We start from the raw sequence: 67,809 nt of genomic DNA, 5'->3' as shown, positions 1-67,809 counted from the left end.
AGCACACATCTCCATTTCGTAACTGCCAATTTTTTCCTTGAAGGATATGATATCCTAAAATGTTTTCTTCATGATCAGCTGTTGCAAACATATGTGAAGTCATCTGTTTTTCCCCAGGCAACCATAAACAGACTTTAGCAATATAAGCTATAGTACTGTTTCCATTAAAACCAGTCAAATGAATCTTTTTCTTTTTAAAACTTAGGGTCAATTTTCCGGCTTCTGTGAGAGTGACTGAAGAAATTTGGGCTCCTGTGTCAATACGGAATTTCAAAGGACTCCTCTTATGTCCCACTGGCAATTATAGGTAAGGGCTGATCTCGTCAGGAATGCATTGATATGCGGCTAAGCGCTGGGCCAGCTGCCCCCTAGGCTTCCCGGCGCTGATCAGGTTTCCTGTGTTGCCGAAGGCTTGGCACCGATCCTTTTTTCCTGTGAAGTGTTTGTGTTACCTGCTGCCTGTCCCTTGGCTTTTTCTGTAGCTTGAATTAACTCTGCTATCGCAGTGTTAGGCTGCTTTCTTGGGGCACACTTGGGTATCCCCAGGGCTGTAGAAGTCCTCCACAGTTCATTCCTTTTCTCTCTATGGGGGTTACTTTAGCCAGGGTTTCCCCTTTCTCTGGTGAATTGTTTTTAACAACTCTCATGCACTGTTCGGGGACCTTCCGCATTTCAGCACTTGAATCCTTCTCCTGGGTGTCCCAACCTATTTCTTTGGCATGGGCTACTATTTCATGTGAAAAATCTCCCCAGGCCAGAATTGGTCTCCGTGGGGCTTGTGGATTGCGTAGGCCTCTGTTGTAGGCTACGTTGTTCTGGGTTTCATTTCGTTTCCCCACCAAAAATTTTTAAATACAGCTGGGGCCCCTCTAATCAGAGGTCTCGTTCTCTCGGGGTCTGTTCCTGCAGAGAGTGGAATGTTCCTGTTTGTGCCATCATGCGTTGCTTGTATGCAGGCAGCTTTGGTTACCGTGGTAGTAACATCATCTGATGAGTGCAGAATTGAGGCTGGTTCCCTCCTTCCCACGTTATTCATTCCGCCTGCCCAGTGTGCAACTCTGCTTGTGACAGAGTGGGGTTCGTTAGGGGGTATGGCCCATTATGCAGAAATACGCCGGCTCCCCAAAACCCGTAACTTTCTGTCCCATCTAACAATAGAGACAAACTCTCCATAAATACTCAGTTTCAGTTTCTCCTGCTTTTTTTTTTGTACTTTTCTCAGAGGTTTACCAATTGCAGAGGATCAAAGGGGAATGTTTTGGTTGTGTTTCACCTCTGACCACCCTGTGGTCCTTCAGATATTTCAGTTTTTATTATAGGTTTCATTTTAAATTCTGGATCTTCTTCCTCTTTAAAAGATAGAAGTTCCATGCTTTCATCAAAATCCAATTCAATGTTTTCATTATAATTTTCATCAGAGCTTTCCCAAATATCACTGTCCCAATCTTCAGGTGACATTATTAATTTTTGGATTTTTCTAACATCCACAGCTTTGGGAGTATGTAATAATGTCAATTCCAATTTTTCCTCCAATATTTTTCTGGGTTTTTTTGGATTCTTTTAGCTCTTGTTTTACTTTGCTATATTGGCATTGCAAGGATAATTTTGCCAGTTTTAATGTCTGCATTTCATTCACCAGTTTATCATTTTCTTTTCTCATTTGTTCTCTCCATTCCCAAGCAGAGTCTAAGCACAGAACAAGGGCATGACAGATTTTTCCCTTTCCTTTCGAATCTTTCAGTGATCCCCGCTTTCCATTTATTTTCTGTTTAATTTTTCCTCACTGAGACAAATTATCTGTCAGCCAGGGATCATCAATTTCAACATGACCACTGTGCTTCCATAAATAGTCTGCTAAGTCTTTAGTCTGATTTTTTGAATCATTTGCCATCATCCTGCTTCGACTATGCCAAAGTATTATTAATGGGTGATGCAGGTTGAAATAAGTCCCTGCCTTTTCCCCAGGCCTCTGGCAGCAGGCAGTCGAGTTATGGAGGTGGCCAGCACCCCAAGACCCACTCTCATTCGTAAGTTCTTTAATAATGGCTGTTTCAGTCTAATATAGAAGGAATTATTTATTTAATAGACACAAAACTAACAGGCATAAGAATTAAAACGGATTATTACTACACAGGAATAAGACAAAAAAAGGACAACTAGTATTATACCCACTGGGTTAAAGGTACCATTAATTTTACAGCTAGCAAAGAAATGGGATAGGTTAGGATTCAATGTATCTTACCACCAAATTGTTGAAGGGGCACACATCGAAATCTTTTCCCTCAATTTCCGGAAAAATAACGGCGATGTTGCACCCAAGCTTTGGGGACAAATCATCTCATTCCCAAGGAGTGTGTAAGAGACTTCTGCCTCTGTGACAAACTGTAGTACTTTTAAAGTGTAGAAACAGGCCTTTTGGTCACCCACATTTTCTATCTCTTCCCACGTCTGTGAAGCTTCAGACCTTTTGGTGCCAGGAGATGATACCCGCTGGGCCTTGCCAGCCTGGCTTACCTCTCCTACCTGCCCTGCCACAAAGCTCTAGACACAAATGTCAGGGGCAAACTCTCTGGCACTGGCTTTGGACCTCAGAGCTGGCAAAGCCAGGCCTTGCAGGGAGCTGTGGGACTGCCCAGCCCTGGCTGTTTCCCAGAGAGGGCTGCCTTAGCACAGGGGCTCCGTCTCAGCAGGCAAGGAAAGCTGCAGCATGTGGGGAATGAATCCTGGCAGCCTCCTGCCCCAGGCTGTCCCCCGGGAGCAGCCCTGCTCCAGGCCGTGACTGCCACCTGCACAGCCAAAGGACCCAGAGCCGGTGTTACACACCACGGCTGTGCCTGGCACAGAGACACCAGTGGCCACACAAGTGGCCATGGCACTGTCCACACACAGTCCCTGCTGCTTCTCCCCCAGCCGCTGGCACCAACTCCCAGCCACCCACTCCTAAAGCCACGGGGCCCACTGGGACACTGCGGGGGCTCGTGGAAGCCAGCGGCCATTGTGACACAGCGGGGCTGCACAGAGCCCACGGTGCTTTGTGACCCGTGGCTCCCAGGAGAGCCTTTGTGATGCTGGGGAACTACAAGGAAGCCTGGCTCCTCTGTGACACCACCACAGAAGCTCAGGGGAGCCCTGGAGACCGTGCTGATGCTATGGAACCTCATGCAACCCTGCCTCCTCTGTGACACCACAGAAGCTCTTGGAGCCCTGGAGACCGTGGTGATGCTATGGAACCTGATGCAACCCTGCCTCCTCTGTGACACCACAGAACCTCTGGGAGCCCTGGAGACCGTGCTGATGCTATGGAACCTGATGCAACCCTGCCTCCACTGTGACACCACAGAAGCTCAGGGAGCCCTGGAGACCCTTGAGAGGGGATAATCAATAGTTAACGGATGTAAGCACGAGTTAACTATTAAGAGTCAGCAAATGTTAATCACAAGCCTAAGAAGCAAGATGCACCTTTTCAAGGTAAGAGAAACAGAACCTGATGAAGCCAGCCCAGAAACTGCTGAACCAGCCAGCGAAGGACTGCACATGCTCCAGAGAGAAAGGTGAAAAGTGCATTGTGACGAAGCCTACTGATCTTCATCAGAAAGACCAACGAGGAAGAAGAGGAGCCTTCCTCAGTGCGACCACCAAGGTACACGGCAAATGCAGGCACCTATGCTAATGACATTAATGACTTCCGAGAAGTAATTTGTGTAACCACGCCTATCCCAAGGAATGTGATGAATATTCATGAATGAAACCATATCCTGTGCTCTGTGTCTGTGTTAGGAGGAGCGATCCCCCGCGCACCCGGCGCCGAATAAAGCAAACACCCTCTTCTCTGACTGTCTCTGAAGCGTCTATAGGCCCGGTTTGCAGCGATTCACCCTTTGTGACGCTATGGAACCTGGTGGAACCGAGGGGCCACAGTGACACTGTGGGGCCTTTTGGAAGCAACGACACCCTGGTGGGAAGCCACGGGATGATTAATCCTGGCAGGAACCTGCTCCAGGTGGGCTCCTCTCTCCCGGCTTCCACAGGTGCTGCTAGGATCCCACTCCGGCACTGGCTTGTCACGGGCTCACGGCTTCCTTTGGCAATGGCTCTGCTCCAGGATGGCATGCTGCAGAGAATGCAGGTAGATTTTGTGCTCACTCCTGGCATGCAGCTGGACAATAAAGCCTGATCCAGCCCCCCCTCAGCCCATGACCGGCTGTGGCATTGGGGCAGGGACACTTTGGGAGCAGCCCCAGCCCTGCTCCTGGTGCTGGCTCGGCATGCAGTCCCTCTCGATGTCCTCTCCCAGCACCTCAAAGCCACCTCCAGCCCGTGCCTCAGTTTCCCCCTACTCTGCAGGGACCACCCGGAGCTCATGTTCTGGAATTGGGTTTATTTTGGGGGAGGTTGGGGCTACTGGGATGGGCTGCTGGGCCAGTGGGGTGGGCCAGGATGTGGCCAGGCTGGTGGTCATCTGGGCTGAGGGCTTGCCAGGCTGGGGGGCTGCAGGGCCAGGGGCCATCCAGAGCAGAGTCCAGCTGAGATCCATGGGTTTGGTGTCCATCCAGACCAGGGTCCAGCTGGGATCCATCAGACCAACATCTGCTGGACCAGTGTCCATCCACACTGGGCTGGTGTCCATCTGGACCAGCGTCCAACCTCTCCTGCCCCTGTCCAGCTCAGCCCAGCCCAGCCAGTGCCACTCCTCACTGCAGAGTGGACAAGACCCATGGTCAGTCCCAAGATGACCCCAAACCCCATCCCACCCACCCCACCGGTCACCCACCCCGAGCCCCAGGGCCACCGGTGTCCCCTGGAAGCCGGGCCAGCTCTGGATCTCCTGGAAGAGGGCGTTGCCGGGGCAGTCGGTGTGGCCGAGCTGGCAGTGGCCACGCAGGGTGAAGTCCGGCTGGACGTGGCCGGAGTGGACGGCGCAGGGCAGGAGCTGGTCCCGCACCAGGGCCAGGGTGTCGGGGTCCAGCAGGGTGGCCGTGAAGTCACCAACAATGCCAACGCAGAAGCCTTTGGTGTTGTAGCCCTTGGTGTGGGCATCCACCCAGTGCCACCCCTGGCCCTCGTACAGGTACCTGTCCGAGCCCACCACGAAGCTGCGAGGACATGACGGGGACAGTGAGGGGGCAGTGAGGGGACAGTGAGGGTGGGGACAGTGGGGGACAGTGGTGGGGGCCATGGGTGGACAGTGGTGGGGACAGTGGGGGACAGTGGAGGGACAGTGATGGGGACCAGGGAGGGTGATGGAGACCGATGGGGGTGACAGGGACTGTGAGGGGTGACAATGGGGGTGGCAGTGCCCACAGGGGGACAATGGCCAGCCCCACGGGGGGGTGCCAGGGCTCCATGGGAGGTGACAGGAACCAGAGGAGGTGACGGTGACCTGTAGCCAATGTCATCCCAGCCGCGGGTGTCCTGCTGGAAGCGCTGCATGTCCCTCATGGCGCTGGCACAGGCACCGAAGGTCCGGCAGGGCCGCACCGGCTCCAGGGTGTGGTGCAGGAACACCGAGCCCAGCGGGGGCCGCAGCGGGGACGGGGTGCCCTGGTAGGGACGGGCCCCCCACAGGCAGCGGGGCACGATGGCCGGGCACTCTGCCGGGACAATGGGATGGAGGTGTCCCCTGAGACCTTGGGGACATGGGGGGACAAGGAACTCCTTGGGGACATGGTAAGGGTCCATGTGGGGACGAGAAGCTCCTTGGGGACATGGTAAGGGTCCATGTGGGGACAAGGGGCTGGACAGGTCCTTGGGGGCACGGCAGTGTCCATGTGGGGACGGTGGCATTTGTCCGGCTGAAGGACCCTCCTGGGACTCATTGAGAGGACAGGGAGTGGCTGCTCAGGGGGTCCCTTGGCTGGGACATGGAGGTGCCCAGTGTCCAGCGGACACAGTGGTGGCCATCCAGAGGACATGGGTGGCCAGTGTCCAGCAGACACAGTGGTGCCCATCCAGGAGACACAATAGTGGCCACCCAAGGGACGTGGTGGTGGCCCCTTCCACACCCTCTCCCCCCCTTTGGTGGGTGACAACCCCCATTTGTGCAGTGACAACTGCCATTTGGGAGGTGACAACCCCCTTTCGGGGTGACAACCCCATTCAGGGGGTGACACCCCTGTCTGGGAGGTGACAACCCCGTTTAGGGGGTGCCACCCCCACTCAGGAGCTGCCACCCCACCCGTACCCACGTAGCGCTCGCTGAACTCCCGCGTCGCCCAACGAGCCACGGCCGCCACCTGCTGTGTCCCCACGTCCCTCAGCAGCTCCAGGATGGGCGACAGCGTCCTCAGCAGCCCCAAAACCGCCGCCACCTCCTTCTCCAGCTGTTCCTGTCCCACCAGCGCCCCAAAATCCCGGCGCCGGTTACTGCTGGGGGGTCTCCCTGCTTCTGAGCCATTCCTGGTCCTGTAGTAGCCCCGGAGCTGTTCGGCCACTGGGAGGGGTCCCCGGGCCAGCTGCACGCCCAGGACCACCCCATCCAGGGCCCCGATGGCAACAGGGTCGGGGACAGGAGACTGGGGACCCCTCAAGGTGTGATTTTGGGGCTTCTCCACATCGTCCCAGCAGCCATCAGGTCCCAGTGCACTGGCGTTGTTGTCACCCCCCCGCGCCAGCAGGAAGCATGTCCCCAAAGCCTCGGCGATGGTGACAGCCAAGAGGGGGTCAGCAGGCGGGTCCAGGGTGGGGAGGGGTCGCCCAAACCCCCCGGATCTCAGCCCCACCTCGATGCAGGACAGGAGGAGACTGAGGGCCACCGTGGAGCCGTCAGGGGCCAGCACCGCCCCAAGCTCCGGTGTCACCGGCTTGTGGCAGAGGAGCTTGGTCAGGAGCTGCCAATGGCCCGCGGTGACAACCGGGGGGTGTTCAGGGGTCCCAAAGGGCTCACCAGCACTGCCCGGCAGCCCGGGGTGCTGCAGACTCCCAGCCCCCTCCCCAAGGTCACAGCAGTGCCGGGGGAGCCACCCCAGGCCGAGGACTTGAGAGCATCCAGAATGTCGAGCAGCGAGTCCATGTGGCATGGGGGGACAGCGGGGGACACACCTGGGGGGACAGCGGCTGGGAGGTGAGGAGAGTTAAGGGGTCAGAGGGGGTTGATGGGGGGATGCACCCAAAAATGTGCCAAAAGCAAGGGGAGGGCACCTAAAATGGGGGGAAAGGATACAAAATAGGGGAAAGGACCCAAAAGAGAGGGAAAGGATCCAAAATAAGGGAAAAGGACCCAAACCAGAGGGAAAGGACCCAAAAGAGGGGGAAAGGACACAAATCAGAGGGAAAGGACCCAAAATAGGTCCTGGCGTCCTGCCGTGGCGTGTCCCTACCTGTGCTGGGGTGGGCACAGATGCTCAGCACCAGGAGCAGCCATGAGAACATCCTGCGGGACAAGGGGATACTCTGAGGGACACGGGGACACCCTGAGGGACACAGAAATGTCCTGCGGGACATGGGGACACCTTGAGGGATGTGGGGACCTCCTGCAGGATATGGTCCCAGGACCTCGGGGACTTTGGCCCTGCAGGGGGAAAGGGACAAGGACGTAGGGGGAGGGGCAGGGACACACGGAAGGGGATGGGGACACACGGACGGGGACAGGGACAGCAACACATGGAGGGGAAGGGACATGAAGCTACCAGGACACACATCAGGGGGACAATGTCACCGCACCTGTGGGGATGCTGCCACCAGGATGTGTCCGGTGACATCCAGCATGGGGCCACGTGACCCCGCGGGTGACACTGAACCTTGCCCTGTCCCCAGGCTGAGGTCCCCTGGGCACAGTGGCCCTGGGCACCTCTGCGCTGGCCCTGCCGCCATGGTGGCTCTGGGACACCCTGGTGTCTGTCACCCGCTTCTGGGCCACATCTCACCAGCTGAACAAGTGCCCCCGTCACCCACCCTGCTGGGTGGTGACATTCAGCTGGGACACCGCGGTGGTGACAGCGGGGACGTGGTGGCAGGAACCGCATTGGGCAGTGCTTCGCCGTGGCCGAGACGATGATGGTGGCACCATGGTGGCACCAGCGCTGTCCCAGTTTGTGTCCCCATCCATTTCCATGTACCCCCATGCCTGTCTCCCCCCACGGCTGTGTCCCCCCATGTCCCAGCCCATGGCCATGTCCCCATCCATGTCCCTCCATGTCTCCACCCTTGTCCAAGTCCCCATCCATGTCCCCCCATGTCCCCACCCTTGGCCATGTCCCTCCAAGTCCCCCCCCCATGGACATGTCCCCATCCATGTCCCCCCATGTCCCCATCCACGTCTTAGTTCAACATCTTTATTTTTACCCCAATTTCAGGTGTTTCGAACGGATGAACAGAAAACAAAAGAAAATCAAGGCCAAAACAAAAGCATTTTCCTGTCTGTGCCAGCTGAGCATCCACGTGGTTGGGTAGGTGGGAAGAACACTTTTTGGAAGGGTTTCCATGCCATTGTCTCCAAAATCGTGGGTTTTACCCCAGTCAATCCCCATATGGCTGTGGAAGACGCCCGTGGGCCGGAGAGAATGAAAACAATGGATTTAGGTTGGATCACCAGCACCATGGATCTCTGGGGCTCTGCCCAACGGGGGTCACTGGGGATCATTCAATGCCGATCCTTCCACGGGGGATGGGGTTGGAGCAGCCTACAAAGCTCTTCCTGCACTTGGGGCACTTGCAGGGCTGCCCTTAGCGGTGCCTCCGTTGGTGTCGGGTCAAGCTCTTGGAGAAGCTCTTCCCACACTCGGGACACTCATAGGGCCTCTCCCCGGTGTGGATCCTCTGGTGCTGGATCAGGTCAGATCTCTCCCAGAAGCTCTTCCCACACTCCCCACACTCGTGGGGCCTCTCCCCAGTGTGGATGCACCAGTGGGTGATGAGGTAGGAGTTTTGCTTGAAGGCCTTCCCGCAGTCGGGGCAGCGGAAGGGCCTCTCAATCCTTGTGAATGCGCTGGTGTCTGAGGAGATGGGAGCTGGTCTGAAACCTCTTCCCACACTTGGGACACTCATACGGCCTCTCCCTGGTGTGGATGCGCCGGTGGGTGACGAGGGTGGATCTGTGCTTGAAGCCCTTCTTGCAGTCAGAGCAGCGGAAGGGCCTCTCCTCCATGTGAATGCGTTGGTGCAGGAGGAGATAGGTGCTGGTCTGAAACCTCTTCCCACACTCGGAACACTCGTAGGGCCTCTCCCCGGTGTGCATCCGCTGGTGGTCGAGGAGACTGGAACTCCTTGCAAACCTCTTCCCACACTCAGGACACTCGTAGGGCCTCTCCCCGCTGTGAATCCTCTGGTGGCTGATCAGGCCGGAGCTCTGGCTGAAGCTCTTCCCACACTCCCCACACTTGTAAGGCTTCTCCCCCGTGTGGACCCTCTGGTGGACAATCAGGTTGGAGCCCTGGATGAAGCTCTTCCCACACTCTTCACACTCATAAGGCTTCTCCCCTGTGTGGAGGCGCCGGTGGCTGACGAGGGTGGAGTTCCGTTTGAAGCCCTTCCCGCAGTCGGGGCAGCGGAAGGGCCTCTCCTCTCTGTGAGTCCGCTGGTGCACGAGGAGACTGGAGCTGCACTGAAACCTCTTCCCACACTCGGGACACTCGTAGGGCCGTTCCCCAGTGTGCGTCTGCTGGTGGAAGCGGAGATGGGAGCTGGTGTGAAACCTCTTCCTGCACTTCTCACACTCATAGGGCCTCTCCCCGGTGTGGATCCTCTGGTGCTGGATCAGGCGGGAGCCCTGGCTGAAGCACTTCCCACACTCGGGACACTCGTGGGGCCTCTTCCCGGTATGGATGTACTGGTGGACAACAAGGGTAGACTTCTGCTTGAAGCCCTTCCCACACTCGGGACACTCATAGGGCCTCTCCTCCGTGTGACTCCGCTGGTGCACAATGAGAGTTGAGCGGCTTGGAAACCTCTTCCCACACTCGGGACACTCATAGGGCCTCTCCCCAGTGTGCGTCCGCTGGTGCACAAGGAGATCGGATTTGGTCTGATACCTCTTCCCACACTCCCCACACTCGTAGGGCCTCTCCCCGGTGTGGATCCTCTGGTGCCGGCTCAGGTTGGAGCAGATGTTAAATCTCTTCCCACATTCCCCACACTCGTAGGGCTTCTCCCCAGTGTGGATTCTCTGGTGGACAGTCAGGTCCGAGCTACGCCTGAAGCTCTTCCCACACTCCCCACACTCATAAGGACGTTCTCCTGTGTGGATCCTCTGGTGGTCAATCAGATCAGAGCTTTCTCTGAAGTTCTTCCCACACTCCACACACTCGTAGGGCCGGTCCCCTGTGTGGATTCTCCAGTGGCGGATCAGACTGGAGCTTTGGCTGAAGCTTTTCTCACATTTGGAGCACTTGTGGGGCTTCTCCCCAGCAAGGGGCTGCTCATGGACCCTCAGCTCCGAGCTCCGGCCGGATCTCCGGCCGCCTTCCCGGCCCACCGAGGGTCCTTCCTCCTTGGAGCTCCTTGGGCTGCGTTTGCAGCCCCTCCTCGTGCGGGATCTCCGGGGCTTTTCCTCCCCATTGCATTCCTGCGCCGTGGAGCCGCTCAAAACGGCCTCTCCCACCAGGTTCTTCTGCGGGGATCTGTCCTCCCTGGGCTCTGAGCTCAGCTCCTTGTCTGGGGGAGGAAGGACAAGCAGAGGATGGCATTTGCCTCCGTGCCACAGGGAAGGGCAGGGAGATCCCCCCAGTCCGTCCCCGGCAGGACGGCGTCGGCAGCGGGGTTGTCCTGCAGCCGGGGCCGATGCTGGGCTGGGAGATGGAGCAGGACAGAGGGCAAAGGGCCACTGACTTCCTCCTCACCTGCCTGGGGCATCTCCCTCTTCCTCGCGGCCTCCTCCTCCTCCATCCGGCCTCGGGTTGGCGATGGCAAATCCTGCTCGGGGGAAAGCAAGGCCTGAGCGCCTTGGCTTTGCTGCTGCCCAAGCCCAAGCCCAGCTCCACAAGTCCCCGCCCCGTTCAGTGTCGGGGGCCCGGAGCCCGCTCATCTCCAGTCTCCCCCACCCCTCCAGGCTGCCGGGGGTCCCGCGCCTCCGGGATCGCCCCTTCGGCTCTCCACGGCTCCCGCCTTCCACCCCCCGGCTCTCCCGGGATCCCCAAAACCGATATCGCCCCCTCCCCTCCGGGACCGGGCAATCGCCACTTGGGACACCCCAAGATCCCACCCAAGGCGTATTTCCGGCTCAGCTTTGGGGTCCTGCAAGCTCCAAACATCGCCTGCCCAAAAAAAAAACCCTCCCGGAGAGCCTCGATGGATTTGGGGCGAGCTCCCCCTCCCCGCTCACCTCGGGATGCGGGGGGGCGATGCTGCCGGAGCCGGGGGAGCTGCGGGCGGGCGGGGGAACCGCGTGCTTCTGCGGCTGCTCCTCCTCTTCCTCCTCCTCCTTTTCCTGCTCCTCTTCTTCCTTTTTCTCCGCTCCTCCTCCTCCCTCCTCTTCCTCCCGCGGCTCCTCCGCTCCCGCCCCGGCCCGGGCAGCTTCCGACACCCCAAAGCAGCCGCGCTGTGTCCGGGGGGGTTGCCAAAGCGGCCCCGCCCCGCGCGGCACTGGGAGCGGTACTGGGAGCTCTGGGAGCGGTACTGGGAGGAGCGGGAAGGAACTGGGAGCACTGGGAGCGATACTGGGAGCACCGGGAAGGAACTGGGAGCACGATCCCTCCTCCCAGTACGGCTCTTACTGGGAACACTGGGAGGGAACTGGGAGGAATCGGGGACCCGAGGCGGCTGCAGCCGGCGCTGGGCGTGGCCAAGGCGGGGGCGGGGTTATGGAAATTTAAGAGCGAACGCGCGCGGTGATTGGTGGCGGGGGCGGGATTATGCAAATAAAGAGGCAGTATTAGTGGTTATTGTGGGGAATGTGGGCGGGGTTATGCAAATAAGAAGGCGGTATCCGTGTTTTGTGTGGGGGTGTGGGCGGGGCTATGCAAATAACAGCGCTTTTCGCGCGGTTCTCGGGGGAACCTTCCTGAGCCTCCTCCTGGATGCGCCGAGGACTTGGGGACCCCCCAGTCCGGATCCTCCCCTCCCCCAGAGCCTGGGGACCCACCGGGACCCCTAGGGAGGTTTGGTAACCCTCTTGGGGATTTGGGGTCTCACCCAGTGAATTTGGCCCCCACCTGAAAGTTTGGGAATCCACCTGGGGGTTTGGGGACCTCCCTGAAGTTTTGGGAACCCGCCTCCAAATAGCCCCCAGGATCCTCGAAATCCCCCCAGGACTCCCCCAATTTCCCCGTGCCAGGGGTCTCTGGGGACCCCAAACCTTCCCCTCCCCACTCCAGGATCTCTGATGACCCCAAATTTCCCTCCCTGGGGATGATTTTCGGGGGGATGTGGGCGTGGGCACCCCCCCCCCAGGGCTCGGTTCTTGCCGGGACCGGGGGGAGCCGGGCAAGGTGCGCGGCGGGGGTCGGGGGGTGGTCCTGGGGGAAGCCGGGGTGTCCTCGGTGCTCGGTACCGGAGCGCAAAGCCCGGTCCGGGGCTCCCCGGTGAGTCTAGGGTCCGGTGTTGGTGCTTAGAGTGAGCCCGAGGGGTCTTTGGTAGGTCCGGACGGTCTTGGGGAGTCCCCGGTGCTCGGTACCGGAGCTCGGAGCCGTTTCTGGGGGTCCCTGGTGGGTTCCCGGTGTGCGGTCCCGGAGCCCGGAGCTCGGTCCGGGGAGTTCCGCTGTCCGGTCCCGGAGCTCGGAGTGCGGAGTTTTTCCTGGGTGTGCCCTGTGGCCGGTCTGGGCAGTGGCCGGGGGTTGTGCGGTGTCTGATCCCGGAGCTCGGAGCTCGCTCTGGCTGCTCGAAGAGGGGAAGATTTGGGGTCCCCAAAGTCCCCTGGAAAGGGAAAGGGGAGGATTTAGGGTCCCCAGGTGAGCGGGGGCACCCCCCTGAGCTGCCCCCACGTTTTGTGCTGTCCCCAAGAATGTCCCGAAATCTCCCCCACCCTCGGAGACAGCTCAGGGAGGGTCCCTTCCGTTCCCTCTTCGCCTCCCTTTCCCCCCTTTCTCCACTTCTCCCCTCCCGGGGGCGGCTGACCCCGACCCCGATCCTAATCCCGGTCCCGGTGCCACGTGAGCGCTGATCCCGTTAAGAGCCTCTGCCCGGGGGGGTGACAGCCGTGGCCGCCCCCCGGCGCGCACTGTCCTTGTCACCGCTGCTCCTCGGGCATCGGCCTGGCCGTGGCCGTGCGGCCCGCGCGGGACCCCCCTGGGCTCTCCCCGGGTGAGGGGGGTGTCCCCAAATGTCCCCAAGGCAGGAAGGGACACCCCGGGATTGTCCCCGACGCTCCCTGGGTGAGGGGGGTGTCCCCAAATGTCCCCAAGGCAGGAGGGGAGGGAGTCCCTGATAGGTTTTGGGGTCTCTGACATGTTTTGGGGTCCCTGATGGATTTTGGGGTGCAGTTCTGGCCACCATGTGGGACCTGTGCTGCCGGGTTTGGGGGGGACCCTGACGGGATTTTTGGGGTCCCTGACGGGATTTTGGGGTCTCAGTTCTGGTCACCATGCATGGCACCTGTTCCGGGGGATTTCTGATGGGATTTTTGGGATCCCTGATGGGATTTTTCTGTTCCCTGACGTGCTTTTGGGGTCACGGTCCTGGCCACCATGCACGGAACCTGTCCCGTCGGGTTTGGGAGGGTCTCTGATGGGGTTTTTGGGGGATTATTGGGTTTATTATATTGGGTTATTCTAACCCCCTGGGTTATTGGGGTCCTTGGGGGGTTTTTGGGTTTATTGGGGTCCCTGACGGTTTTTGAGGTCACAGCCCTGGCCACCATGCAGGACCCATCCCGGTGGGTTTTTGGGAGCCTCTGATGAATTTTTTGGATTTTTGGGCTGGCAATTCTGGCCACCATGAGGGACATGGTGTGGTGGGTTTGGGGGTGCTCCTGGTGGGGTTTTTGGGATCCCTGACAGGTTTTTGGGGTCCCTGATGGCATTTTGGGGTGGCAGTCCTGGCCACCATGTGGGACCTGTCACGGCGGGGGACAATCCTGGGGTGTCCCTTGGGGCCACCTTTCAAATCCTCCAGCTCGACATCACCAGCGACAGCTCATGGCCGAGTACCTGGGGGGGCCCCGCGGGGGGGAGAACATGGACGTCGTGGGTGAGGGGTTTGTGGGGATTTGGGGGGTTTGGAGGCAGTTTGGGGGATTTGGGGGCATTCTGGGGCAGGTTTGAGAGGCTTTGGTTGATTTTGGGGCGGGTCTGAGGCCGTGTCAGAGACTGAAATATTATAGTTTATGACTTAAATATTTTCTTGAAGGACTTTTAAAACTGTATTACAAAAGCTGCAGAGAAGCCTGCGGCACCCTGAATGGGGCCCTGGGTGAGTCCTTACACCGCTGGCTGACGAAGATAAAGTAACAGCTCAGGGCTCGGGACATTCACGGAGCACAGGCTTAACACCTCCAAGGTGGAGACCGCAGCCCCAGGGCTATCAGCTGCCAGGCTCGCACAGACCCTCCACCAAAGGGCGGGGGGAGGAGAGGCTTTGGGTGTGTTGGAAACACCTCTGGTCAGCGGCGCCGTGACCGCCCATCCTCCACTGTGCAGAGGGGCCCAGCCGAGGGGTCCTGACCAGGGGGAAGGGGGGAGCTTATCCACAGCAGAAGGGGTGACATGGCCCATCACAGGGGCCCCCCAAAGGATCCCCAGACCCTGCCCCAGAGCACCAGAGATGATGCAGCGGACCCTCAGTGCTGCCAGGGACAGCGCCAAGCCGGCCCCTGCAGGGGAGGCACGTTCCCACCTGGCCCGAAGTGGGTATTAATCCACAGAGTTCTGTACTCTTTGGCGTGCGATGTGGTGTTGTGGCGTGTGGCGTGTGGTGGTGTGGCCACGGCGGCCACGGGGGACCCTCAGCACCAGCAGGGCAGATGGAGGGGAGCAACGAGACGTCGTAGGGACCCTCGCGTGGGTGATGTGCTTCCACCTAATCCCTGTCACCCCTCCCTGTCCCCCACCCCCCCACGCACACTTCTTTTTCCATTTCTCTCTTTCTTTTCTATTCCCTTCTCTTTGCCTCTCTTACTATTGTGAAAAACGAGGTTCATTCTTTATAAAATTTTAAGAAAAGTTTAATAAAAGGGACAATTAGGAGACAATAGCAAAAAGGGTATTACGGCCGGGTGCTTTGGCAGAGAGCCAAAGGCACACCTCTACATCCAAAAGATCGTCTTTAAAAGTACATCTCTTATTGCATATTCATCACAATCATGCATGATTCATAAATTCTTTGGCTTTTCTGTGTATCATCCCATCAGCCTTATCTCCCTCCTTGGCTCCACTATGTCTCTGCTCTCTCCATAAATTATTCTCTCTGGTTTCTGGTTTTCTTCTTCTCTGATAAGACACTCCAGGAATGTGAGGACTTTCTCTGCCTATCTTTTCTAAATTGACTACAGAAACAATAGACATTCTATATCACGTATCACATTACAGAACCTAGGTAAAGTTTTTCTAACATTAAGTAACATGCAAAAAGCCAACATCACAATACATTCACAACACTCGCCGAAGGACGCGCAGATCGGTGTGTAATAAACTCCTCCCATGGAGACGCTGTTCATCGGCGATTGAACACGGACTTTGCCGGGTGCCTGCAATGCCGAATTTTATTGTACAAGGCACATCTTTATATACCTTACAAACTAACAGTCCAGCAGCTACAAAACTTCGGTGTCTAAGGTTACATGTTTTACATCTCCAAGGACCATGGATTGCAATCTCCTCGCCCAATCTCCCGTTAACTATCCTGCTCATTGTTTTGGCTCCTGCTCTTTGTCTTGCCTCTGCCAGATGCGGCCTGCCCGTCTCTCCCAAGGCCCCACGCCAGACAGAGCCATTCTCCGTGGCGACACTCTGAACCCCCCACAATAAAATAAGTGGTTGAATACAATATTTAAGGGACTTGGATTTTCTCTGACTGATGGTTGGCCTGACTTTTGCAAAGTCTAACTGGGATCCCAGCAATACTTGTGCTTGTGACACTTGCTTTGAGCTGTGTAAAGAACATGGTTGTGAAAGCAGCTGAGGAACTCGTGGGATGTGAGTAAAGGAGCAGAGTGAGGCTTACGAAGGCTTGAAGGGAAGAGAAGCTTCCCAACCCTCCAAGGGGGGAAATTTACCAGATGAAAAACCGTTTGCACCTGGTGGGTTCATACAATGCTTCTTCTCCAAAAGCCACTGGCCATGGAACCGCACAAGGCTGATTCTGTAGGCAGCAACCAGCCCAGGTGTGCCAACTTTCACCAGTTCACTGGGCAGTCAGGGCTGGCTTTGGGGTCACCGACCACCAGGGACCCCCAAAGAGAGCCCCAGGGCAGAAGAACGGATGTGCAAAGGGGTGGGGGAAATATGCAATGATTTTGGGGCAATGATTGTCGTGTGTGTGTTTCTTGTGGGACAATCTGGGAATGAGTCTGTGAAACACAGTCTGCAAACAGGAACATTCCTGAACTCGGCACACATGACTTTGGGAGGGGCTCTCCCCTCGTGCATCCGGCCCAATAAAGAATGCTGCTGCTTCGTGCTGCGCTGGTGCTGAGGAGGTTTTGTTTCCCTGAAGTTTTGGTAACACCTCTGTGCCTGTGTCACAGAGCCACAGAGCAGCTGTGATGTCAGAAAGGGGCTGTGTGACATCACAGGGTGGGCTGAGACATCACAGGGTGTTGGTGTGACATCACAGAGAGGGCTGGGCCATCCCAGAACAGGCTGTGACATCAACGGGGGGTGGGGGGGACATCATAGGGTGGTTGTATGACATCACAGAGTCTACTGTGACATCATGGAGCAGCTCTGTGACATCACAGAGTGGTGCTGTGACATCACAAAATGGGCTCTGACATCATGGGGTAGAGATCAGACATCATCTCAAAGACTATGACATCACTGAGAAATTGTGACATCACAGAGCAGGCTGTGACATCACAGGAGGCTGGTGTGACATCACAGAGTGGTCATGTGACATCCCAGAACTGGCTGTGACATTGCAGAGTGGGTTGTGACATCACAGGGTGGCTGTATGACATCATAGAGTCATTGGGGAGATCACAGAACAGCTGTCTGATATCACAGAGAAGACAGTGACATCACAGATGGGTGGTGTGACATCACAGAGCGGCTATGACATCACAGGGTTGCTATGTGACATCACAGAGTGAGCTGTGACATCGCAGATAAGGCTGTGATATCACAGGACAAGAGGTCTGACATCATAGAGCAGACTATGAGATCACTGAGTGGTTGTGACATCACAGAGCACGCTGTGACATCCCAGGTTGGCTGTGGGACATCCCAGGGTGGCTGTGTGACATCCCAGGCGTTGGATGCCATGGCAACCCTCATCAGTTCCAGTTCCCTTGGAAACCCCCCCAGGAGCCATTGCTGCACTCAGGGTCCGTGGCCACTTGCCCGCAGACCTGTGGCTGCCCTCGGCTGCCATGGCAGCCCTCAGGACAGAGCGGTGCTGGGGCTGGTGCCAGCTACAATTGCACTGACACTCGCTGATGCCACGGCAGCGGCCACAGGGACCCGTTCCTCACTTTGGTGCCATGGACACCAACGCTTGGCCCCGCTGCCATGGGGATTGGCACGGTCACCTGCACTCAGGGCCCGTGGCCGGGCACTGCTGCCATGGACACGGGCACTGAGCCCTGGGCCACAGTCGGCTGCCGTGGCCACCAGCCCAAGGTCCCGTGGCCAGGGCCGGGGCCATGGAAAGGAACCCGTGGAGCCATGGTGATGGTGGATGGCCATGGGGTGCTGCTGTGGGCTGGGGCAGAGGGAATTTCCTTGCCAGGCCTTTCTCTGGGGCTGTGTTTGGCTCTGTGCTGAGCACAGCGTTGCTCACACGGAGATGGTTTTGTTCTTGCTGAGCTTGCACAGAGCCAAGGCCTTTCCTGCCCCTCGTCCGGCCACGCTGGGGAGGGGCTGGGGGTGAGGGGGAGCTTGGCAGGGGTCACAGCCAGGACAGGTGACCCCAACTGACCCCAGGGATATCCCAGACCACAGGACATCATGGCCAGTGTATAAAGTGGGGGGAACAAGGAGGAAGGGGGGGACATTTGGAGTGAGGGTTTTTGTCTTCCCAGGTAACACTCAGGCAGGATGGGGCCCTGTTTTGCCGGTGGGCAGGGTCAGCACCAAAGACACAGACCCTACTGAAGGGATTGTGCAATTTATAAAATGCAAATCTGCAAAGAATTACAAAAGCATAAGCTCAGCAAAGCACATAATCATTAGCAAAGAATCACAGCAGGAACAGCTCAGCAATGCCCCCAGTCATCAGTGCCAAAGATTGCCTGCAGTGATTAACCAAGATCCAGCCCCAGTGACCCTCAGACTTTACCATCACCCAGAGCCACCCATCAGCTGGGGGAAGCTGTCCCAGCCAAGGACTGGAGAGCCACTCCCGGACACTGGGAATTCCTGCAGCTGCCTCCAGCCACAGCTGAGGCTCCAACCCCGCTGGGAGAGGGCCCAGCTTTGACAGTGCTGGAGAAACAAACTGACAGCACTTCCAGTGCGGGAACATCTGCTTTCATCCTCCTCTTGGCTTCCTCCTAAGCCTGGCCAGGGCCCAAGGGGGATCCATGGCAGCTGACTTTGACCATACAGCCCCAAACAAGGCCAGATGTCAGATTTCATGGCCTTGTCCGACTTCTAAGCACAGAAAGGTCAATCCATGTTTCACTAATGAGTGGATACATCTATCACAACGCTAATGATCATGCAAATTTCAGTAATGAGCAGATACAAAGAACCTTTGGCTGGACAGTTCATCCAGAGATCACCTTTGGCTCAGGGCGTCTTGTTCAGGCCTCAGTCAGGCCTCTTGTTCAGGCCTTGGCACTTCAGGGACGTGGTTTAGTGCTGGGCTTGACAGTGCTGGGTTAATGGTTGGACTTGATGAGCTCAGAGGTCTTTTCACACAGGAAGGATTCTGTAATTCCAGGATTCTGTCTGCTGCATTCAGCCAGGCCCATGGTAGCAGCATTACTTTGGTCTAAAAGTCTCCTCTTGCTCAGCTCTTGTGGCCTAAGGCTTCAGCTCCTTCAGCTCCTGGTGCTGAGCTGCTCATGCTGAACGAGACGACTTGGAGAGAAGAATACAGTTCATCCAATTCCTTCTGGAATGCGGAGAGGGGAGGGTGTGAAAACAGGAGCATTGCTTGCTGTGGCCTCCTGTAGTGCTTTGCTCCAAAATACTCATTACTATTTACCTTCTGTGAGATAAGAATTAGGGGAAAGCAAAGCAGGAACAAAACTTGAAAGAATATAAAGAAGTTTATTAACAAACCTAAAAGAAGGAAAAAAAAATAAAATCATACCACACCTTCAGAACACTTCTCTTCCCCCCGCCTTTCCCCCTTCTCCCACTGTAAAAAGACAACCCTTGAGATGTTCAGTCTCTTCACCACTTCCATAATAACCTTGTTCAGTTCACTCAGGAAGAGGAGTCTCTCTTGCTCATGCTCTGGAGACATCTCCACAAGAAATTCTCTCATGGCTTCAGTATCACAGCGAGACAGCCACCCATGTTGCTTCTCTGCTCGCATGTGAGAGTCCCTTCCCCCGACTTGCAGCTTTTCCCACAATTGCTTTCGAGGGTCCACTCTTGAGCTACTGGGGTACCATTTTAAGGTTGAGCTGTTCAGAAACAAAAGTTCTCTTCACCCATCTCTGGGACCATCTTCATCTCTAAGAATAGAGGCCCTCCCCCTGTCCTGGGAGCAAAGGGTCCTGTCTTGGGGTGACCTTATGATGTGTATCCCATATCGCTGCCTATGCCCAGAAATTAATTTTTGTGCCTTTCTATGCCTCTAAACTGAGCCTGAGAGGGAGAAGAAAAAACTGAGCAAAACTTTCTCAAAGCAGTTTGCAGCTTGTTCAAGGTCACAGAAAGATAGGAGGTTTTTTTTTCCCCAGCTGTGGCAGGGGAGGGAGGAAGCAACTGGCTTGCTGTGTTCCAGTCAGCTTTTGGCCAGTTGTTTTCAGTTTCTGGTTCTCCGGAGAGAGAGACTGAGAGTTGGACTTTGCTTTTTCTTCTCTGGAATTCCGGATTTTCTCCCTTTTCTACTGGATTGCTTTCAACATCAGAGCACATCGGGAGGACTTTTCATCGGGCACAGAGGGCCTGGCCCTGGGCCAAGCCCCAGCTCCGAGGAGACCAAAGGGAGGACTCTAACACTATCCCAGGTTTTTCCTCCACAGCGAAAGATTTAACCATTTAACCTCGTTTTCCTTTCCCGTGTATTTGTTAAATAAATAGTTTTGTCTTCTTCACTTTCCTTCGAGGAAAATTTATTTTTTTCCCGAACCTGGGGGGGGAGGGGTGGTTGTGCCTTCTCTCAGAGGATATATTTCTAAATTTGGCCAAACCCGTACAGGTCCTCATCATCTTCATCTCTAAGACTGTCTCTGGGAGCGTCTCTAGGAACTGAGGTCTTCTCCTTCCGATTGGAGCAAGAGTCCTCATCACTTCCATCTCTCCCTGTTCAAACTTCTCATCAAATTACAGCTGCTTCAGCATTTGCTTATTCCAGCACAGGTGCTTTTGCTCACAAGTACAGTTTGAACGCTCCACCCCCCATGCTTTCATGAAATTACAACGGGTACTCTGATACATCATAGTCTGTCACCACCACAGCTTTACAACAGAATTTCAGCTTTAAGCATCTCCTCTTTCTCCTCCCTCAGGGTTTCAGCTCTTCACAGCACTAAAAGGGTAAATCTCACCCGGGCCTTGCAGCTGGAACTTCGCTTATAGCTGTTGGGGACATGATCTTTGCCGGGCAGCGGGGCAGCTTCAGCTGAATCTTCAGCCACACTGGAGAGGGATGGAGAAACTGGGCCACGCTGTCTGCACGTAGCAGGACTGTGGGGGCCGCGGGTGGAACAGGGCCACACAGCTCCAGGATGGCTGTGGCCCAGCCTGGCCCGGCCAAAGCAGGGCCTGGGCCGGGCCTGCCGGGCCTCGTACAAGAGCCGCAGCCACCTGTCCCAGCACCAGAAGTGAGAGGGAGCTTTGCCCGGGCTTTGGCTATTCTTAAGTGTGGATCACAGACGCGGTCAAAATTTTAAGTGGCTCAAAAAATGGTCCATATTCAAACTTGCCAGCTGATAGGTTCTGTCAGGTCATAGAGGAGCTGTAAGCACCTCTTTGCAAGAACATCACTTCCGGGACTATGCTTGCTAACCCACGACATTCTGTAATAAATTGAGTGAGGAGGGGAGAGAAGTGCCCTCAGCCAAGTGTCAGGGAGCCTCTAAAGAAGTTAAATTCTTAGGCACTTGGTGGGTTGCAGGCCAAGCTGTGATTCCAGATGAAACCATCACAAAATTGGATGCTAAACCTACCCTCACAACAATAAAGGAACTGCAGCAAATCATGGGCATTCTGGGATACTGGAGAAATCATGTCCCTGGGTTTTCTAGAATAGCATCTCTAAATAATAAAGACCCTTATACACACTAATGAGGAAACATGAAAGTGGGAGTGGCTTGATAACCACAACGAGGCTTTGCAAACACTAATAGAAGAATGGAAAACATAGCAATCACTTGGGCCAGTTCACCACAGTCATCCTATAATAGTTGAGTGGGGTTTCACTGAGCACAGAGCTTACTGTCATTTGTCCCAAAAGGGACCACACAGGCCACAACAGCCCCTGGGGTTTACTTCCACAGCACTAAGAAACACCAAAAAGAGGTACACTGATTGGGAAAAGGGATTATTATCTCTGACCAGAGCCCTCAAACAAGGAGAAAAAATTCACCGGCAGCAGCAGCCTGTGAAAATCCAAGGACCTTTCAATTTGTTAACCAGTGTTAAGAAAGGCTCATCTCCCCCTGAGGGCATAGCTCAGAGAGCCACAGCTCACAAGTGGCATGCGAGCCTTTCAGAGATATCAGACCAAATGGATGTTTCTGAGGGGCCAACAAAGCCTACAGAACTGCAGATAACTCTAACTCCAGACATGTTAGCTCTGCAACAACCATACAAACCTAGCCCTATATTGGATGCCCCTGCCTTCGCCTCAAATTCCAAAGTAAAAGGTGGCTGTTTTACTGATGCCTCAGCCAAATGCATTAATGGTAAATGGAAATACAGAGCAGTGGCTTTAGATACTGCAACAGGAATGGAAGTGATAGAAGAAGGATTGGGAAGTGCACAGGTAGGAGAATCAAATGCTGCACCACTGGGAGTAAAAGAAAATGTGAGAATGGGATATGTTGATTCATATGCCGTATGGGCGGGTGCCACGCAGTGGTTGTGTCAGCTGAGTGCCATTGCTAGGCTTGTTGTGTCCAGGGCACCTAAGGCAAGGAACAAAGGAGCAGGGCACCGCGCTTGTGTGCTCAGCGTACAGGCTGAGAGAGGAGTGCGGCTGCCACTCGCCTGCCTGCTGAATTCACTTCAGCAGTTGGAAAGAGAAAGTTCAACAACAGCTGTTTGTGCTGCTACCCATTGATCCTCCAGCCCTCTGTGGAAACAAACGCGGTTAGGTTTTGATTCTGAGCTGCAGAGAACATGATGCAGAGTAGAGTGCAGCGGTAAGGATGGTGCGGCTTACGTGTGGCAAGGGGAAGGTGCAGCCCAGCACTAACTTTCTCTTCTAGAGCCTATTTCTATGAGAACAGCAGGTGGAGCTTTTCAACCGAGCTGCAAGAGTGAAAAGTGTGATGGCATGTCTATCTGAGAAGGAAGGTTCGGTGCCGCAGCCTGTTGTGCACAATTTATATGCTGATAAGAGAAGGGGGTGCTTTTGGAACGTTTTCCTTCCTGACACTTCTGTCTCTGTGAGCTTTAGCTGCTTGGACTCAGGGATACCGAAGGTGTGTGAAAGTGACTGGGATGCGAGAATCATGTTGCACAGGGAACAGGGAAGGTCAGCAAATGTTTCCTGTCCTGGCACATCTCTCAGTCTGAACTGCAGCTGCAGATGCTTCACTTCCGCCAAGGACTCTGCCACCTTGAGAGAAGGATGCGCTCTATGGAGTTGAGAAAGAAAGTGCGTCTCACTAGCTTCTTTCCTCTACTTCATAGACAGCAAAGGGGCTATGAAAGGCAGCACTGGCTTCTTGTTCTTCTTTTTCTTTACAAGCAGCTGCTGGATGTTTGGAAGGGGGTTTGGGATATGCAAAAATGAGAGGCTAAGATGGTACACTGCGCTTGAGAGAAAAAGCATATCTTCAGGGATTTGGATGCATTTCAGAGGCTGTGAGTTACATGCTGATGGCACAGAAAAGGTTCTAAAGAAAGAGGCCGTGCTGGAATTGCCTTTTCTTTTGCAGCCTATCAACTGCACAGCCAACAATGAAACGATTCCTCCTCCTTCCCCGCTACATGCAGGATCACGTTCCTTTATGTCTCCAAGAGGCAGGATGCACAGCGAAGCTCTTGCACCGACTGCTCGCACACGACTGGGGCCGCGCCAGCGAAGCGCTTGGCTTTTTCCTGGGCACTGTCAGCGCTCATCGAAACAACCACACGATAGCGCTGCTGACTTGCAGAAGAAGGAACCACTCCGCGCCCAGCTCGAAACCAGGCCAAGGGCAGAGGCAACTTGGAAACTTCCCTGCTCTCAAATCAACGGTGTCAGGACAAAAAGATTTCCCTAATCTTCCCCTTGCAAGTGCAGACTCTTCTTTGCACCCACACTCCAAGAGCAAGATGAACTCCTTTGCCCTAACAAATCTTTTCCCTCTCACAGAGTCCTGCCACCGACTTGAAGCCATCTGGCAAAAGCAGAGCTCACCAAAGGGCCAGCTGAGAAAGCTCTTGCTGCCTACAACTTCAACTGCACCCCTCAAAGCAGCAGCACACACGCTGCTCTCGGCACTTTCCTTCTCAGCTCTACGCACCATCCTAAGCCTTGCCTCTCCCACACTCAGGATCCAAAGACAACGGCACCAGGGACTGCTCACACACTAAAGGCACCAGGACAAAAGGCTCACCAGCTTGGCCTTTGCATTCCCGCTGACAGCTCCACAGCTTGAACCCAGAGAACTGCCTGCTGCCAACAGCCTTTCCAATCACTCCGAGCACCTCATGACAAGGAGTGTGGGGAATGAATCTCCAGCAGCCTCCTGCCCCAGGCTGTCCCCCGGGAGCAGCCCTGCTCCAGGCTGTGACTGCCACCTGCACAGCCAAAGGACCCAGAGCCGGTGTTACACACCACGGCTGTGCCTGGCACAGAGACACCAGTGGGCACACAAGTGGCCATGGCACTGTCCACACACAGTCCCTGCTGCTGCTCCCCCAGCCGCTGGCACCAACTCCCAGCCACCCACTCCTAAAGCCACGGGGCCCACTGGGACACTGCGGGGGCTCGTGGAAGCCAGCGGCCATTGTGACACAGCGGGGCTGCACAGAGCCCACGGTGCTTTGTGACCCGTGGCTCCCAGGAGAGCCTTTGTGATGCTGGGGAACTACAAGGAAGCCTGGCTCCTCTGTGACACCACCACAGAAGCTCAGGGGAGCCCTGGAGACCGTGCTGATGCTATGGAACCTGATGCAACCCTGCCTCCTCTGTGACACCACAGAAGCTCTTGGAGCCCTGGAGACCGTGGGGATGCTGGCGAAGCTGATGGAACCCTGGGCACCACAGTGACGCTATGGAACCTGGTGGAACTGAGGGGCCACAGTGACACTGTGGGGCCTTTTGGAAGCAACAAGACCCTGGTGGGAAGCCACGGGATGATTGATCCTGGACAAACCTGCTCCAGGTGGGCTCCTCTCTCCCGGCTTCCACAGGTGCTGCTAGGATCCCACTCCGGCACTGGCTTGTCATGGGCTCACGGCTTCCTTTGGCAATGGCTCTGCTCCAGGATGGCATGCTGCAGAGAATGCAGGTAGATTTTGTGCTCACTCCTGGCATGCAGCTGGACAATAAAGCCTCATCCAGACCCCCCTCAGCCCATGTCCGGCTGTGGCATTGGGGCGGGGCAACTTTGGGAGCAGCCCCAGCCCTGCTCCTGCTCCCGGCTGGGCACCCAGCTGCTGGGACACAGGTGTGTCCTGATGGCCCCGCCAGCCACCATCACTCCAGGAGCCACCGCCACCCCTCAGTCCCATCCCGCATCCCTCGCGCTGTCCCGGACGCGGCATCCCCCGAGGGGACCTTGGGGACTTTGGGGACCATCCCCACCTGTCCCCCCCCCTCCCGCGGTACCTCCGCTGCTGCGCCCGCACTCGACCCCGGTTCCTGTCGCGGCTTCCCCGTGTGACCGGGCAGGAGTTTCTGTCACACCCTCACCTCCTCCTCCTCCTCCTCCGGCCCTGCCCCGGGAGGTGATGCCGCTGCTCCTGCCGGTGACATGGCGGGGCCACCGCGGGTCACCCCTGCAAGGGACTGAGGGGTGGCGGTGGCTCCTGGAGTCTCCCCGAAATGATGGGTGGAGGTCCCGGGGTGCTGCAGGTGGCAATTTGGGGGCTGGGTGCTCATTTACGGGGGGTTGGGGTCTCCAGGGTGGCCCCCAGTCCCTCTCGATGTCCCCTCCCAGCACCTCAAAGCCACCTCCAGCCCGTGCCTCAGTTTCCTCCCTGCTCAACAGGGACCACCTGGAGCTCATGTTCTGGAATTGGGTTTATTTTGGGGGAGGTTGGGGCTACTGGGATGGGCTGCTGGGCCAGTGGGGTGGGCCAGGATGTGGCCAGGCTGGTGGTCATCTGGGCTGAGGGCTTGCCAGGCTGGGGGGCTGCAGGGCCAGGGGCCATCCAGAGCAGAGTCCAGCTGTGATCCATGGGTTTGGTGTCCATCCAGACCAGGGTCCAGCTGGGATCCATCAGACCAACATCTGCTGGACCAGTGTCCATCCACACTGGGCTGGTGTCCATCTGGACCAGTGTCCAACCTCTCCCGCCCCTGTCCAGCCCAGCCCAGCCAGTGCCACTCCTCACTGCAGAGTGGACAAGACCCATGGTCAGTCCCAAGATGACCCCAAACCCCATCCCACCCACGCCACCGGTCACCCACCCCGAGCCCCGGGGCCACTGGTGTCCCCTGGAAGCCAGGGCAGCTCTGGATCTCCTGGAAGAGGGCGTTGCCGGGGCAGTCGGTGTGGCCGAGCTGGCAGTGGCCGCGCAGGGTGAAGTCTGGCTGGACGTGGCCAGAGTGGACGGTGCAGGGCAGGAGCTGATCCTGCACCAGGGCCAGGGTGTCGGGGTCCGGCAGGGTGGCCATGAAGTCACCAACAATGCCAACGCAGAAGCCTTTGGTGTTGTAGCCCTTGGTGTGGGCACCCACCCAGTGCCACCCCTGGCCCTCATACAGGTACCCGTCCGAGCCCACCACGAAGCTGCGAGGACATGACAGGGACAGTGAGGGGGCAGTGAGGGGACAGTGGGGGGACAGTGAGGGTGGGGACAGTGGTGAACAGTGGGGAACAGTGGGGGACAGAGGAGGGGACAGTGGGGGACAGTGAGGGGACAGTGGTGGGGACAGTGGGGGACTGTCGAAACTGGTCGTGAAGAGGGTGAGGGTTCGGTCGGTCCCGGCTGGAGACGGACGGATGGTGACGAGAGATCTCTATAAGCAGGTCTTTGGGGTGCACGCTGTTTATTGCAAAGGGCGTGGGTACAGGGGCACTGCTTAGAGCTGCCAGCTGCAGCTCCAAGCAGGCCCAAGGTGTAGGAGAGAGAGAGAGAGATGAATCAAGAGACTAAGAGCAAGTAAAAGAGAAGAGCTAAGAGCTAAGGGCAAGAGCAAGAGAGTTAGGAGCCTAAGAGAGACGAATTAAGAGAGCGAGGTCCTTGTTACAATACAATAAATCATCTTCTGTAGTGAATATTCTAATTCTCACTAGCCAATCTAATACAAGGTACAAATCCTATAGCATTTACATACAGCCTAGAAGGGTTATTACATTACCATAGAGTGTTACATTTTAACTTCTAAAAACTACTCCTTGGACCCCTTCTGCTGAGCTAGTAGGGTCTGCTCTGACCCTTGGACCTGTCTGCAAGCAGAGGGTATTGTTCAATCAAGAGGGGATTACCTTCAGCCGGCCATACCATTGTTTTCTAGTTGTTCAGTAACTAAGACTTTATATCTCAAAGATGGCCTTCATTTCGATGTCGCTTATAGTTTTCATATTCCCAAAATCTTTTGTTAGGCAATCATATTTATAAGGCTTTCCTGTTTCATCTTCCCCAACAGGGGACAGTGGTGGGGACTGGGAAGGGACAGTGAGGGGACAGTGGGGGGACACTGGTGGGGACTGGGAAGGGACAGTGAGGGGACAGTGGGGGGACAGTGGTGGGGACAGTGAGGGGACAGTGAAGGACAGTGAGGGGACAGTGGAGGGACAGTGATGGGGACTGCAGGGGGACAGTGATGGGGACCAGGGAGGGTGATGGAGACCGATGGGGGTGACAGGGACTGTGAGGGGTGACAATGGGGGTGGCAGTGCCCACAGGGGGACAATGGCCAGCCCCACGGGGGGGTGCCAGGGCTCCATGGGAGGTGACAGGAACCAGAGGAGGTGACGGTGACCTGTAGCCAATGTCATCCCAGCCGCGGGTGTCCTGCTGGAAGCGCTGCATGTCCCTCATGGCGCGGGCGCAGGCACCGAAGGTCCGGCAGGGCCGCGCCGGCTCCAGGGTGTGGTGCGGGAACACCGAGCCCAGCGGGGGCCGCAGTGGGGACGGGGTGCCCCGGTAGGGACAGGCCCCCCACAGGCAGCGGGGCACGATGGCCGGGCACTCTGCCGGGACAATGGGATGGAGGTGTCCCCTGAGACCTTGGGGACATGGGGGGACAAGGAACTCCTTGGGGACATGGTAAGGGTCCATGTGGGGACAAGGGGCTGGACAGGTCCTTGGGGGCACGGCAGTATCCATGTGGGGACGGTGGCATTTGTCTGGCTGAAGGACCCTCCTGCGACTCATTGAGGGGACAGGGAGTGGCTGCTCAGGGGGTCCCTTGGCTGGGACATGGAGGTGCCCAGTGTCCAGCAGACACAGTGGTGCCCATCCAGGAGACACAATAGTGGCCACCCAAGGGACGTGGTGGTGGCCCCTTCCACACCCTCTCCCCCCCTTTGGTGGGTGACAACCCCCATTTGTGCAGTGACAACTGCCATTTGGGAGGTGACAACCCCCTTTCGGGGTGACAACCCCATTCAGGGGGTGACACCCCTGTCTGGGAGGTGACAACCCCGTTTAGGGGGTGCCACCCCCACTCAGGAGCTGCCACCCCGCCCGTACCCACGTAGCGCTCGCTGAACTCCCACGTCGCCCAACGAGCCACGGCCGCCACCTGCTGTGTCCCCACGTCCCTCAGCAGCTCCGGGATGGGCGACAGCATCCTCAGCAGCCCCAAAACCGCCCCCACCTCCTTCTCCAGCTGTTCCTGTCCCACCAGCGCCCCAAAATCCCAGCGCTGGTTACTGCTGGGGGGTCTCCCTGCTTCCGAGCCATTCCTGGTCCTGTAGTAGCCCCTCGAGCTGTTCGGCCACTGGGAAGGGTCCCCGGGCCAGCTGCACACCCAGGACCACCCCATCCAGGGCCCCGATGGCCACAGGGTCGGGGACAGGAGATGGGGGACCCCTCAAGGTGTGATTTTGGGGGTTCTCCACATCGTCCCAGCAGCCATCAGGTCCCAGTGCACTGGCGTTGTTGTCAGCCCCCCGCGCCAGCAGGAAGGATGTCCCCAAAGCCTCGGCGATGGTGACAGCCAAGAGGGGGTCGGCGGGCGGGTCCAGGGTGGGGAGGCGTAGCCCAAACCCCCCGGATCTCAGCCCCACCTTGATGCCGGCCAGGAGGAGACTGAGGGCCACCACGGAGCCGTCAGGGGCCAGCACCGCCCCGAGCTCCGGTGTCACCGGCTTGTGGCAGAGGAGCTTGGTCAGGAGCTGCCAATGGCCCGGGGTGACAACCGGGGGGTGTTCAGGGGTCCCAAAGGGCTCACCAGCACTGCCCGGCAGCCCGGGGTGCTGCAGACTCCCAGCCCCCTCCCCAAGGCCACAGCAGTGCCGGGGGAGCCACCCCAGGCCAGGGACTTGAGAGCGTCCAGAATGTTGAGCAGCGAGTCCATGTGGCGTGGGGGGACAGCAGGGGACACACCTGGGGGGACAGCGGCTGGGAGGTGAGGGGAGTTAAGGGGTCAGAGGGGGTTGACGGGGGGATGCACCCAAAAATGTGCCAAAAGCAAGGGGAGGGCACCTAAAATAGGGGGAAAGGATACAAAATAGGGGAAAGGACCCAAAAGAGAGGGAAAGGATCCAAGATAAGGGAAAAGGACCCAAACCAGAGGGAAAGGACTCAAAAGAGGGGGAAAGGACACAAATCAGAGGGAAAGGACCCAAAATAGGTCCTGGCGTCCTGCCGTGGCGTGTCCCTACCTGTGCTGGGGTGGGCACAGATGCTCAGCACCAGGAGCAGCCATGAGAACATCCTGCGGGACAAGGGGATACTCTGAGGGACACGGGGACACCCTGAGGGACACAGAAATGTCCTGCGGGACATGGGGACACCTTGAGGGATGTGGGGACCTCCTGCAGGATATGGTCCCAGGACCTCGGGGACTTTGGCCCCGCAGGGGGAAAGGGACAAGGACGTAGGGGGAGGGGCAGGGACACACGGAAGGGGATGGGGACACACGGACGGGGACAGGGACAGCAACACATGGAGGGGAAGGGACACGAAGCTACCAGGACACACATCAGGGGGACAATGTCACCGCACCTGTGGGGATGCTGCCACCAGGATGTGTCCGATGACATCCAGCATGGGGCCACGTGACCCCGCGGGTGACACTGAACCTTGCCCTGTCCCCAGGCTGAGGTCCCCTGGGCACAGTGGCCCTGGGCACCTCTGCGCTGGCCCTGCCGCCATGGTGGCCCTGGGACACCCTGGTGTCTGTCACCCGCTTCTGGGCCACTTCTCACCAGCTGAACAAGTGCCCCCGTCACCCACCCTGCTGGGTGGTGACATTCAGCTGGGACACAGCGGTGGTGACAGCGGGGACGTGGTGGCAGGAACCACATTGGGCAGCGCTTCGCCGTGGCCGAGACGATGATGGTGGCACCATGGTGGCACCGGCGCTGTCCCAGTTTGTGTCCCCATCCATTTCCATGTACCCCCATGCCTGTCTCCCCACCCCGGCTGTGTCCCCCCATGTCCCCACCCATGGCCATGTCCCCATCCATGTCCCTCCATGTCTCCACCCTTGTCCAAGTCCCCATCCATGTCCCCCCATGTCCCCACCCTTGGCCATGTCCCTCCAAGTCCCCCCCCCATGGACATGTCCCCATCCATGTCCCCCCATGTCCCCATCCACGTCTTAGTTCAACATCTTTATTTTTACCCCAATTTCAGGTGTTTCGAACGGATGAACAGAAAACAAAAGAAAATCAAAGCCAAAACAAAAGCATTTCCCTGTCTGTGCCAGCTGAGCATCCACGTGGTTGGGTAGGTGGGAAGAACACTTTCTGGAAGGGTTTCCATGCCATTGTCTCCAAAATCGTGGGTTTTACCCCAGTCAATCCCCATATGGCTGTGGAAGACGCCCGTGGGCCAGAGAGAATGAAAACAATGGATTTAGGTTGGATCACCAGCACCACGGATCTCCGGGGCTCTGCCCAACAGGGGTCACTGGGGATCATTCAACACCGATCCTCCCACGGGGGATGGGGTTGGAGCAGCGCACAAAGCTCTTCCTGCACTTGGGGCACTTGCAGGGCTTCCCTTAGTGGTGCCTCCGTTGGTGTCGGGTCAAGTGAGAACTCCTGGAGAAGCTCTTCCCACAGTCGGGACACTCATAGGGCCTCTCTCCGGTGTGGATCCTCTGGTGCTGGATCAGGTCGGATCTCTCCCAGAAGCTCTTCCCACACTCCCCACACTCGTGGGGCCTCTCCCCAGTGTGGATGCGCCGGTGGGTGATGAGGTAGGAGTTTTGCTTGAAGCCCTTCCCGCAGTCGGGGCAGTGGAAGGGCCTCTCATCTGTGTGAATGCTCTGGTGTCTGAGGAGATTGGAGCTGGTCTGAAACCTCCTCCCACACTTGGGACACACGTGGGGCCTCTCCCTGGTGTGGATGCGCCGGTGGGTGACGAGGGTGGATCTGTGCTTGAAGCCCTTCTTGCAGTCGGGGCAGCGGAAGGGCCTCTCCTCCGTGTGAATGCGTTGGTGCAGGAGGAGATGGGAGCTGGTCTGAAACCTCTTCCCACACTCGGAACACTCATAGGGCCTCTCCCCGGTGTGCGTCCGCTGGTGGTCGAGGAGATTGGAGTTCCTTGCAAACCTCTTCCCACACTCGGGACACTCGTAGGGCCTCTCCCCGCTGTGAATCCTCTGGTGGCTGATCAGGCTGCAGCTCTGGCTGAAGCTCTTCCCACACTCCCCACACTTGTAAGGCTTCTCCCCCGTGTGGACCCTCTGGTGGACAATCAGGTTGGAGCCCTGGATGAAGCTCTTCCCACACTCTTCACACTCATAAGGCTTCTCCCCTGTGTGGATGCGCCGGTGCTTGACGAGGGTGGAGTTGCGTTTGAAGCCCTTCCCGCAGTCGGGGCAGCGGAAGGGCCTCTCCTCTCTGTGAGTCCGCTGGTGCACGAGGAGACTGGAGGTGTACTGAAACCTCTTCCCACACTCGGGACACTCGTAGGGCCGTTCCCCAGTGTGCGTCTGCTGGTGGAAGCGGAGATGGGAGCTGGTGTGAAACCTCTTCCTGCACTTCTCACACTCATAGGGCCTCTCCCTGGTGTGGATCCTCTGGTGCTGGATCAGGCAGGATCTCTCCCTGAAGCACTTCCCACACTCGGGACACTCGTGGGGCCTCTTCCCGGTATGGATGTACTGGTGGGCGACAAGGGTGGAGTTCTGCTTGAAGCCCTTCCCACACTCGGGACACTCATAGGGCCTCTCCTCCGTGTGACTCCGCTGGTGCACGACGAGAGTTGAGCGGCTTGGAAACCTCTTCCCACACTCGGGACACTCATAGGGCCTCTCCCCGGTGTGCGTCCGCTGGTGCACGAGGAGATCGGATTTGGTCTGATACCTCTTCCCACACTCCCCACACTCGTAGGGCCTCTCCCCGGTGTGGATCCTCTGGTGCCGGCTCAGGTTGGAGCAGCTGCTGAATCTCTTCCCACATTCCCCACACTCGTAGGGCTTCTCCCCAGTGTGGATTCTCTGGTGGACAGTCAGGTCGGAGCTACGCCTGAAGCTCTTCCCACACTCCCCACACTCGTAAGGACATTCTCCTGTGTGGATCCTCTGGTGGATAATCAGGTCAGAGCCTTCTCTGAAGTTCTTCCCACACTCCACACACTCGTAGGGCCGGTCCCCTGTGTGGATTCTCCAGTGGCGGATCAGACTGGAGCTTTGGCTGAAGCTTTTCTCACATTTGGAGCACTTGTGGGGCTTCTCCCCAGCGTGAAGCTGTTCATGGACCCCCAGCTCCGAGCTCCAGCCGGATCTCCGGCCGCCTTCCCGGCCGAGCGAGGCTCCTTCCTCCTTGGAGCTCCTTGGGCTGCGTTTGCAGCCCCTCCTCGTGCGGGATCTCCGGGGCTTTTCCTCCCCATTGGATTCCTGCGCCGTGGAGCTGCTCAAAACGGCCTCTCCCACCAGGTTCTGCCGCGGGCATTTGTCCTCCCTGGGCTCCGTGCTCAGCTCCTTGTCTGGGGGAGGAAGGACAAGCAGAGGATGGCATTTGCCTCCGTGCCACGGGGAAGGACAAGGAGATCCCCCCAGTCCGTCCCCGGCAGGACGGCGTCGGCAGCGGGGTTGTCCTGCAGCCGGGGGCGATGCTGGGCTGGGAGATGGAGCAGGACAGAGGGGAAAGGGCCACTGACTTCCTCCTCACCTGCCTGGGGCATCTCCCTCTTCCTCGCGGCCTCCTCCTCCTCCATCCGGCCTCGGGTTGGCGATGACAAATCCTGCTCGAGGGAAAGCAAGGCCTGAGCGCCTTGGCTTTGCTGCTGCCCAAGCCCAAGCCCAGCTCCACAAGTCCCGCCCCGTTCAGCATCGGGGGGCCCGGAGCCCGCTCATCTCCAGCCTCCCCCACCCCTCCAGGCTGCCGGGGGTCCCGCGCCTCCGGGATCGCCCCTTCGGCTCTCCGGGGCTCCCGCCTTCCACCCCCGGCTCTCCCGGGAATCCCCAAATCCGATACCGCCCCCTCCCCTCCGGGACCGGGTAATCGCCGCTTGGGACACCCCAAGACCCCCCCCAAGGCGCATTTCCGGCTCAGCTTTGGGGTCCTGCAAGCTCCAAACATCGCCTGCCCAAAAAAAAACCCTCCCGGAAACCCCGGATGGATTTGGGGCGAGCTCCCCCTCCCCGCTCACCTCGGGATGCGGGGGGGCGATGCTGCCGGAGCCGGGGGAGCTGCGGCTTCCTCAGTGGGCGGGCGGGGGAACCGCGCGCTTCTGCTGCTGCTCCTCCTCCTCCTTTTCCTCCTTTTCCTGCTCCTCCTCTTCCTCCCGCGGCTCTTCCACTCCCGCCCCGGCTCGGTCAAGTTCCGCCACCCCAAAGCAGCCGCGCTGTGCCCAGGGGGGTCCCAAAGCGGCCCCGCCCCGCGCGGCACTGGGAGCGGTACTGGGTGCACCGGGAAGGAACTGGGAGCACGTTCCCTCCTCCCACTACGGCTCTTACTGGGAGCACTGGGAGGGAACTGGGAGGAATCGGGGACCCGAGGCGGCTGCAGCCGGCGCTGGGCGTGGCCGATGCGACGCGGGGGCGGGGTTATGCAAATTTAGGAGCGAGCGAGCGCGGTGATTGGTGGGCGCAGGTGGGCGGGGCCGGGGCGATGGCGGCGGCGTCCGGTGAGAGGGGCCAGAGACCGGGAATGGAAAATTGGGAACGGGGCAGGGAATGGGACCGGGAATGTGGGACCGGGAATGGGGAAGGGACCGGGAATGTTCGACCGGGAATGGGGGAACGGGAATGGGGGACCGGGAATGGTGAAGGGACCGGGAATGTGGGAACGGGAAAGAGAATGGGAATAAGACCGGGAACCAGATCTGGACCGGGATGGGAGCGGGACGGGACTGGGGGACACATAAATGAGGGGCAGGAGTGACAGCGGGGAGAGCAGGATCGTGGACAGGTGACAAAAGGAACAGGGACAAGGGACATGGGGATAGGTCCAGGGCAGGGGGTCCTTGATCAGCTGCCCCAGAACCTCTGCCAGGGTCTCCCAGCACAGTCCGAGCTGCTCAGCCTGGGGTCCCCAAAGCCCTGAGCAACCCCCAAATCCCTCCCAGGAACCTCCAATTCCCTCAAAGCCGGCATCCCCCACATCCCCTGGAAGATCCCCCCACATCCCCATCCGCATCTCAGTTCAACGTCTTTAATTTTACCCCGCTTTTGGGTGTTAAGAAAGGACAAGGAGAAATGAAAAGAAAATCAAGGCCACGGGGAGCCAGCAAGACGCAGAGACTCCCAGCCTGGTGTCTTCCCAACAGGGATCAGCAGCACCATGGATCTCTGGGGCTCTGCCCAACGGGGGTCACTGGGGATCATCCAAAGCCAATCCTCCCACGGGGGATGGGGTTGGAGCAGCGCACAAAGCTCTTCCTGCACTCGGGGCACTTGCAGGGCTTCCCTTAGTGGTGCCTCCGTTGGTGTTGAGTCAAGTTAGAGCTCTGTGAGAAGCTCTTCCCGCACTCGGGACACTCATAGGGCCTCTCTCCAGTGTGGATGCGCCGGTGCTTGACGAGGGCAGAGTTGTACCTGAAGCCCTTCCTGCAGTCGGGGCAGCGGAAAGGCCTCTCATCCGTGTGAATCTGCTGGTGCACAAGGAGAGTGGAGCTGGTCTGAAACCTCTTCCCACATTGCCCACACTCATAGGGCCTCTCTCCAGTGTGGATCATCTGGTGCTGGATCAGGTATCCAGTGTGGCTGAAGCTCTTCCCACACTCTCCACAGTCATATGGCCGTTCCCCGGTGTGGGTCCTCTGGTGGACTTCCAGCTTGCTGCTCCGGCTGAAGCTTTTCCCACACTCTCCACACTCATAGGGCCGTTCCCCAGTGTGGATCCTCTGGTGGATTTTTAGCTGGCCGCTCTGGCTGAAGCTCTTCCCGCACTCTACACACTTGTAGGGCCGTTCCCCAGTGTGGATCCTCTGGTGGAGTTTCAGCAGGCCACTCCGGCTGAAGCTCTTCCCACATTGCCCACACTTGTAGGGCCGTTCCCCGGTGTGAATTCGATGGTGGTGGATCAGATGGCTGCTCTGGCTGAAGCTCTTCCCACACTCCCCACACTCGTAGGGCCGTTCCCCGGTGTGAATCCGACGGTGGTGGATCAGATGGCTGCTCTGGCTGAAGCTCTTCCCACACTCCCCACACTCATAGGGTCGTTCCCCTGTGTGGATTCTCCAGTGGCAGATCAGGTAGGATCTCTGGCTGAAGCACTTTCCACATTTTGAGCACTTGTAGGGCTTCTCCCCATCTTGAAGCTGTTCATGGACCCCCAGCTCCGAGCTCTGGCCGGATCTCCGGCCACCTTCCCGGCCCACCGAGGGTCCTGCCTCCTCAGAGCTCCTGGGGCTGTGTTTGCAGCCCCTCCTTGTGCGGGATCTCCGGGGCTTTTCCTCCCCATTGCAATCCTGCGCCGTGGAGCTGCTCAAAACGGCCTCTCCCACCAGGTTCTGCCGCGGGCATTTGTCCTCCCTGGGCTCCGTGCTCAGCTCCTTGTCTGGGGGAGGAAGGACAAGCAGAGGATGGCATTTGCCTCCGTGCCACGGGGAAGGGCAGGGAGATCCCCCCAGTGCGTCCCCGGCAGGACGGCGTCGGCAGCGGGGTTGTCCTGCAGCCGGGGGCGATGCTGGGCTGGGAGATGGAGCAGGACAGAGGGGAAAGGGCCACTGACTTTCTCCTCACCTGCCTGGGGCATCTCCCTCTTCCTCGCGGCCTCCTCCTCCTCCATCCGGCCTCGGGTTGGCGATGGCAAATCCTGCTCGGGGGAAAGCAAGGCCTGAGCGCCTTGGCTTTGCTGCTGCCCAAGCCCAAGCCCAGCTCCACAAGTCCCCGCCCCGTTCAGCCTCGGGGGGCCCGGAGCCCGCTCATCTCCAGCCTCCCCCACCCCTCCAGGCTGCCGGGGGTCCCGCGCCTCCGGGATCGCCCCTTCGGCTCTCCCCACTCCGGGGCTCCCGCCTTCCACCCCCCGGCTCTCCCGGGATCCCCAAAACCGATATCGCCCCCTCCCCTCCGGGACCGGGCAATCGCCACTTGGGACACCCCAAGACCCCCCCAAGGCGCATTTCCGGCTCAGCTTTGGGGTCCTGCAAGCTCCAAACATCGCCTGCCCCGCAAAAAAAAAAAAAAACCCTCCCGGAGACCCCGGATGGATTTGGGGCGAGTTCCCCCTCCCCGCTCACCTCGGGATGCGGGGGGGCGATGCTGCCGGAGCCGGGGGAGCTGCGGCTTCCTCAGCGGGCGGGCGGGGAAACCGCGCTTCTGCTGCTGCTCCTCCTCCTCCTTTTCCTGCTCCTCCTTCTCCTTCCACGGCTCCTTTTCCTCTTCCTCCTTCTCTCTCCCTCCTCTTCCTCCCGCGGCTCCTCCGCTCCCGCCCCGGCCCGGGCAGGTTCCGACACCCCAAAGCAGCCGCGCTCTGCCCGGTGGAGTTCCCAAAGCGGCCCCGCCCCGCGCGGCACTGGCTGATACTGGGTGCACTGGGAGCGGTACTGGGAGGAGCGGGAAGGAACTGGGAGCACTGGGAGCGATACTGGGAGCACCGGGAAGGAATTGGGAGCACGATCCCTCCCAGTACGGCTCTTACTGGGAGCGATACTGGGAGGAATCGGGGACCCGAGGCGGCTGCAGCCGGCGCTGGGCGTGGCCAAGGCGGGGGCGGGGTCATGCAAATTTAGGAGCGAACGCGCGCGGTGATTGGTGGATGAGGCCGCGGCGGGGCCGGAGCGGCGGCGGCGGCGGCGGGTAAGGGGGGAATGGGACCAGGAACGAGACCGGGAATGGAGAAGGGACCGGGAATGGGGAAGGCACCGGGAATGTGGGACCGGGAAAGAGAATGGGAATGAGACTAGGAACGGGATTCGGACCGGGATGGGAACGAGACGGAACTGGGATAGGAGGAACCGGGGAACGGGCCGGTGGGGGAGGAGTGACAGCGGGGAGAGCAGAATTGTGGACAGGCGACACCGGGAATAGGGACAGGGGACGTGGGGATAGGTCCAGGGCAGGGTAGTCTCTGATCAGCTGCCCCAGAACCTCCACCAGGGTCTCCCAGCACAGTCAGAGCCGCTCAGCCTGGGGTCCTCAAAGCCCTGAGCAACCCCCAAGTCCCTCCCAGGAACCCCCAACTCCCTCAAAGCCGGCATCCCCCACATCCCCTGGAAGATCCCCCCACATTCCCATCCGCATCTCAGTTCAACGTCTTTAATTTTACCCCGCTTTTGGGTGTTAAGAAAGGACAAGGAGAAATGAAAAGAAAGTCAAGGCCACCGGGAGCCAGGAAGAGGCGGAGCCCCCCAGCCTGGTGCCTTCCCAACACGGATCAGCAGCACCACGGAACTCCGGGGCTCTGCCCATCGGGGGTCACTGGGGATCATCCAACGCCGATCCTCCCACGGGGGATGGGGCTGGAGCAGCGCACAAAGCTCTTCCTGCACTCGGGGCACTCAAAGGGCTTCCCTTAGCGGTGCTTCTTTTGGTGTCTGGTCAAGTGATAGCTCTGTGAGAAGCTCTTCCCACACTCGGGGCACTCATAGGGCCTCTCCCCTGTGTGGATCCTCTGGTGCACGAGGAGATTTGCCCTGGTCTGAAACCTCTTTCCACACTCAGGACATTCATAGGGCCTCTCCCCAGTGTGGATGCGCCGGTGGGTGATGAGGTTGGAGTTGTGCTTGAATCCCTTCCCGCAGTCGGGGCAGCGGAAGGGCCTCTCATCCGTGTGAATCCGCTGGTGCAGGTGGAGATCGGAGCTGGTCTGAAACCTCTTCCCACACTCGGGACACTCGTAGGGCCGTTCCCCAGTGTGCCTCCACTGGTGCTTGAGGAGATCAGAGTTCCTTGGAAACCGCTTCCCACACTCAGCACACTCATAGGGCCTCTCTCCAGTGTGCGTCCGCTGGTGCACGAGGAGATCAGAGCTCCTTGGAAACCTCTTCCCACACTTGGGACACATGTAGGGCCTCTCCCCAGTGTGGATGCGCTGGTGCACAAGGAGATCGGAGCTGGTCTGATACCCCTTCCCACACTCCCCGCACTTGTAGGGCAGGTCCCCAGTGTGGATCCTCTGGTGGACAGTGAGGTGGGAGCTCCGGCTGAAGCTCTTCCCACACTCCCCACACTCGTAGGGCCGTTCCCCAGTGTGGATTCTCTGGTGGACAGTCAAGTGGGAGCTCCTCTTGAAGCTCTTCCCACACTCCCCGCACTCGTAAGGACGTTCTCCTGTGTGGATCCTCTGGTGGTCAATCAGGTCGGAGCTGTCTCTGCAGCTCTTCCCACATTCCCCACACTTGTAGGGCCTTTCCCCCGTGTGGATTTTCCAGTGGCGGATAAGACTGGAGCTTTGGCTGAAGCTCTTCCCACATTTTGAGCACTTGGGGGGCTTCTCCCCATCTTGAAGCTGCTGATGGACCCCCAGCTCCGAGCTCCGGCCGCCTTCCCGGCCCACCGAGGGTCCTTCCTCCTTGGAGGTCCTTGGGCTGCCTTTGCAGCCCCTCCTCGTGCGGGATCTCCGGGGCTTTTCCTCCCCGTTGTATTCCTGCGCCGTGGAGCCGCTCAAAACGGCCTCTCCCACCAGGTTCTTCTGCAGGCATTTGTCCTCCCTGGGCTCCGTGCTCAGCTCCTTGTCTGGGGGAGGAAGGACAAGCAGAGGATGGGATTTGCCTCCGTGCCACGGGGAAGGGCAAGGAGATCCCCCCAGTCCGTCCCCGGCAGGACGGCGTCGGCAGCGGGGTTGTCCTGCAGCCGGGGGCGATGCTGGGCTGGGAGATGGAGCAGGACAGAGGGGAAAGGGCCACTGACTTCCTCCTCACCTGCCTGCGGCTCCCGGGCCATCTCCCTCTTCCTCGCGGCCTCCTCCTCCTCCATCCGGCCTCGGGTTGGCGATGGCAAATCCTGCTCGGGGGAAAGCAAGGCCTGAGCGCCTTGGCTTTGCTGCTGCCCAAGCCCAAGCCCAGCTCCACAAGTCCCCGCCCCGTTCAGCCTCGGGGGGCCCGGAGCCCGCTCATCTCCAGCCTCCCCCACCCCTCCCGGCTGCCGGGGGTCCCGCGCCTCCGGGATCGCCCCTTCGGCTCTCCCCACTCCGCGGCTCCCGCCTTCCACCCCCCGGCTCTCCCGGGGATCCCCAAAACCGGCATCGCCCCCACACCCCCCCAAGGCGCATCTGCGGCTCAGCTTTGGGCTCCTGCAAGCTCCCAACATCGCCTGCCCCGCGACAAACGCCCCGCAGAGCCCCGATGCATTTGGGGCGAGCTCCCTCTCCCCGCTCGCCTCGGCATGCGAGGCGGCGATGCTGCCGGAGCCGGAGGAGCTGCGGCTTCGTCTGCTACTCCTCCTCTTCCGTTTCCTCCTCCTCCTCTTCCTCCCGCGGCTCCTCCGCTCCTGCCCCGGCCCGGGCAGGTTCCGACACCCCAAAGCAGCCGCGCTGTGCCCGGCGAGGTTCCCAAAGTGGCCCCGCCCCGCGCGGCACTGGGAGCGATACTGGGAGCAGCGGGAAGGAACTGGCAGCACGATCCCTCCCAGTACGGCTCTTACTGGGAGCACTGGGAGGGAACTGGGAGGAATCGGAGACCCGAGGCGGCTGCAGCCGGCGCTGGGCGTGGCCAAGGCGGGGCGGGGGCGGGGTTATGCAAATTTAGGAGCGAACGCGCGCGGTGATTGGTGGGCGCAGGTGGGCGGGGCCGGGGCAATGGGGACGATGTCTGGTGAGAGGAGCCAGAGACCGGGAATGGAAAATTGGGAACGGTGCAGGGAATGGGACCGGGAATGTGGGACCGGGAATGGGGAAGGGACCGGGAATGTGGGAATGGGGAAAGGACCGGGAATATGGGACCGGGAATGGGGGAGCGGTAATGTGGGACGGGGAATGGGGGACCGGGAATGGGGGAACGGGAATGTGGAACCGGGAATGGGGAAGGGACCGGGAATGTGGGAATGGGAATGGGGGAACGGGAATGTGGGAACGGGAAAGAGAATGGGAATGAGACCGGGAACCAGATCCAGACCGGGATGGGAGCGGGACGGGACTGGGGGACACATAAATGGGGGGCAGGAGTGACCTCGGGGAGAGCAGGATCGTGGACAGGCGACACCAGGAACAGGGATGAGGGACATGGGGATAGGTCCAGGGCAGGGGGTCCTTGATCAGCTGCCCCAGAAACTCTGCAAGGGTCTCCCAGCACAGTCGGAGCTGCTCAGCCTGGGGTCCCCAAAGCCCGGAGCAACCCCCAAGTCCCTCCCAGGAACCCCCAACTCCCTCAAAGCCGGCATCCCCCACATCCCCTGGAAGATCCCCCCACATTCCCATCCGCATCTCAGTTCAACGTCTTTAATTTTACCCCACTTTTGGGTGTTAAGAAAGGACAAGGAGAAATGAAAAGAAAGTCAAGACCATGGAGAGCCAGGAAGAGGCGGAGCCCCCCAGCCTGGTGTCTTCCCAACAGGGATCAGCGGCACCATGGATCTCTGGGGCTCTGCCCAACGGGGGTCACTGGGGATCATCCAAAGCCAATCCTCCCACGGGGGATGGGGTTGGAGCAGCGCACAAAGCTCTTCCTGCACTCGGGGCACTTGCAGGGCTTCCCTTAGTGGTGCCTCCGTTGGTGTTGAGTCAAGTGAGAGCTCTGTGAGAAGCTCTTCCCACACTGGGGACACTCGTAGGGCCTCTCCCCAGTGTGGATGCGCTGGTGGTTGATGAGGTTGGAGTTGTACCTGAAGCCCTTCCCACAGTCGGGGCAGCAGAAGGGCCTCTCATCCGTGTGACTCCGCTGGTGCTTGATGAGAGTGGAGCTGCACTGAAACCTCTTCCCACATTGCCCACACTCGTAGGGCCGTTCACCACTGTGGATTGTCTGGTGGTACATAAGGCTGGAGCTGTCTCTGAAGCTCTTCCCACATTGCCCACAGGAATAGGGCCGTTCCCCAGTGTGGATTCTTTGGTGGGTGATCAGGTGGGAGCTCCGGCGGAACCTCTTCTCACATTTCCCACACTCATAGGGCCGTTCCCCCATGTGCACCCGCTGGTGGCGGATCAGGTTGGAGCTGTCTCTGAAGCTCTTCCCACACTCCCCACACTCGTAGGGCCGTTCCCCCATGTGGATTCTCCAGTGGCAGATCAGGTAGGACCTCCTGGTGAAGCTCTTCCCACATTTCGAGCACTTGGGCTTCTCCCTATCTTGAAGTTGCTCATGGACCCCCAGCTTCGAGCTCTGACCAGATCTCTGGCCGCCTTCCCGGCCCAGCGAGGGTCTTTCCACCTTGGAGCTCCTTGGGCTGCCTTTGCAGCCCCTCCTCGTGTGGAATCTCCAGGGCTTTTCCTCCCTGGATTCCTGCGGCGTGGAGATGCTCAAAGCGGCCTCTTCCACCAGGTTCTGCCGCGGGCATTTGTCCTCCCTGGGCTCCGTGCTCAGCTCCTTGTCTGGGGGAGGAAGGACAAGCAGAGGATGGCATTTGCCTCCGTGCCACGGGGAAGGGCAGGGAGATCCCCCCAGTCCGTCCCCGGCAGGACGGCGTCGGCAGCGGGGTTGTCCTGCAGCCGGGGGCGATGCTGGGCTGGGAGATGGAGCAGGACAGAGGGGAAAGGGCCACTGACTTCCTCCTCACCTGCCTGCGGCTCCCGGGCCATCTCCCTCTTCCTCGCGGCCTCCTCCTCCATCCGGCCGCACCTTGGCGATGGCAAATCCTGCTCGAGGGAAAGCAAGGCCTGAGCGCCTTGGCTTTGCTGCTGCCCAAGCCCAAGCCCAGCTCCACAAGTCCCCGCCCCGTTCAGCCTCGGGGGGCCCGGAGCCCGCTCATCTCCAGCCTCCCCCACCCCTCCCGGCTGCCGGGGATCCCGCGGCTTCGGGATCGCCTCTTCGGCTCTCCGGGGCTCCCGCCTTCCACCCCCCGGCTCTCCCGGGATCCCCAAAACCGATATCATCCCCTCCTCTCCGGGACCGGGCAGTCGCCACTTGGGACACCCCAAGACCCCCCCAAGGCGTATTTCCGGCTCAGCTTTGGGGTCCTGCAAGCTCCAAACATCGCCTGCCCAAAAAAAAACCCTCCCGGAGACCCCGGATGGATTTGGGGCGAGTTCCCCCTCCCCGCTCACCTCGGGATGCGGGGGGGCGATGCTGCCGGAGCCGGGGGAGCTGCGGCCTCAGCGGGCGGGCGGGGGAACCGCGCTTCTGCTGCTCCTCCTCCTCCTCCTTTTCCTCCTTTTCCTGCTCCTCGTCTTCCTCCCGCTGCTCCTTTTCCTCTTCCTCCTCCTCCTCCGTCCTGATCCTCCCGCGGCTCCTCCTCTCCCGCCCCGGCCCGGGCAGGTTCCGACACCCCAAAGCAGCCGCGCTGTATCCGGGGGGGGTCCCAAAGCGGCCCCGCCCCGCGCGGCACTGGGAGCGATACTGGGAGCAGCGGGAAGGAACTGGCAGCACGATCCCTCCTCCCAGTACGGCTCTTACTGGGAGCACTGGGAGGGAACTGGGAGGAATCGGGGACCCGAGCCGGCTGCAGCCGGTGCTGGGCGTGGCCAAGGCGGGGCGGGGGCGGGGTTATGCAAATTTAGGAGCGAACGCGCGCGGTGATTGTGGCGGGGGCGGGATTATGCAAATAAAGAGGCAGTATTAGTGGTTATTGTGGGGAATGTGGGCGGGGTTATGCAAATAAGAAGGCGGTACCCGTGCTTTGTGGTGTGTGGGCGGGGCTATGCAAATAACAGCGCTTTTCGCGCGGTTCTCGGGGGAACCTTCCTGAGCCTCCTCCTGGATGCGCCGAGGACTTGGGGACCCCCCAGTCCGGATCCTCCCCTCCCCCAGAGCCTGGGGACCCACCGGGACCCCTAGGGAGGTTTGGTAACCCTCTTGGCGATTTGGGGTCTCACCCAGTGAATTTGGCCCCCACCTGAAAGTTTGGGAATCCACCTGGGGGTTTGGGGACCTCCCTGAAGTTTTGGGAACCCGCCTCCAAATAGCCCCCAGGATCCTCGAAATCCCCCCAGGACTCCCCCAATTTCCCCGTGCCAGGGGTCTCTGGGGACCCCAAACCTTCCCCTCCCCACTCCAGGATCTCTGATGACCCCAAATTTCCCTCCCTGGGGATGATTTTCGGGGGGATGTGGGCGTGGGCACCCCCCCCCCAGGGCTCGGTTCCTGCCGGGACTGGGGGGAGCCGGGCAAGGTGCGCGGCGGGGGTCGGGGGGTGGTCCTGGGGGGAGCCGGGGTGTCCTCGGTGCTCGGTACCGGAGCGCAAAGCCCGGTCCGGGGCTCCCCGGTGAGTCTAGGGTCCGGTGTTGGTGCTTAGAGTGAGCCCGAGGGGTCTTTGGTAGGTCCGGACGGTCTTGGGGAGTCCCCGGTGCTCGGTACCGGAGCTCGGAGCCGTTTCTGGGGGTCCCTGGTGGGTTCCCGGTGTCCGATCCCGGCGCTCGGTCCGGGAGTTCCGCTGTCCGGTCCCGGAGCTCGCTCTGGCTGCTCGGAGAGGGGGAGATTTGGAGTCCCCAAAGTCCCCTGGAAAGGGAAAGGGGAGGATTTAGGGTCCCCAGGTGAGCGGGGGCACCCCCCTGAGCTCCCCCCACGTTTTGTGCTGTCCCCAAGAATGTCCCGAAATCTCCCCCACCCTCGGAGACAGCTCAGGGAGGGTCCCTTCCGTTCCCTCTTCGCCTCCCTTTCCCCCCTTTCTCCATTTCTCCCCTCCCGGGGGCGGCTGACCCCGACCCCGATCCTAATCCCGGTCCCGGTGCCACGTGAGCGCTGATCCCGTTAAGAGCCTCTGCCCGGGGGGGTGACAGCCGTGGCCGCCCCCCGGCGCGCACTGTCCTTGTCACCGCTGCTCCTCGGGCATCGGCCTGGCCGTGGCCGTGCGGCCCGCGCGGGACCCCCCTGGGCTCTCCCTGGGTGAGGGGGGTGTCCCCAAATGTCCCCAAGGCAGGAAGGGACACCCCGGGATTGTCCCCGACGCTCCCTGGGTGAGGGGGGTGTCCCCAAATGTCCCCAAGGCAGGAGGGGAGGGAGTCCCTGATAGGTTTTGGGGTCTCTGACATGTTTTGGGGTCCCTGATGGATTTTGGGGTGCAGTTCTGGCCACCATGTGGGACCTGTGCTGCCGGGTTTGGGGGGGACCCTGACGGGATTTTTGGGGTCCCTGACGGGATTTTGGGGTCTCAGTTCTGGTCACCATGCATGGCACCTGTTCCGGGGGATTTCTGATGGGATTTTTGGAATCCCAGACGGATTTTTGGGGTCCCTGACGTGTTTTTGGGGTCACAGTCCTGGCCACCATGCACAGAATCTGTCCCGTCGGGTTTGGGAGGGTCTCTGATGGGGTTTTTGGGATCCCTGACACGTTTTTGGGGTCCCTGACAGTTTTTGGGGTCGCAGTCCTGGCCACCATGCAAGACCCGTCCCGGCGGGTTCCTGATGGGGTTTTTGGAACCCTCTGATGAATTTTTGTGATTTTGGGGGTTGCAGTTCTGGCCACCATGGGGGACCTGGTGGGGCGGGTTTGAGGGTGTTCCTGGTGGGGTTTTGGAATCCCTGTCGGGATTCTGGGGTCCCTGACGGGATTTTGGGATCCCTGATTGGTTTTTGGGGTCCCTGATGGGATTTTGGGGCCACAGTCCCAGCCACCATGCGGGACCTCTCGCAGCAGGGGACAATCCTGGGGTGTCCTTTGGGGCCACCCTGCAAATCCTCTGGCTCGATGTCACCAGCGACAGCTCCGTTGCCGAGTGCCTGAGGGTGTCCCGGGGGGGCGTGTGGACATCGTGGGTGAGGGGTTTGGGGGAATTGGGGGAGTTTTGGGATGGGTTTGAGGGTTTTGAGGCAGTTTGGGGGGTTTGGGGGCATTTTTTGGCAGTTTTGGGGGGATTTTGGGGCGGGTTTGAGAGGCTTTGGTTTATTTTGGGGTGGTTTTAGAGCAGATCTGAGGCGGTGTCAGAGACTGAAATATTATAGTTTATGACTTAAACATTTTCATAGCTGGCACAGACCCCGCCTTTGGACTTTGCTGCTTGTAACATCCAGCCAGGAGACTGAGTCCCTGTTGAGGAGTAGAAAGAAGCGCCAGTGGTGGTGAAATGGCGTGGCCCATTCCAAGTGTCACTGACCACAGAAACAGCCGTCAAGACAGCTGAACACAGGTGAACCCATCACATTCGGGTCAAGATCTCTGAAGTCCCGGACATTTGGACATCTCAGCTGGAGGAGAAGGCCGGGAGGCCGTGACTGACACTCTGCAGGAGTGGGCTGGAGCAGTAGCCAGTGCTTCGACATCGGAGGAATCCCTGCGTGCCTACCCACAGACCGTCTGCTGAAATACTCTGTATGGGCATCCCTCCTCCAGAATCTCCACTCACTGGGGGGCTAACACTTGCTGCCATTGTTTTATGGTAAGTGGTTTCTGTGTCTCCAATTGCCACAATCGGTGCAGAAGACAACGTGAAAATTAGACTAGCTAGTTCAATTACGCTATTAAAATATTTTCCTTAATAATTCTACTTTTATACGGCCAGCTAAGTTTAGGCCAGGAGTGGGAGAATCCATTTGCAGCCTTAGGAGAAGAAGTAGCAAAAGTTTTTAACCTTAGCAATTGCTGGCTCTGTGGAGGGCCAGGAGGATCTGAAGAGTGGCCATGGGTGGCTAGCCCAGCTGAGCTTAAACAATGGATCAACACCCGACGTGAGCTCCATAATGGGATGGGATTTTGGGCCAAAGAGGAAAATCCACGGCCACTTCATTCTTCTCAAACGGGCACTTATTGCCTAAACAGGACAGGGTGTGTCTATGTAGGAAAAGGCGTTTGTGACTGGATTTCATCTTTGGGTTTAGATTCTTGGACTCCCAACTGCCCTCCTCGTGATTGTTCCAGGTATGGAGGCAGATGGAATCAAATGCCTGTTAAGCTCACTAACGGTAGCTGGGTAAGGTGTTCCTTCTATTACCGCAGGCCTGGGCCCTAGGGTCTATCACCGTGTCCCACAGCCATAGGGAGGAGGAGGAGAGAAGATCCAGCAGGCAGGAAGTGTGCAGCAAGATTGATTTATTGAATTATTTTACAAACTCTTTTATAGACTTTTTTCTTCATAGTCTAATTGGACAAAGGATCAGCCCCCCCTTGGGGGTGATTGGCTAAAATCCTAAAACATCCATTGTCAAAATATTTTCCTGCTATACCATAAACAAGACTTTTCAAGGTTGCAGGTGTTTGGTTGTTTACATTCCCTGCTACCTCTTCTGTGAGAGAGAAAAGTCTCTCACGGGCTTAGAAAATAGCAAGAAAATCCTCGCTAGCAGCATTTTTGTATCTACATCCTTCCATAATTACCAAAAGGACTTTGAAGCCTGTAAAGCAATGGGGAGGGACAAGGGGGTTTTTTGACCACCTATTTTTAAGCTGTTCCCGAGAAAATTCCACAAGTAGAACACATGCTGTTCGTGATTATCAGTGGGAATGGCAACACCGGATTGGAACTCAAACCCTTTTAGTGGGTTCTGCTCCAAATCCAACCAAGCAGCTTGCAGATGTAAATGTAGATGGGAAGTTCTGCTTTTAGTGAGTTCTGCTCCAAATCCAACCAAGCAGCTTGCAGATATAAATGTAGATGGGAACCCTGTGCGGGAGCTTGGAAATGCAAATATTGTGACCCCTATGGTGGAGCAGCTATTATTGGAAGACTGTTAGGCCCAGGAATCCCGCTGTATTTTGATCCACCCATTGATGACAAAGGCCAGGAAGGCCCCTTTGCTAATGGAACACGGGCTTTGAAAGGCCATTATTGGATTTGTGGCCAACATGCTTAGCTCAGGTTACCTCCAGACTGGTCAGGGATATGGTACGTGGAGTATATTAGGCCGTTGTTCTTTTTGCTACCACAAGTTCAGGGAAATGGCTTAGGAATCAAAATCTGTGATGATTTAATTAGAGAAAAGCTGATGCAGCCCTGGTGTCACGATCCGCTAATGCAAGCAGGGGTCGTGATGGTTCGTTTATCGATCTCAGAGTGTAAAAAGGACACAAGAAATTTCAGTTTAAATCAAAACAGTGCACCTTTATTAAGTGCCCACAACACAGTAATGCAATAGAAGAGAGAAAGAGAGAGAGAGAGAGAGAAAGAAACACAAAGTAGGGAGGAAGAAAAAGAGGGGGGGGGGGGGCAATAGCTACCAACGGATGAGACGAAGTCCTCGTGGTCTTCCGCCAATAGATTCGTCTTCTTTCCGTGGGGGAGATCTCTCCGACTTGGTTATTTCAGAAAGTCCCTTTATAGTCCTTTTCAGAAGCGAGGGGCAACTGGCCAAGAGGTTGGGAAATTTACAGCCATTGTTGTGGAGTCCGTTGCTTTGGGAAACAGGTACAGGACAGACGCACAAGACCGGTGTGCAGGACAGGTGTGCAGGGCAGGTCGTTCCTTTCCGCTTCAGCGCGGTCCTTCCCGCCTGGGCAGCAAGAACGGCGCAGTCCATTGTTACCTGCACTAATTTTCCTCAGGAATGCGTACCAGTTCCCAGCGGGCACACCCCTAGGCAACATTTGGCAGACACCCCACCTCAGCTAGGCCAGGACTCCTGTGCTCAGTCTCTGTTCTCAGCGATGATCGTGAGGCAGATGAGGGATCTTCAGACCGTCTCTAACACCTGGCTGGAGGGAGCACCCCAAAACGGGGAAAAGATGAATAGCCAGCAGAACGAGTTACACAACACGACGGACCAGCCCCTTGGAATCCCAATGAATTAATCCCGGGTGCCTGGGAACCCGTTTATCATTGGAATGGGATAATTAGGATACACGCTGTCTCCGGCCCCGCAATTGGCGCCACTGTTTCCTGCCCGCCAATGGCCGCTTGCGGTGGTCGTGACGTCACCCGTCACCGGGCAGATCCCGGCGCGCCCAAGGGAGCGCTGCGGCTCTCCGGGATCCTCCTGGGATCTCCTTGGGACTGTGAGAAACGAGGTACACTCTTTTTAACGTTTTAAGAAAAGTTTAATAAAAGAGACAATTAGGAGACAACAGCAAAAAGGGTATTACTGCCAGGTGCTTTGGCAGAGAGCCAAAGGCACACCTCTACATCCAAAAGGTCGTCTTTAAAAGTACATCTCACTGCATATTCATCACAATCATGCATGATTCATAAATTCTTTGGAGTTTCTGTGTATCATCCCATCGATCTTATCTTCCTCCTTGGCTCCACTATGTCTCTGCTCTCTCCATAAATTATTCTCTCTGGTTTCGGGTCTTCTTCTCCTTTGATAATATACTTCAGGAATGGGAAGGCTTTCTCTGCCTATCTTTTTTTTTTTAATTGACTACAGAAACAATAGACATTCTATATCATGTATTACAGAACCTAGGTAAAGTTTTTCTAACATTAAGGAACATGAAAAAAAACCCAGCATCACAATACATCCATAACAATTATGTAACATGCGGAAATCCAACATCACAATACCATTTATAACAGGACCCTATAACGTTTATAACAGGCCATGCACCGCGGGACCCCGGGGCCCTGCGGTCAAACTCTGCCTGAAACCCGCTGGTTTCAGCCCAAACCCGGCGGAGCACCGGGATCGGCGGATCCGGGGGGGTGGGGGGCAGTGTCCCCTCCCCGAGCAGCCACCACTGCCCACCGCAGACCCTCAGCATCCCCCCCAACATCCTGCCAACAGCGCTTCCCAGAGCTTCCCAGGAAAAGCCCCGGCGGACCCCGCCCGAACTCCTCTCAGAGGAGCTCCTGGGGCGTTCCTTGGCAGGGACTGAGGGCAGAAAAGCTCCGGTTTTCCCTGCGTGTGTGGGTCCCCACCCTCGAAGGAACAGGACTGGGCTCTGCGACTCCACCCCTGATTCCGAATCTTCTCTCTCTTTGTCCCCTTACCTCCCTTTCCTCTGGGTGATCATAAATCCAAGAGCGGCTGTAGAGCCCCATTCCCAGTTACAAGTTTCCCAGCTATGGTTCTCCCAATTACAACTCCAGAGACACCAAAAATAAAATCGGTTCCTGATGTCACACTGCTTCTTCAGCAGCATTTTGCTTTCACCCGCTCCAAAGGATCCCTCAGGAAAAGAACCCGTGGCACTGCCTCCGAGGTGGGTCGTGACAGGGGCTCTCACGGTGCCACTTGTGGGAAGTGCTGGGCAGGAAGAACTGGGGGGAGGTTGGACACGGAGGCTGGGGAGGTCAGGGGAGTTCCATGGGTTAAGGAAAGGGGAAAGTGGCCAGTTTTGATATCAGCATCCCCCCAGTTCCCCAGTTCCCCACTCCCTGCATTTCCTGTTCACGGTGCAGTTGGAGCCCAGCCCGAGGCTCCCACAGTTCCTGATCCTGGGCCACGTGGATGGGACCCCCTTTGAGCAGGGTCAGATTTGAGCCGGAATATAGGGGTCCCCGGACCCAGGTCAGTGGGTGCGCCCAGCACATCCACCACCGACCTGGAGATGTTGCAATCCAGTACAACCAGAGCAGGGGTGAGTAGGGGGAGCCAGGGGCTGGGGGGATCCCAGGGAATGGGGGATATTTGTGGGTCTGGGATGGGAGTTATCCTCCCACTCCTCACCATCCTGTGCTTCTCAGGGCCCAGTCACTCCCAGTATGATCCCAGTTGCCCTCAGCATGGTTCCAGTCGCTCCCCGTTCTTCCCAGTGTAATACCAGTGGCCTCTGGTATAGTCCCAGTCACTCCCCATATGATCCTGCTCTCTCCCACCAGGGTCCCAGTCATGCCCAGTTGCCCTCAGTGCAGACCCAGTCACTCCTACTTGCTCCCAATTGCCTCCAGCACGGTCCTAGTTGTCCCCAGCATGGTCCCTGTTGCTCCCAGTGTAGGAGCTTGGGTGGGTTGGACGGTCGGGACGGACGGAGACGAGAGATCTCTGAAGTCAGATCTTGGAACATGCGGTTTATTGCAAAGGGCCTGGGTACAGGGGCACTGCTTGGAGCTGCCAGCTGCAGCTCGGAGCAGGCCCAAGGTGAGAGCGGAGTAAGAGAGAGAGAGAGAGGGCGAGAGAGCGAGGTCCTTGTTACAATACAATAAATCCTCTTCTGTAGTGAATATTCTAATTCTCATTAGCCAATCTAGTACAAGGTACAAATCCTATAGCATTTACATACAGCCTATAAGAGTTATTACATTACCATAGAGTGTTACATTTTAACTCCTAAAAACTACTCCTTGGACCCCTTCTGCTGAGCTAGTAGGGTCTGCTCTGACCCTTGGACCTGTCTGCAAGCAGAGGGTATTGTTCAATCAAGAGGGGATTACCTTCAGCCGGCCATACCATTGTTTTCCAGTTGTTCAGTAACTAAGACTTTATATCTCAAAGATGGCCTTCATTTCGATGTCGCTTATAGTTTTCATATTCCCAAAATCTTTTGTCAGGCAATCATATTTATAAGGCTTTCCTGTTTCATCTTCCCCAACACCCAGCATGGTCCCCGTCACCCCCAATAAGGTTACAGACACTCCCAATCTATCCCAGTTGCCCTCAGCATGCTTGGAGTCATTCCCAGTCACTCCCAGTATGATCTCAGTATGATCCCAATATAGCCTAGTCACTTCCAGTAGGAGACGAAAGTTTATGGAACACCTGGAGGACCCACCCGGAGGAGAGTCCCCACAAGTTCTCTGGCTGCAGGAAGAGCCCCAAGGAGCAGAGGTCCCACCAGAACCACCACTCGAAGTAGGAGGGGGCGACAACGGGGGGGCCTCCAGACCGACACCCCAGCAAGCAGCTCACACAGCCTCTCATCCTTGTCCCCAAAATCCCACCCTTGGGTACCCTCATCCCTCTCTGCAGTCCCCCCTCCAACATCTCCAGGCTTCTGGGAAGAGCCCAAAGGGATGGAAGCGCCTAAAACGCTGCTGAAGTGCCCGAACTGCTCCCAGCTGCGGACGTTCCTGACCACAAACCTCTCCTGGTCAGAGGGGGGGTGCAAAGGGGTTTAGGGGATCCAGGGGGGATTGGAAGGGGGTTTTGGTGGCTCTTGGGGACATTTGTGGTATGGGGAGGGGGTTTAGGGGGCTATGGAGGTGTTGCCCACCGACCACAAACACAAACCAACAGAGAGTCAGTTTATGCGGTGCTTTATTCAGGGCCCGGGGACCTGGGGACTGGTGTCCCAAATCAGGCTTCCCAAAGGCCTATCATTTCACTCAGCTCTTTATACAGTTTCAAACATTGGCACACATACAAAATTTAATTTTCAAAGTAAAACATACATCACAAGGATTAACAATTGATAATCATACCCTAAGCCATATATCTTCATGGTTGTCTAGTCTTAGATAATGCTCAACGAACTCCCACCACTGAAATCCCCCTTGCATGCAACATATATCAACCCAGAACTATTTACTTTTAGACATGTTCTCCATGCCCAGCTAATTCACTACTCCTAACTTCCCCACCCAGCACATTCCATTCCTGTTTCCCAAGAGAACTATTTCTACACCTGAGGCCTTACAGCCTAGCAGAGCCTTAGCCTTACTACTTTTAAAATCCAATATCCTATCCTTTTTGTAACAGAGGGGTCTGTGGGGGAGTTTTGGGAGCTCTGGAAGGGCTGTGGGGCTTGGAAAGAATTTGGGTGGGTCTTGGGGGGGATGGGAAAGAGTTTTGGTGGCTCTTGGGGCCATTTATGTTGCAGGGAGTGGTTGGGGGGCATCCTGGCCGGGAGCTGTGGGGTGGTTTGAGGGGACTGGGAGTGCTGTGGGGCTGGGAGGGGATTTTAGGCCGGTCGTGAACCCCCCAGACCCCCAAAGCTGCCACCAGACACTGCCGCCGCAAGATGTTGCTGGGGGCCGGGGGCTCCATGTTGGGGTTTGTCTTCCTGGCACCGTGGGAGTGAGGGGGGTCCCCAGGGGCCGTGTGTGTCCCCCCCAGAGCGTGTGTGACCCCCCCATCCCGGTGTCACCCCCTTTTCCCTCCCCACAGAGCTCCTGAGCCAGCCCCTGCTGCCCCGGGAGGGAATTTGGGGAGGGGGCAGAGGGGGTGCGCAGCCCCTGCCGGGGGATGACCCCGGCCCAGCGCCCTTCGTTCAGCACCGAGCTGGGCGTGGGGCCGCAGGAGGAAGAGGCCGATGGGAAGCAGATCCTGCAGGGGAGACAGGGCTTGGGCTCAGGGCAAGGTTCTGCCCTGCACACCTGGCTCAGGTGTGAGCCTGCCCCGGGAAGGGAGCGGGACATTCCCATCCCCACGGATCCTGTCCCCAGAATCTCACTCTTGGGATCCCTCATCCGTCTTTGCAATCGCCCCTCCAACATCTCCAGGCCTCTGCGAAGAGCCCAGAGGGCTGCAAGTCCCCACCCAGGGTCCCCAGCAAGGCCCAGTTTGGATGTGCAGCCCCCAGTTTTCCCAGTTTCCCTCTCCTTTCCCCGGGCCGGGTTCCCCCGCCCCCAGCGGGTGGGAGCAGCCGAGAGCCCCGCGCTGCCCATCCCGACCTGTCCCGGCTCCATCCCCGCTGCTCCCGCGGGCTGCGAGGGGCTCGGGAACGGGGGAGGGGCGATGAAGAAGCAGCGGGAGAAGGGCTGGAGGGATTAAGAGGAGGAGGAGGGATGGAGGAGGAACAGGAAAAGGAGGAGGAGCGGGAGGAAGACGTGGGATAGAGGAGGAGGAGGAGCAGGAACTGGAAGCAGAGGGAGCGCGTGTCCCAGCCCGGGCTGTGTCCGCTGCCCTTCCGCCGCCTGGGCCATTGTCCCCCCATCCCGCAGGTGACCGCGGAGGGGGAGCTCGCCCCACATATCCTGGGGGGTCCGTGGGAGGATTCGGGGGGGAGAGGGGGTATTTTTGGAACTTGAAGGACTCCCAAGCTAAGCCGCAAATGCCCTTTGGGGAGATTTTGGGGGATTCCCGGGAGGTCGTTTTTTCGGGGGGGGGGGGGGGCCAGGAGAGGGGAGAACAGTGGGACACCGAGGGGTGTAGCCCAGGGATAGGAGACCCCCACGATTCAGCGTGAAGAGGGGTAACCCCTGGAGCTCCCCACACCCTGAAGCAGAGAGTCAGGGAAAGTGGGACCCCCGGGACCCCCAAACCCCCCATCTCTAAGTGGGACCCCAGAGAGGGGGACCCAGGGAACCCCCAGGGGACGCAGGGACCCCCCAGCAGCCCAGAGAAGAGGCAGCCCCAGAACCTCGAGTTCCAAAGACCAGAGAGGGGGGATCCTAGAGATTCCTGGGACCCCTGACAGCCTGGAGAGGGTGGGGGCCGGGTGAGGAGAACCCTCAATCCATGCAGGACCCCCAGAACTCCACAGTGGAGAGACCAGGGAGGGGGAACTCCTGCAGAGCTTTTTTTGGGATGATCATGATCCATTCAGGTCTTGGGGGGCTCAATCTTGGTATTTCTGAGAGTTTTTTCAGCTAAGTCTTGGTGATCTGGAGGTTTTTATGGACATAAGATATCCGGTGACTTCTAGAGATGGGCTTGGGCAGGAGGAAAGGAAACCCCAACCAGACACTCTCACACCTTGTTTTTCTCCCAGAAACAGGATTTCTCATTCCCAAACTTTGGCTGGATGGAGGACAAGGCTGCGAGGAAGAGGGAGATGGCCCGGGAGCCCCAGGCAGGTGAGGAGGAAGTCAGTGGCCCTTTCCCCTCTGTCCTGCTCCATCTCCCAGCCCAGCATCGCCCCCAGCTGCAGGACAACCCCGCTGCCGACGCCGTCCTGCCGGGGACGGACTGGGGGGATCTCCGTGCCCTTCCCTGTGGCACGGAGGCAAATGCCATCCTCTGCTTGTCCTTCCTCCCCCAGACAAGGAGCTGAGCACAGAGCCCAGGGAGGACAAATGCCCGCGGCAGAACCTGGTGGGAGAGGCCGTTTTGAGCGGCTCCACGGCGCAGGAATCCAACGGGGAGGAAAAGCCCCGGAGATCCCACACAAGGAGGGGCTGCAAACGCAGCCCAGGGTGCTCTGAGGAGGAAGGACCCTCGGTGGGCCGGAAAGGCGGCCAGAGATCCAGCCGGAGCTCGAAGCTGGGGGTCCATGAGCAGCTTCACGACGGGGAGGAGAAGCCCCACAAGTGCTCAGAATGTGGGAAGAGCTTCCGTTCTTGCTCCAGCCTCCTCACCCACCATCGGGTGCACACGGGGGAAAGGCCCTTCGAGTGTGGGGAATGTGGGAAGACGTACACTCATGGCTCCCACCTCCTCTACCACCAGCGGGTGCACACAGGGGAACGGCCCTGCAAGTGCTTGGAATGTGGGAAGAGCTTCAGAGACAATTCCCACCTGCTCTGGCACCAGAAGATCCACACCGGGGAACGGCCCTACAACTGTGGGGAGTGTGGGAAGAGCTTCAGAGACAGCTCCGGCCTCATCACCCACCGGCGCGTGCACACCGGGGAACGGCCCTACACGTGCTTGGAATGTGGGAAGAGCTTCAGCGTTCGTTCCAATCTCATCTCCCACCAGAAGATCCACACTGGGGAACGGTCCTATGAGTGTTCCGAGTGTGGGAAAAAGTCTCGGAGCAGTTCGGATCTCCTCAAGCACCAGCGCACACACACCGAGGAGAGGCCCTTCCGCTGCCCCGACTGCGGGAAGGGCTTCAAACGCAACTTCAGCCTTCTCACCCACCGGCGCACGCACACCGGGGAGAGGCCCCACGTGCGTCCCGAGTGTGGGAAGAGGTTTCAGACCAGCTCAGATCTTGTCAGCCACCAGCGCATCCACACCAGGGAGAGGCCTTTCGAGTGTCCTGAGTGTGGGAAGAGCTTCTCCAGGAGTTCAGCCTTGACCAGACACCAACAGAGCCACCGCTAAGGGAAGCCCTGCGAGTGCCCTGAGTGCAGGAAGAGCTTCGGGCGCTGCTCCAGCCCCATCACCCACTGGAGGACCCACGTTGGGCAGAAGAGACCCAGTGACCACATTCCCAGTGGTTCATGCTGGGAAGATGCCTGGCTGTAGATGCTGAGGAGGCGAGCAAAGAAAAAATTCTCCACTTTTCACTGTCCCATTTGAAAGTCTCCGTTCTCACACAAGCCAGCTGTCTGACAGTTTGCTGTCTGGTAAACATTTGCACCTGCAGGGCTGTTGGGAGAACATAGTGGAATGTTTTGGTTCACTAAGAATAATATTTTGAAATGGGTGGTTATACCTCTTAGCCTGTCACCTTGGTAGGTGGTTGATTTGCGATCCATGCTATAAAAAGATGGGGTTTTTGGCATTAAACGGCATAAAACCATACTTCTCTGCCCTGAATCGATGTCGTTTTTCGCCGTCCCTGCACGCACCCGGCTGGTGCTCTCCACATCCTCCTGGTTCCCCACAGGCACCTGGATGAGCACTGGGGCAGGAACATCCGTCAGGACGGAGACTAACACCAGAAATTCATTGGGAAGAGGAGATTTGTTGACTTTAAACTCCAAAAAGTCTCACGTGCTCTGTGCAGTCATTTCTTCTGATAGCATCAAGCAGCACTGGATGATCCTGGACCCTCCCATGGCACAGCACGGCTGCTTTTGGGGTGTCAGCACCTGGCCAGAGCTGTAGATGGGGCCTGTGGGGGTAGCTGGGGCCATACTGGTGGTGCTGGAAGCCCCCCCAGCTGAGAGTCAAGGGAACTTGGGTGAGCAGGGAGCATGGGAAGAGAGGGGGGTGATACAAAATGTGGGGGAGAGGGAGGAAAAGAGGGGTGGGATCCCCAAATCAAGTGGGAGGGGAGTGGGAATCCCCCCAAACCAAGATCGGGAGGTGGGAGCTGGGGATTCAGGGCAGGATGGGAAAGGTGGGGGAGAGGGAGGAAAAGAGAGGGCTTTGGACCCTCCAACCGAGTGGGAAAGGGCTGAGACCCCAAAATTCAGCAGAAAGGTGAGGCACACTTCCAAACAGGCTGTGGGGGGAGCAGGGGTTGTGGGGACAATGGGAAGGAGGTGAGAGAGGCAGGAGAAGGGGTGGAACAGTGGGCAGGGGCGTCTCATGGGGGTCCTGTAGCAGGAGGCTCTGCCTGGAATGGGTTCAACCAACTTCAACACTGCCCTGTTTGCAAAGCCCCCCGTGGGGAATGCAGAAGGGGGGTCATGCTGCTTTTGGGGTGAATAATGCTGAAACCAGCCTGGCTCCTCCATCCCAAAGTTCAACATCCTGAGAGGAGCTGTGGCAGAGCTGGTAAAATCCCCGGAGAAAGGAAAAACCGAGTGACACCACTGAGAACTCCTGCAGAGCTGCTGAGCTGGCACAGCCCGGGCACATCCGACTGACGGGGCAGCACCTCGGACCAGAAAAGCAGTGTCTCCTGACCTTTCCCTTCGTGGGGAGTGTGGAGGTTCTTCCCTGGAGTGGGGATGCCCCTCAAGGTCACTCCTCAAGGCTGAGCCAAAGAGATTTGCCCACAGTTGTTGGTCTGGGGGAGTGACATCAATGTCTACTTAATAATTTGGTTTGCTTTAATGTAATTGCTTTAATACAATTGCTTCAATATTGCTTCACAGTACACTGTGTTGTAATAGTTGTTATAGCTCCTATAGTGTGGAGGAAATAATTCTCATTAAGATCTTTATGTCTAGTCATTATCATATATATTTATATAAATATATCTGGTTAATCCTGTGGGACAGTCATATAAAGGTTCAATTACACCTCTATAATCCTTCACACATAAACTCTTGACAAGTCTGGGGTTGGGATTGCACCCAGCCGCTCCCAGGCTCCTCTTGGAGGAGTTTAGAAAGCCTGGGGGGTTCTGGTGGCTTTGAGGGCCTATGGGGCATGTTGGGGATCCTTTCTGCACCTTGTGCCTCAACAAGTCCTTCTGTGTTAAACTTGGTCTGAAGTTCCCACTCTGCCCACGACAGGAACCCCTGTGAGTGTCTGTGACGCCCCTGCTCTTTGGCAGCCTGGGGACTCGTGGACTGTCACTGCAGAAGCCCTGGAGTGTCTGTGACAGACCGGCTCCTTAGCACGTAGAGACACCTCTGCTGTCACCAGGGAGCCCCTGTGACTGCCTGTGACTCCACGATTCCTTAACAGATTCAAGAGCCCTCAAATACCATGGAGACCCCGTGACTGCACGAGCTCGTGGCTCTTCAGAAAAGCGGAGATCCCTGGGATGTCACGATGGAAGCCTGTGACCTCACTGTTCTTCAGGTGCCTAGAGACGTCTGGGATGTCATCATGGAGCCCCTGTCACTGCTGGTGACCTCATATCACTTTAGCAGCCCTGAGACCCCTGGGATGTCACCGTGCAGCCCCTGTGAGTGCCTGTGACAGATCAGTGCCTTAGCAGCTTACTGCTGGTGGGAATACATCCATGGAGGGCCTGAAACCGGGAGGTTTCTTCTGGTCAGAGCTGAGCAGGTAGCAGTTGGTGTTGGGGTCTGTTACCCGTGACAGGGAAAGATCTGAGGGCAGAGAAACGGCTCCTGTAGGGTCACTCCCAGCAGCAGACACACGGGCAGGGAGCTGTATGAAACTCCAACCAGAAATGTCGTGGGAGGCAGAACTTGCAAAGCTCCCTGTCATCCCCTGCAGCGCAGACACCTCCTCTGAGCCAGACACCCCGGTCTCCTCTCCCACTCAGCCGAGCTCTGCCCCCAGGGTTGCCTGGCCCAGGTCAGGAGCTTCCTCGGCAGTGAGAGCTCCGGCACAGCAGAGACACCTCCCTCCTGATGGTCATTTCCATCTGCCCAGCACGGGAGCTGAGAGCCACTGCCCAGGATTTTGCTCCCAGGGGGGAGCAGGGCTCTGCTGGGTGAGAAGGCTTTCCTGAGTGCCTGCCTGCCTCTGCTTTCCTTGCTTCCCTCTGGAGGAGAGTCACAGAGGTTTTCTGTGTTTCTCCAGCTGGTTGTGCTGCTCTTCTTGCTGCCCTCAGGGTCCCTGGCAATAAAGTGGTGGTGTGGCTCAAGGGCTGGGGCTGTGGAGGGCCTGCTCTGACACTGCCCTGCAGAGCACTGCCCTGGAGGTGTTTCCATGGCCACAAACTGCCCAAGCAGTCTCTTAATTGTCCCGGCTTGAGACCGTGCAGTCCGTGGTCGGGTGCTGAGGTGCCGTGCTCAGTTACTGCAGCCAGCACGGTAACACACCTGATTGTGCTGGACAGGGGGTCCTGCCAGGCTTGGGCATCACTCCAGAAGAGCCCAACTCTCCTGTAGGACCCTTGTGATGTCTGAGAGCAGCTGATCTGCCCAGGCAAATCCGCATCCTCGTCCTGTCCTCTTCATCGTTCTCTCCACAGCTGTGCTGGAAAGGGGAGCTGTGCACATTGAACGGGACCCCTCTGCTCCCAGTACAGCCCAGTTCTCCCTCAGAGCAGCCTCTGTGGGAGTGCTCCTGCAGCTGAGTGGGGCGAGCCCAGAGCAGCTGGCACCAGGCTGAGGGGCAGAGCAGCCCTCCTGGATGTGAGTGCTGGCAGAGGTTTGCACTGGGAGCAGCGGGGCAATGGGCAATTTCAGCCTTCCCAAGGACATTTCCAGGTGGGCTGGGGTGTCTGAATACTAAAACCACAGGGTGACATTTGCTGCACCTCACGTCCCTCCTTCCTCTGTGGAAAAGAGCATCTTTCTGACCGCCTCGCCCTCCCTACAGAGCAGCACAGGAACCCCTCCCCGGACCCTCCCTCCAAACACCCGGGGCTGGGGCTCCTCCGCGTGCCATTGCTGTAAAAGGGACTGGCCCTTAATGTAGGAGCCCAGAGTGCCGAGAATATTTCTCTGCCTGTTTTTAAGGGTTCTTACCCCCCTGAACAACACTGGTTTAGCCTCCAACCTTGGAAAAAATTGCCAACAGTCAGACAACAACTAGAAAATACAGTGGTGTGAATTAGGTGATAGACTACTGTGTAAGATTGTCACAGGGTGAAAAATTTTGAGGTTTTAGGCTTCTTTTGTAGTAAACAGATAAGAGTAAAAAATACCAAAATGGAGGATTGTTGTTGTTCTCTAAACCTTCTTCTCCTTCTTCTGCTACTCCATATTCTGCAGTAAAAGTAGTTTGGAATGATTGGATAGAAAATTCTGCAGTTCCTAGTCGTGTTTCTGAATAATTGGTAGGAAAGTGAAAATAATGTACATTTTTAGTAACCATTGGTTAAAATATCTTTAAAAGGCTGTGTAAATCTTGATAATTAGACTTACTCCTACTTTTCTGTCTTCTATGCTGTACCTGGGTCACGCTAGTGGCTCTGTTCCTCTGATAAGACTTAATAAACAACTATCTGGAAGCATTGAAACTCCAGGAAAAGTTTCGGTTTATCCTTGAAACTCCTTGCAAGGACTTTCAGCAAATTCTCTCCCATCAGGAGAGACTTGATTTATGGCACGGTAAAGTGTCACTTAAGGAGCCCAGGGGGAGAGAGCCCTGCTCTGCTCTGCAACTCAGCGGCACAAAGCAGAGCTGGAGCCTCAGAGCTGCACAGCACCCCCGGGAGAGGAAAGCACAATTCAGATGTTTCACAGTGAATAATGAAAGGAATGAGAGAGATTTGTCTTTGCAAACAAACTGTGGGTCTAGGTAAAAGCTAGATACTGAGAGGTGGAAGAAACAATGGGAGGAACTCCACTGATTGATGAAAGGAGTGAGAGGGATTTTATAGGAGAAAGGCTCAGGAAGGATGTCTGGACTTCAGGCAGCTCTCTTGAAAGCTGTTTATTGCATAGGCGGAGTTACAGCAGCTCAGGGTATCCAGAGCCAGCCCTACAGCTGCCAGCTCCAGCTGTAGGCGTTCCTGAAGCCACTTTCTGTTCAAGTTACAAAGCATTTTATGCTTTTCTTTGCTGAGTATCTTAACACATAACAACCAATAAGCACCATACACAGCACCTTGACATTTGCCTATAGCCTATCATAGCTACTACCATCACCATATTATGGTCATTATTATCCAATCACAGTAAGTAAGTTACAATTTAAGCTTACAGTGGAAAATTCTCAGACCTCTCTTCTTCTTCCTGCATCAACGTTTCTTGTTTGCCTGCGATATCTCTCTTTTTGGTAAAAATATGTTTTCTATTTACTTATGCTCTTCTTGAGACTTATTTACTTGATCAAAAACATGTCTTTGTTTGTAGTCACATACCTTTGTCCTAATCATAAAAATCTCCTTCCAACTCATCCCCAACCTTTGCCTTCTCAGCTATTCAGTGCTCAGCGTTTGAGCAAAACATCTTTTACTCTATATCAAAACTTGCTTTCATTTCTCTCTCATCCTCAGTTTCCACATTCAGAGATCTTTCTGCCAAGCCTCCATACCTGTGACACTTTCTTACCAAACTTTCACCCTCCCCAACACGATTTGTCTTTACAAACAAACTGTGGGGTTGCTGATAGGTAAAGATAAATACATGAGACATGAAAGAAGCAATGGGAAGAACCATAAATTCCATAAGAATTAAAATAAAGGGGGGATATAGACTAGAAGGGAACCTTAGGTATTAGGCATTTCGGGAAGTCTGTACCCCTCGAGCACTTCAGCCAATGGGGAAAGAGAGAGGGAAATGCAGCTGGGAAATCAGGATAAATAGGAGGCCTCCAAAAATTTGAGAGACCCCAGTGGAATCCCCCATGGCCTCTCCCTTTATTCAAATCAAGTAACAGGACTCCTCTGTCTCCTTTTTGGACATAAACCTCTGGTGTTCGTGGATTAATTTTCCTGACAGTAATAAAGTCTTGCTGAGGAGCTTCTCTGAATTTCTCTGTTTAGTCTTTGGCAGTTTCCATGACCGTAAGAAGCAGATGTCCAACAGCAGCTCCATCAGCCCCTTCCTCCTGCTGCCATTGGCAGACACGCGGCAGCTGCAGCTCCTGCACTTCTGCCTCTTCCTGGGCATCTCCCTGGCTGCCCTCCTGGGCAACGGCCTCATCATCAGTGCCGGAGCCTGCGGCCAGCACCTGCACAGCCCCGTGTTCTTCTTCCTGCTCAGCCTGGCCCTCAGCGACCTGGGCTCCATCTGCACCACTGTCCCCAAGGCCATGCACAATTCCCTCTGGGCACCAGGCACCTCTCCTACTCAGCATGTGCTGCTCAGGTGTTTTTCTTTCTGTTCTTCATCTCAGCAGAGTATTCCCTCCTCCTCATCATGTGCTACGACCGCTACGTGTCCATCTGCAGAGCCCTGCACTACGGGGCCCTCCTGGGCAGCAGAGCTTGTGCCCACATGGCAGCAGCTGCCTGGGCCAGTGCCTTTCTCTACGCTCTCATGCACATGGCCAATACATTTCCCCTGCCCCTGTGCCAGGGCAATGGCCTGGGCCACTTCTTCTGGGAAATCCCACACATCCTCAAGCTCTCCTGCTCCAAATCCTACCTCAGGGAACTTGGGCTCATCGCTGTCAGTGTCTGTTTGGTATTTGGCTGGTTTGTGTTCATTGTTTTCTCCTATGTGCAGATCTTCAGGGCCGTGCTGAGGATCCCCTCTGAGCAGGGCCGGCACAAAGCCTTTTCCACGTGCCTCCCTCACCTGGCCGTGCTTTTCCTGTATGCCAGCACTGGCACACCTGCCTACCTGAAACCCCTCTCCAAGTCTGCCTTCTTAGGTTTTCAGTGGAGTTGTAGGGGTCTTTCTTTATCCTTTTTTTTATGTGCTAATGTGTGAATTGTATTATTCTTCTCTTTTGCAAACAATTCTCTATCTGTTGAACGTGACCGAGAGACTACAGATGAGGGATTGTGCTCTCTACATTTAAACAAAATAAAGGACACTGCAAACACTTGTTTGTCCAAGATCCTTCCTCTGAGATGGTAGCAAAGCTGATGGCAGCACAAAAAGATAAAAGGATTCATGACTCCTTGCTAAAATAGCTAGATAGAAAGCAAGATGAGAGAGACAAATTTCTACAAAATTTGGTTACCTCCTTACAAATATATTCAGATGGAGAGCATGAAACTGGAATCTCTGCTGAATATGGAAAGGGACTTTACCAGACAAATGCGCCTCGGGCTGCGGAGTGGGAGAATCCATTGAGAGAGACATTGGGCACATCTACAGGGATGAGGAGCCGGCAGGGTGAACACAAGGATGTGGACAGCGGTCAGGTGAGGAAGAGCTGGGAAACTGCAGGAAGAATTAGCGTGTGAAAGGGAGAGGTGAGATCAGGCTTGGAAACTTTCAGAAGCAAAGAGAGTGACTAAGCCAGGGTAGGAATCAGTAGTACTGAGGGTGAGGAGGATGAGGAGAAGGAGAAAAAGACAGAAATGTCGGGCAAGGAGACAAAGCTGATGTCCTGGGGTGACTTTATGATGTGTATCCTGTATCACTGCCCTGTGCCCAGAAATTAACTTTGTGCCTTTCTGTGCCTCTAAACTGAGCCTGAGAGGGGGAAGGAAAAACTGAGCAAAACTTTTTCAAAGCAGTTTGCAGCTTGTTCAAGGTCACACAGAGATAGGGACTTTCTTTTTCCCAGCTGCGGCAGGGGAGTGAGGAAGCACCCGGCTTGCTGCTTTCCAGTCAGCTTTTGGCCAGTTTTTCAGTTTCCTTTTCTCCAGAGAGAGACTGAGAGCTGAACTTTGCTTTTCCTTCCCTGGAATTTCGGATTTTCTCCCTTTTCTACTGGAATGCTTTCAACCTCAGAGCACATCGAGAGGACTTTCCACCGGGCACAGAGGGCCTGGCCCTGGGCCAAGCCCCAGCTCCAAGGAGACCAAATGGAGGACTCTGACACTTTCCCAGGTTTTTTCTCCACAGCGAGAGATTTTATTATTTAGCATTATTTCCCATTTCCCGTGTGTTCGGTAGATAAATAGTTTTATCTCCTTCACTTTCCTTCGAGGAAAATTTATTTTTTCCCAAACCTGGTGGGGGAGGGGTGGTTGTGCCTTCTCTCAGAGGATATATTTCTAAATTTGGCCAAACCAGAACAGCTCCCTGTAGAAGGAGAAGTAGCCGTGGAAGAGTAGCTGTGGAAGAGTAGCTGTGGAAGAGTAGCTGTGGAAGAGAAGGGAGAGCCAGGAGAGTAGGAAGTGGAAAAAGAGAAGATGAGCCAGAGGAGGAAAAGGGAGAGGCTGTAGAAGGGCAGGCAGAGACAGCAGAAGTGTGGGCAGCAGCTGCTGGGGAGCAGAAAGCAGCTGCAGAAGAGGATGTCCAGGGATACTGGGAACCAGGGGTAAATGATCCTCATAAAGCAGAGGGCTGGCTGTTGTTCAGGGGGTTTAGATCCCCTGGAGAGGAGAGCAGGCTCCGGGGAAGGTGGTGGTGCTGCTGAGCGTGATCAGGAAAAGGAAAAGATGCTGAAGGCAGAGGGGCTGCTGGCTGCCGAGTCCAGTCGCATTGGACTTCAGACAGAGCTTCGTGATGGATAGGAGAGAGAGAGAGACTCCTAGAGGGGGGATTGCAGGATGTAGAGTCTATACCCCTAAACAAAATTGAAACCAGAGGCGATGGTCAGGGTCGGCAAACTGCTACCAAACAGTGCCATACACGGCGACCGAGATACCGAAGTTATTTCAGGATCAGTTGAATTAACAGATGGGAGAGCCTGTAAATGTTCCCACCCTGAATGTGGAGGTTGTGCCCGGACTAACCCAAGCACAAGCCCGAGGTGGAAGCACACAAAGAGGACAGCGGTTCAGTTATTTACCCAAGCCCAGTTCCATCCGACCAAGCGAAGCCCGGGTGGTACAGGACTGGGCCAGGGGAGAAGGAATTAAATGCATCTTTCACAAAACAGGCCAATTAAGCACCTTAATTGGTGCTTAAGCACCACACACGATGGCCAGTTTTCACGGGTTTATCGGAGCAGTGACTTGAAATACCTTCAGGCAGTTATTTTCGGGTAGCTGCCAATGCCCATGACAAACAGCGTCCGTGACCGAAATGGTGTGAAAAACCTATTTTACATAAGAAACTGCACAGCTTAACCTCTTAACCAGGTTAATTCTCTTCATCCAAGAATACTCAAAGAACTGCTGATATTATCACAAGGCCTCTCTTGACGATTTTTAAAGTTTTGGGAATCTGGAGATGTCCATTCTGGCTGGATGCTGGCTAACATTATCCCAGTTTTCCAAAGTCAGGAAGGATGACCCTGGAAGCTACAGGCCTGTCAGTCTCACTTCAACGCCTGGTAAAACTACGGAGAAGATTTTTCAGGGAGGCACTGAAAACTATCTGGAGGACAATGCATTCGTTGTTCACAGGCAGCGTGGCTGCACGAGGGGCAAAGTCCTGCTTACCAAACCTGATTGCCTTTTAGGACTCTGGAACCCACCTAGCTGATCAAAACAGCTGATGTCATCTTTTCGAATTTCAGCAAAGCTTTAGATACTGTCTCTGCCAGGATCCTTCCTGGAGAAAATGTCCAGCCCCCAGCTGGATAAAGATGTCGTGTGATGGGTGAGCAGCTGGCTCGTGGGTCAGGCACAAAGGCTGACAGCGACTGGGGTGACACCAGACGGGTGACCTGCCACTGGTGGGTCCTGCAGGGCTCCATTGTCAGCCCTGTGCTCTTCAACATCTTCAGTAAGGGCCTGGATGCGGCGCTCAAAGGAACACTAAGCACAGATTGCAGACAACACTAAATTGGAAGGAGCTGTTGACTCCCTCAAGGTCTGAGAGACCTTAAAAATCAGAGAGATGGGCAATCACCAACCATGTGAATTTTAACAAGGGAAAGTGTCAGATTCTGCCCCTGGGACAAGGCAACCCTGTGTTGTAAATGTATTGTGATGTTGGCTTTTTGCATGTTAAATAATTGTTATGAATATATTGTGATGTTGGCTTTTTTTTTTCATGTTCCTTAATGTTAGAAAAACTTTACCTAGGTTCTGTAATACGTGATATAGAATGTCTATTGTTTATGTAGTCAATTTACAAAAGATAGGCAGAGAAAATCTTCACATTCCTGGAGAATCTAATCAGAAGAAAAACCCAAAACCAGCCAGAATGGAACCAAGGAGGAAGATAAGGCTGGTGGGATGATACTTAGCAACTCCAAAGACTTTATGAATCATGCATGATTGTGATGAATATGCAATAAGAGGTGTACTTTTAAAGACGATCTTTTGGATGTAGAGGTGTGCCTTTGGCTCTGTGCCAAAGCACCCGGCTGTAATACCCTTTTTGCTGTTGTCTCCTAATTGTCCCTTTTATTAAACTTTTCTTAAAATTTTACAAAGAGTGAACCTCGTTTTTCACACCTGGATATAAGTGTTACAAAAAGGATAGGATATTGGATTTTAGAAGTAGTAAGGCTAAGGCTCTGCTAGGCTGTAAGGCCTCAGGTGTAGAAATAGTTCTCTTGGGAAACAGGAATGGAATGTACTGGGTGGGGAGGTTAGGAATAGTGAATTAGCTGGGCATGGTGAACCTGTCTAAAAGTGAATTGTTCTGGGTTGATATATGTTGCATGCAAGGGGGATTTCAGTGGTAGGAGCTCGTTGAGCATTATCTAAGACTAGACAACCATGAAGATATATGGCTTAGGGTATGATTATCAATTGTTAATCCTTGTGATGTATGTTTTACTTTGAAGATTAAATCTTGTATGTGTGCCAATGTTTGAAACTGTATAAAGAGCTGAGTGAAACAATAGGCCTTTGGGAAGCCTGATTTGGGACACCAGTCCCCAGGTCCCCGGGCCCTGAATAAAGCACCGCATAAACTGACTCTCTGTTGGTTTGTGTTTGTGGTCGGTGGGCAACATAAGGACAGACGGGAAGGAGAGGCTGGAGAGCAGCTGCGGGAAGGGACCTGGATGTCCTGGTCCATGGCAAGCTGAACATGAGTCAGCAGTGCCCTGGCAGCCAGGGGGGCCATCCAGGAGGGCCATCGGTGTCCTGGGGGCATCATGCCCAGCACGGCCGGTCAGGCCGGGGAGGGGATTGTCCCTTTCTGCTCTGCACTGGGGCAGCCTCACCTCGAGTGCTGGGGGCGCTTGGGCCCCACAACATAAAAAAGATCTGAAGTCATTAGAGAGTGTCCAAAGGAGAGCTACAAAGATGATGAAAGACCTCAAGGGGAAGACGTAGGAGCAGCGGCTGAAGGCACTTGGAGGAGACTGATCTCTGATCTCTGCTGACCAGTGACGAGACCACAGCTTGAAGCTGTGCCAGGGGAGGGTTGGATTGGATATCAGGGAAAGGCTCTTCCCCCAGAGGGTGATCGGGCACTGACTGCCTCCCAAGGGAATGGTCGTGGCCCCAAGGCTGCCTGAGCTCCGGGAGCATTGGACACCGCTCCCAGCCCCGGGGTGGGATTGTTGGGGTGTCTGTGCCGGGCCAGGAGCTGGACTGGATGGCCCCTGTGCATCCCTTCCAATTCAGGATATTCCATTATTCCGTGAAAATCTCTGCAGGAAGTGCCAGATGCTAAACCACCAAGGTTCGTTCCCGGCTCCCGGGCAAGAAGCAGATGCCAGCTGCCCGCTCTGCAGTTAGAGATCCCCATGAAAACATTTTGGGTTTCTGTGTTCTGAAACATCTCCTGGACAACAGCATGTGGGCCTTCAGTTTACCACTCCTTCTGTCTAGAGCTGAGCCAGAAATGTCCCACTGGGGGGTGGCCCTTTCCTACAGTCACTGCCGTCCTGGGACCAGACCTGGAGTGTGGGGAGCAAGCTCCAGATCCAGGCACCATCCCCTCAAAACCTCCGAATGTTAAAGTATCTCCTCGGGAGCGCCAGAGGAAGGGGGAAATTTGGGGCAAGGGAGGACACAACAACACCCCAAAAGCCCTCCAAATTGTCCCTCTGCCCTCCCCAAACTTTCCCATGTTCACCCCCAGAACGGCTTCAAACTGCCCCATGACTTTTGCACGGGTTGGGGGCGTGGGGGAAGCATCAGGACCACACTCACCCCCCATGTCTGAGCAGCTCCGTGCCCAGCCGGGAGCAGGAGCAGGGCTGGGGGGTTGGGGGGGTCTCCCTGTTGGAAATGATACAACTTTTCATTGTTATTATTTACAACTTCTACAATTTTTTAATGTAACTTTAATCGGGGTTTCTTTCGTCTTTGCCCAGGGGGAGGGGAATTGAAATTTCTCTTCTAAAGACTCAGTGAGGTTCTGTGCAGCCTGATGAGCTTAACAGCTCCAGGCTGGAAGGAGCCAGAACATAGAGAGGAGATAAATGAGCATTAACAAACATCACCCCCTGGTGCAGTCGGAGACGCCAAAGGACGAGAACCAAATGAGCATCGAAGGAGAAGGGATCAATAACCAACAGGAGATCAAATTCATTGTTTAGCTTTACCATGTAATCAACATTTGTATGTTTGTTTTAATTGCTATTTAGATCACTAGCTTGTAGTAGAACATTGACAACGAGGGATTGAAAAAATGAGCAAAATTCACCGGCTGTGGCTTTTTTACAATGACCTAACACCTCCAGAACACTAAATAAGTAGAAACTGTCCAGATGGAAGGGTCCTAGGTCTCGCCTGGCTGGGCTAATTGCATGAGTCCTCCACGCCAAGAAATGGACGAAGTCAGCACAAGTGGATTGTGCAGGCACTAAAACCTGCCACAGCGAAGGTTCAATAAAAGGACGTGATGAAGATGACGATGGAATCGTATAAAATAGCAGTAAACACCCCGAAACCCCAAAATAAATGCTGCCATTCCAAACAACGAACAGCAGATAGCAATCTTGCTCCACGAAAACAAAAAGGACCAAAACCCGAGGAATTGTGAAATGCTGTGTCCATGACATGACGAGGGGGACAGACTTGGGGCGTGGTTTGGGGAATTGTTTGAATATTACGATGTCTGTAAATCCCAGGGAACAATGCCTAATCGGATGTGTTTATGGAGGGACAAACCCACCGCGTTCCCGATGTCGGATTAAAGGAATGCTTTCTTAACAGCTGATGCTCTTAAGCGATTTTCTTTGAACCAACAAAC

General features: G+C 56.6%; 6 protein-coding genes and 2 pseudogenes across 7 annotated transcripts; 2 read left to right on the top strand and 6 right to left on the bottom strand.

The window, feature by feature from the left end:
- Positions 1-4,333: 4,333 nt before the first annotated feature.
- Positions 4,334-7,368, bottom strand: LOC138100147 (N-acetylmuramoyl-L-alanine amidase-like). Its single transcript, XM_068997872.1, is given in 6 exon segments — positions 4,334-4,694; positions 4,761-5,093; positions 5,381-5,591; positions 6,182-6,886; positions 6,889-7,038; positions 7,317-7,368. Coding segments are annotated over 6 exon segments (1,812 nt in total).
- An 888-nt stretch (positions 7,369-8,256) lies between these two features.
- Positions 8,257-11,659, bottom strand: LOC138100236 (zinc finger protein 420-like; annotated as a pseudogene).
- Positions 11,660-25,200: 13,541 nt separating this feature from the next.
- On the bottom strand, positions 25,201-29,351 carry LOC138100146 (N-acetylmuramoyl-L-alanine amidase-like). The gene is given in 7 exon segments (XM_068997871.1): positions 25,201-25,368; positions 25,933-26,254; positions 27,451-27,661; positions 28,164-28,395; positions 28,397-28,869; positions 28,872-29,021; positions 29,300-29,351. Coding segments are annotated over 7 exon segments (1,608 nt in total).
- An 889-nt stretch (positions 29,352-30,240) lies between these two features.
- Positions 30,241-37,154, bottom strand: LOC138100235 (zinc finger protein 850-like). 2 transcript variants are annotated; one of them, XM_068998015.1, is made up of 4 exons: positions 36,276-37,154; positions 35,779-35,851; positions 34,513-35,593; positions 30,241-32,254 (listed from the first exon to the last, which is right to left on the bottom strand). In XM_068998015.1, exons 2-4 carry the CDS (start codon positions 35,822-35,824, stop codon positions 30,646-30,648), a joined length of 2,736 nt encoding a protein of 911 aa, XP_068854116.1. In that variant the 5' UTR covers positions 35,825-35,851; positions 36,276-37,154; the 3' UTR covers positions 30,241-30,645. The 2 variants fall into 2 exon arrangements, with proteins under 2 accessions (XP_068854116.1, XP_068854115.1); XM_068998014.1 differs by lacking the exons at positions 34,513-35,593; positions 35,779-35,851; positions 36,276-37,154 and adding exons at positions 32,762-32,834; positions 33,243-33,612 and having other exon boundaries at positions 30,241-32,576.
- Positions 37,155-37,279: 125 nt separating this feature from the next.
- LOC138100237 (zinc finger protein 436-like) lies at positions 37,280-39,612 on the bottom strand. The gene is made up of 2 exons (XM_068998016.1): positions 38,898-39,612; positions 37,280-38,712 (listed from the first exon to the last, which is right to left on the bottom strand). The coding sequence occupies exons 1-2, from the start codon at positions 39,283-39,285 to the stop codon at positions 37,550-37,552; spliced, it is 1,551 nt and encodes a 516-aa protein (XP_068854117.1). The 5' UTR covers positions 39,286-39,612; the 3' UTR covers positions 37,280-37,549.
- An 803-nt stretch (positions 39,613-40,415) lies between these two features.
- LOC138100242 (zinc finger protein 551-like) lies at positions 40,416-42,567 on the bottom strand. Its single transcript, XM_068998021.1, has 3 exons — positions 42,173-42,567; positions 41,686-41,764; positions 40,416-41,500 (listed from the first exon to the last, which is right to left on the bottom strand). The coding sequence occupies exons 2-3, from the start codon at positions 41,735-41,737 to the stop codon at positions 40,668-40,670; spliced, it is 885 nt and encodes a 294-aa protein (XP_068854122.1). The 5' UTR covers positions 41,738-41,764; positions 42,173-42,567; the 3' UTR covers positions 40,416-40,667.
- Positions 42,568-52,670: 10,103 nt separating this feature from the next.
- Positions 52,671-55,212, top strand: LOC138100239 (zinc finger protein 436-like). Its single transcript, XM_068998019.1, has 3 exons — positions 52,671-52,755; positions 53,532-53,610; positions 53,796-55,212. The coding sequence occupies exons 2-3, from the start codon at positions 53,559-53,561 to the stop codon at positions 54,803-54,805; spliced, it is 1,062 nt and encodes a 353-aa protein (XP_068854120.1). The 5' UTR covers positions 52,671-52,755; positions 53,532-53,558; the 3' UTR covers positions 54,806-55,212.
- A 5,497-nt stretch (positions 55,213-60,709) lies between these two features.
- Positions 60,710-63,272, top strand: LOC138100145 (olfactory receptor 14I1-like; annotated as a pseudogene).
- Positions 63,273-67,809: the final 4,537 nt, after the last annotated feature.

Source organism: Aphelocoma coerulescens, chromosome 30 (assembly GCF_041296385.1).
Source record: "Aphelocoma coerulescens isolate FSJ_1873_10779 chromosome 30, UR_Acoe_1.0, whole genome shotgun sequence".
NCBI classification, from domain to species: Eukaryota; Metazoa; Chordata; class Aves; order Passeriformes; family Corvidae; genus Aphelocoma; species Aphelocoma coerulescens.
Note: the sequence above shows the minus strand (reverse complement) of the source record. Positions and strands in the feature narration are given on the sequence as shown.

Bases quoted from the DNA above. Each gene is read 5' to 3' on its own strand.
- LOC138100235 (XM_068998015.1), bottom strand. From the start codon at position 35,824: ATGGAGGAGGAGGAGGCCGCGAGGAAGAGGGAGATGCCCCAGGCAG. The intron at 35,594-35,778 runs GTGAGGAGAAAG...TTCCTCCCCCAG, and splicing joins GAGGGAGATGCCCCAGGCAG to ACAAGGAGCTGAGCACGGAG. The intron at 32,255-34,512 runs GCACCACTAAGG...CCGCCACTGGAG, and splicing joins TTGACTCAACACCAACGGAG to AATCCACACAGGGGACCGGC.
- LOC138100237 (XM_068998016.1), bottom strand. From the start codon at position 39,285: ATGTTGGGAGCTTGCAGGAGCCCAAAGCTGAGCCGCAGATGCGCCTTG. The intron at 38,713-38,897 runs GTGAGGAGGAAG...TTCCTCCCCCAG, and splicing joins GGCCCGGGAGCCGCAGGCAG to ACAAGGAGCTGAGCACGGAG.
- LOC138100242 (XM_068998021.1), bottom strand. From the start codon at position 41,737: ATGGAGGAGGAGGCCGCGAGGAAGAGGGAGATGGCCCGGGAGCCGCAG. The intron at 41,501-41,685 runs GTGAGGAGGAAG...TTCCTCCCCCAG, and splicing joins GGCCCGGGAGCCGCAGGCAG to ACAAGGAGCTGAGCACGGAG.
- LOC138100239 (XM_068998019.1), top strand. From the start codon at position 53,559: ATGGAGGACAAGGCTGCGAGGAAGAGGGAGATGGCCCGGGAGCCCCAG. The intron at 53,611-53,795 runs GTGAGGAGGAAG...TTCCTCCCCCAG, and splicing joins GGCCCGGGAGCCCCAGGCAG to ACAAGGAGCTGAGCACAGAG.